Source organism: Lampetra fluviatilis, chromosome 66 (genome assembly GCF_964198595.1).
Source record: "Lampetra fluviatilis chromosome 66, kcLamFluv1.1, whole genome shotgun sequence".
Taxonomy (NCBI): Eukaryota; Metazoa; Chordata; class Hyperoartia; order Petromyzontiformes; family Petromyzontidae; genus Lampetra; species Lampetra fluviatilis.
The window spans coordinates 5,036,532-5,108,620 of NC_136340.1; the positions used below are offsets into that span (position 1 = coordinate 5,036,532).

The 72,089-nt window shown below is 49.4% G+C and overlaps 1 protein-coding gene across 1 annotated transcript; it reads left to right on the top strand.

Annotated features, from left to right (window-relative positions):
- Positions 1-21,019: 21,019 nt before the first annotated feature.
- Positions 21,020-37,514, top strand: LOC144952115 (tumor necrosis factor ligand superfamily member 10-like). Its single transcript, XM_078882519.1, has 6 exons — positions 21,020-21,822; positions 29,518-29,625; positions 30,243-30,288; positions 31,040-31,162; positions 33,156-33,348; positions 33,918-37,514. The coding sequence occupies exons 1-6, from the start codon at positions 21,541-21,543 to the stop codon at positions 34,213-34,215; spliced, it is 1,050 nt and encodes a 349-aa protein (XP_078738645.1). The 5' UTR covers positions 21,020-21,540; the 3' UTR covers positions 34,216-37,514.
- Positions 37,515-72,089: the final 34,575 nt, after the last annotated feature.

Consider the following 72,089-nt stretch of genomic DNA (forward strand, 5'->3'; position numbering starts at 1 on the left):
GTGAGTAAGTGGGTGCGTGGGTGAGTGGGTGAATGAGTGAGTGAGTGGGTGAGTGAGTGGGTGGGTGAGTGAGTAGCTGAATTGGTGGGTGGGTGAGTGAGTGGGAGAGTTTGCGATCCTGGTGCGGCCGGGTACGGGTACGGGTAAGGAATCAAAACCCGTTTGCGACCTCTGGTTCTTGTATACCATTAGCTGTTCAGGGTTCGCCTTCAAAGAATGGCTCTGAGCGAGTGACAGCATTACTGGAAACTGAACTCGTACGAGTTCCTTCCTCACAGCTGACAATAGTGTTGCTGGCATCATTATTTCTATCAGAGGGTTTTTGGAAGTTTCATTTCATTTATTTAAGTTTCATTTATTTGGTGTAGCCCTGTGAGCCATTCGGCTCTTGAATCGGGTGCAACCGCAACAAACAAAAAACAAAAACATGAACAAGAAAACATCTTAAAGTGACTATGCGCAAACAGAAAAATCCAGGAAAAAACAGCAAGAATCTTCCAAAAAAATCACCGTACACCAACGCTGTGTGCAAAAATCCCAGTGGGATGCAAGTCAAACAACAACAACAACAACAACAACTTTCGATTTAAAGCTTTCGTGACTGCAGGGATTCATCTTCTTGGTTCTTTCGGTAAAGTCACGTAGAAGGGAAATAATAAAATAATACAAATAAAACATAATAAATAATTCTCACGACGTTTCGGCCACAACGCAAGCAGCCGTCCTCAGGTGAAGAACAGGTCTGTCGAGAAGACAGCGTCTGAATGGCAGCCCTGTTCTTCACCTGAGGACGGCTGCTTGCGTTGTGGCCGAAACGTCGCGAGAATTATTTTATTATGTTTTATTTTTATTATTTTATTATTTCCATTCTACGTGACTTCACCGAAAGAACCAAGCATATGAATCCCTGCAGTCACGAAAGCTTTAAATAGAAATTTAAATAGCGAAATAGTATTCAGAGTAATAATAGGGGGTTTCCCTTTATTCTGGCAAACAAAACTGAAACCTTTTGGCCAAAAAAAAAAGGGGAAACACCCTATTATTATATTTTGGTACTGGCAAAGGTGGTCTCATGAAGTATTCAGAGCATTTGGCTGCTACGATACATTTCCACGTGGTGACGACGATCTGCCGCTTGGCTGAGCTATCATTAGTGATGTCGCTTCTGAACAAGAACTATGAACACAGCATGGGTGGGAAAAAATTAACCCGTAAAAGCAAAGTTTTTCACTCTAAATCCTTTATATGCGTGGCATCGGGACGGCTAGAGTCTTCTCGTCCTCTGGCTTGAGATGGCTGCCACCTATGGGTCAGATGATTGTCTGCCAGCATTAAGCAATTGGTAATTAAATATTTTTTTTTTCCCTTAACAGTGTACATTTTTTCACGAAAATTAATTGTCACGCACAACGAGTCTGTGTGCAAAATGTCAGCTCGATTGGATCACGGGAAGTGGGTTTAAAAACGACCGAAAGATTTGCACGGTCCTAAGCAAGCAAGCACGCAAGCAAGTGAACTTAATATAAAGGATTTAAAAACCGATTTTGCCAGCGGCAGGCATCGGGTTTTTTTTTAATACAATTAAACCCGATTTCGGGGAATTAAAACCTGAAACTTAAATTGGAGCTTTCGTGACTGCAGGAATTACTCTTTGTTTTTTTCGGTAAAGTCACGTATCAAGAGAAAATAATAAATTAAATACTAGCATACGACGTTTCGATTGCAACACAAGCAATCGTCATCAGGCATAAATGAAATAGAAACACAAATCTAGTACACTTAGAAATGTAATGTAATACAACAGAGAGTCGGATAATATAGCAGCAACATTATTCTTTGGTTCTTTCGGTTAAGTCACGTCTAAAGATAAAATAATGAATTAAAATAATAGCGACGTTTCGATTGCAACACAAGCAATCATCATCAGGCATAAGAGAAATAGCAACAAAAATCTAACTAGAAAACTATAGACAGACATACAAGCAGACAGACATCACAAGGACACACAGAGAGAGGACACATATCGGCACAGAGAGAGGGGTCGTTTCTGTGACGGTCCCTTATTATTTTAATTCATTATTTTATCTTGAGACGTGACTTAACCGAAAGAACCAAAGAATTATTCCTGCAGTCACGAAAGCTCCAAAAATTAAGATTATAACAGCAACACCCTACCTGGTTGATGACGTTCTTCCTGAGAATGCTAAATTTGAGAGAGAGAGATCAAACACAGAACCAGAGACATATAGACAGACATACAAGCAGACAGATATCTATGTATCTCTGTGATATCTGTCTGTTTATATGTCTCTGGTTCTGTGTTTGATCTCTCTCTCAAATTGAGCATTCTCAGGAAGAACGTAATCAACCAGCGATCGTTATCTCGCTCCTTGTGTTGCGATCAAAACGTCGTAGTGTTTTGTTGACTTAATTTTTAAATCCTTTATATTAAGTTCGCTTGCTTGCTTGCTTGCGTGCTTGCGCGCTTACGACCGTGCAAATCTTTCGGTCGTTTTTTTAACACACTTCCCGTGATCCAATCGAGCTGACATTTTGCACACAGACTCGTTGTGCGTGACAATTGATTTTCGTGAAAAAATTTTTTTCCTACATTTTACACTGTTTAGGGAATTTAAAATAACTATTTAATTACCAATTGCTTAATGGTGGCAGGCAATCATCTGACCCATAGGTGGCAGCCATCTCAAGCCAGAGGACGAGAGGACTCTAACCGCCACGCATATAAAGGATTTAGAGTGAAAAACTTTGTTTTTACGGGTTAATTTTTTTATTACTTTCAACCTATCCAACGTGACTTTACCGAAAGACCAAAAACAATCGAAATTCCTGCGAAAGCTTCAAGTCAAGACAATAGTTCAGTTGATCGTTTCGTCGAACAATGGACATTCGTCACCATTGTTTTCTGGTTATTTCCATTCCCCCTCCTACACTTTGCTAAATGCTCGATTCGACTACAACAACAATGGCATTCAATGCTCACTTAAGAACTGACTAACAATCCACATTCCTCTAGTCTAGTTCTACTCAGACATTTAAAACATTCGGAGTCTACGTGAATTCGCCCAACACGTCACCTACCCTCTGACCCACCCACCCACTCATTTACACACACCCCACACACATCCACGATACCCACACAACAACAACAACAACAACCGCCATTCGCCACTAAGAGGCGGTGGTGTCACCACGACGGTCAGCCACTACTCAGAAGCCACGTGACGTGTCCAAGGCTCGCTGCCGGCAGGAGGTCACGGGACAGACCCAGCAGGTGCCGTGGGTTGACTGCTGTGCCAGGCTAGATGCAGGAGGAGGTCACGGGAAAGACCCAGCAGGTGCCGTGGGTTGACTGCTGTGCCAGGCTAGGTGCAGGAGGAGGAGGTCACGGGACAGACCCAGCAGGTGCCGTGGGTTGACTGCTGTGCCAGGCTAGGTGCAGGAGGAGGTCAAGGGACAGACCCAGCAGGTGCCGTGGGTTGACTGCTGTGCCAGGCCAGATGCAGGAGGAGGTCACGGGACAGACCCAGCAGGTGCCGTGGGTTGACTGCTGTGCCAGGCCAGATGCAGGAGGAGGTCACGGGACAGACCCAGCAGGTGCCGTGGGTTGACTGCTGTGCCAGGCCAGATGCAGGAGGAGGTCAAGGGACAGACCCAGCAGGTGCCGTGGGTTGACTGCTGTGCCAGGCTAGGTGCAGGAGGAGGAGGTCACGGGACAGACCCAGCAGGTGCCGTGGGTTGACTGCTGTGCCAGGCTAGGTGCAGGAGGAGGTCACGGGACAGACCCAGCAGGTGCCGTGGGTTGACTGCTGTGCCAGGCTAGATGCAGGAGGAGGTCACGGGACAGACCCAGCAGGTGCCGTGGGTTGACTGCTGTGCCAGGCTAGGTGCAGGAGGAGGAGGTCACGGGACAGACCCAGCAGGTGCCGTGGGTTGACTGCTGTGCCAGGCTAGGTGCAGGAGGAGGTCAAGGGACAGACCCAGCAGGTGCCGTGGGTTGACTGCTGTGCCAGGCCAGATGCAGGAGGAGGTCACGGGACAGACCCAGCATGTGCCGTGGGTTGACTGCTGTGCCAGGCTAGGTGCAGGAGGAGGTCACGGGACAGACCCAGCATGTGCCGTGGGTTGACTGCTGTGCCAGGCTAGGTGCAGGAGGAGGTCACGGGACAGACCCTGCAGGTGCCGTGGGTTGACTGCTGTGCCAGGCTAGGTGCAGGAGGAGGTCACGAGACAGACCCAGCAGGTGCCGTGGGTTGACTGCTGTGCCAGGCTAGGTGCAGGAGGAGGTCACGGGACAGACCCAGCAGGTGCCGTGGGTTGACTGCTGTGCCAGGCTAGGTGCAGGAGGAGGTCACGAGACAGACCCAGCAGGTGCCGTGGGTTGACTGCTTTGTCAGGCTGATCGGTATCGCGCTCGCTGAAGGTGTTGATGCCTTCAGGGAAGTCACAATTCTGAGTCGCTCATAATCGCTTTGCCGTTACTTATTGCCAATTATAGACTCGGATTATTGTCCTATCATCTCATCATAATAATAAAATGCTACACGGTGGCAGTGGGGGTCTCAAAACATCGATTTATTACTAATAAACCCCAATGATCCGATCGAAATTAGGGATTTCGATCGGATCATTTGGGGGGGGGGGGGGTGGTGGTGAGGGGGGGCACGTGTCACTCCCACCCTCACGTCTTCCTGTGATTGAGTTTTCAGTTCCATACGGTGTGTAGAAGTTACTATTCGGGCTAACAGGTAATAAAGTAAATAGTTTCGTGTGCCTATTTGTTCGCGTTTCTCTCCCTTGTGGTGGTGGGACTTTGTAGATGAACGTTGAGCCGTATAAGGGGCAGGGGGGATACGGTCTGAGTTGGTTTGTGATAAGGTAGGGCACTGATAAGGGTTGACAGGTTTGTTATACACTACACTAGACTACTATACACTACTATACACTATATACTACACTATACACTACTATACACTACACTATACACTACTATATACTATACTATACACTACACTATACACTACTATACACCACTACTATACACTATATACTACACTACTATACACTACACTATACACTACTATACACCACTACTATACACTATATACTACACTACTATACACTACACTATACACTACTATATACTATACTATACACTACACTATACACTACTATACACTACACTATACACTACTATACACCACTACTATACACTATATACTACACTACTATACACTACACTATACACTACTCTATACACTACACTATACACTACACTATACACTACTATACACTATATACTACACTATACACTACACTATACACTACTATACACTACTACACAATGCACTTTACACTACTATACACCACTACTATACACTACACTATACACTACTATACACCACTACTATACACTATATACTACACTACTATACACTACACTATATACTACTCTATACACTACACTATACACTACACTATACACTACTATACACTATATACTACACTATACACTACACTATACACTACTATACACTACTACACAATGCACTTTACACTACTATACACCACTACTATACACTACACTATACACTACTATACACCACTACTATACACTATATACTACACTACTATACACTACACTATACACTACTCTATACACTACACTATACACTACACTATACACTACTATACACTATATACTACACTATACACTACACTATACACTACTATACACTACTACACAATGCACTTTACACTACTATACACCACTACTATACACTACACTATACACTACTATACACCACTACTATACACTATATACTACACTACTATACACTACACTATACACTACTATATACACTACACTATACACTACACTAATATACACTACACTACTATACACAACACTATACACTACACTATACACTACTATACACTACACTATACACTACTATACACTACACTATACACTACACTATACACTACAACTATACACTACACTATACACTACATGTCACCGATTCGAAGGAGGGGGAGCCACAGAGCTAAATATATCTACACACACACGTGTACACACACACACGTGTACACACACACACGTGTACGCGCGCGCACACGTCGCGATATGCAAAAATCAGTGGTTAGGGGGACAGAAAGGAAACCCGTTGGCCCGGTTTACATTTGCATGGGAAGAACTTCCTCATATTCGCCCACAAACACCGGGGTGTTTCCGACTTGTGTGTGTGTACACGCGTGTGTGTACACGCGTGTGCGCGCGCACGCGCGTGTGTGTACACGTGTGTGTGTGTCCACGTATGTGTGTGCACGTGTGTGTGCACGTGTGTGTCTGGGGAGCGGTGGTGCAGCGGTTAGCGCGCTACGTAGCGCTACGAACCTGGCGACCCGGGTTCGATTCCCACTCAAGGCCACCACCACCACCGGTGACGATTATCTGAACCGGTAACCTGTGCCTCCCCTAGGTCGACTCAGCCTCAAATCAGTGCTGCAGAGAACGGAATCTCGTTCATGTCGGAAATGGATTTCCCCATTCTTTGCGTATTCAAATCTGTAAGAGCTCAGAAAATTCCAACACCACCATCATCGTGGTCGTGATCGCAAAGCTGTCAACCCACACGGTTCACCCGGTATTCTTGAGCAGGCAAATTGAGTCTTCAGGTTGATACGGCGTGAAGCCATTGTCAATAGGGGCCACACATCTTAATTGTCTATTTGTGCGTGTATCTCCCTCGTGGTGGTGGTGATGATGATGATAGCGATTTGTAGGATGAACGTTGAGATTTACAAGGAACACGTGGTGACCAATGCGGTCTGAATTTGTCTGTAACAAGGTCGGCCACTGATAAGGGGTTTGAAAGAAGATCATGATCACCACCACCACCATCATCATCATTAACAACAACATCATCATCACAACAACATCACCATCACAACAACATCATCATCACAACAACATCACCATCACAACAACATCATCATCACAACAACATCATCATCAGAATAACATCACCATCACAACAACATCATCATCACAACAACAACATCATCACAACAACATCATCATCATCATCACCACAACAACAACATCATCATCACAACAACATCATCATCACAACAACATCATCATCACAACAACAACATCATCACAACAACAACATCATCATCATCATCACAACAACAACATCATCACAACAACATAACCATCATCATCATCACAACAACAACATCATCATCACAACAACATCATGATCACCACCACCACCATCATCAACACAACAACATCACCATCATCATCACAACAACATCATCATCACAACAACATCATCTTATTGGTTCTTTCGGTAAAGTCACGTAGAAGGGAAATAATAAAATAATAAAAATAAAACATAATCAAATACAATTCTCACGACGTTTCGGCTACAACGCAAGCAGCCGTCCTCAGGTGAAGAACGGGTCTGTCGGGAAGACAGCGTCTGAATGAAACACCCCAGGCTTGGAGCGTCTATTTAGACGCTGTCTTTCCCGACAGACCTGTTCTTCACCTGAGGACGGCTGCTTGCGTTGTGGCCGAAACGTCGTGAGAATTGTTTTTTATTGTTTTATTTGTATTATTTTATTATTTCCCTTCTACGTGATGACTTTACCGAAAGAACCAAGAAGATGAATCCCTGCAGTCACGAAAGCTTTAAATCGAAACAACATCATCATCACAACAACAACAACAACAGACCGGTCGATCCGTTTCGGTGCGGTGTGCTCACCACGTGACTCATCACGTGGACATGTCTGCAAAGGAAAAACCAACTCAGAACCAAAATCACCACCGACTCATCACTTCCGGCATCAATGGCCTTAGGTGTTGGTGTTGTTGTAAGCTGTTGACCTCAGGTGAGCGTCTACACCACCCACGCGTCTGGCATGCGGAGGTTCTTCCCCGGGGTTATCCCCACGTCTCCCTCTTATCTCATCATCATCACGGTGGCTAGGAGATGTTGACTACATCGCCTGGTACACAGGAGGTCGTAGGTTCGATCCTGACGCCTGCTGTTCTATATTTGGAGTCTGCGTGTCTCTCTCTCATCATCATCATCAGGGTATCTAGGAGATCTTGACTACCTCGCCTGGTCTACAGGAGGTCGTGGGTTCCATCCTGACACTGACGATGCCTGCTGCTGCTGTATATTTGGACTCTGCGTATCTCTTTCTCTCATAATCATCACGGTGGCTAGGAGATGTTGACTACCTCGCCTGGTATACAGGAGGTCGTGGGTTCGATCCTGACCCTGACGCCTGCTGTTCTATATTTGGAGTCTGCGTGTCTCTCATCATCATCATCATCACGGTGGCTAGGAGATGTTGACTACCTCGCCTGGTGTACAGGAGGTCGTAGGTTCCATCCTGACCCTGACGCCTGCTGCTGCTGTTCTATATTTGGAGTCTGCGTGTCTCTCTCTCTGTCTTTGTGGTCGCGTGGACTTCGTCTCCGAGTCCTTCGCTGTTCAAGTTCAAGTTCATTGATTAGGTATAGAGCCATGTGAGCCATTCGGCTCTTGAATCGGGTGCAACCGCAATAAACAAAAAACAAAAACATGAACAAAAAAACATGTTAAAGTGAATACGTGACTGAGTGCAAACAGAAAATCCAAGAAAAGACAGCAAAATACTGCAGAAAAAAACACCGTGTACACCAACGCTGTGTGCAAAAATCCCAGTGGGATGCAAGTCAAACAACAACAACAACCCCCCCCCCCCCCGTGCCAGATGAGGTGAGGTGCGGGTCTATAGCGTACGTTGTTATAAAGGGGCCTAAAATAAAATACCAAAAAACAATGTCAATATTAAAACACACACATGTTTTTACTCGCAAAGTAAAGTAATCCGATTTTTTTCATTTTCTATACAGCGGCATAACGGGACAAATCGCTAACCTCAAACACCTGGTCGTTCGTAAAAGTCGACGGGCGGTATAGTACTATAGCAGTAGAGCAAGTGCAGAGTCACTGAGCCGGAGTCGATGTAGTAGCTACAAAACGTGTAGCTACTACACGTGTTGTAGCTACACGTGTAGTAGCTACAACACGTGTAGCTACTACACGTGTTGTAGGTAGCTACAACACGTGTAGCTACAACACGTGTAGTAGTAGTAGCTACACGTGCTGCTACGGGCCGAAAAAGCGGCTTCGTGTGTAGTAGCTACTACACGTGTAGTGGTTACACCACGTGTAGTAGCTACTACACGTGTAGTAGCTGCTACACGTGTAGTAGCTACACGTGTAGTGGTTACACCACGTGTAGTAGCTAAGAGAAGTGGGGGGGGGGGGGTGCGATTTCGAGGGGCAGAAACATGCAAATCCTGTAACGGTGGTGTCGACGTTGTGTAACTAAAAATATATTCTAGTTCTTTGTTCCTGGGTAGCAAGTGCTATTTCCCAATTTGCTTATGCCTCGAAAGTACAGGACGTGGCTATCCATCTTCTTGGTTCTTTCGGTAAAGTCATCACGTAAAAGGGAAATAATAAAATAATACAAATAAAACATAATAAAATAATTCTCACGACGTTTCGGCCACAACGCAAGCAGCCGTCCTCAGGTGAAGAACAGGTCTGTCGGAAAGACAGCGTCTGAAACAGACACCTTTTCTTCACATGAGGACGGCTGCTTGCGTTGTGGCCGAAACGTCGTGAGAATTATTTTATTACGTTTTATTTTTATAACTTATTATTTCCCTTATACGTGACTTTACCGAAACAACCAAGAAGCCAACAACTACACCCAGCCAAAGTTCGCTACGATAACAGCAGCAGCAGCAACAAAAACAACGCAATGTTCTAAAAAAGAGTCGTAAAAAGCTCAACAAAACCCCAGAAACGCATCATGGCAGTGACGCTCAAAAGTTCTCGAAAATAAAACAAAGACAAAGACGAAGATTCATCATCATCGTGCAAGCGAGCAGCAGCAGCAGCAGCAGCTATGAAGGCCGACACAGAGGCACACGAAGAGACCGACTTGATTGGGATTGAGACCTCCGCTGTCAAAATCAGGAGCTGGTCGCAACAAACATTGCCCAGGTCAGGGTACCTCTCCACAATTGCCCCATCACTCATGGGGAGGTGAGGTGGGGAAGGGGGAGATTGGGATGATGTAACCCAAACGTGTCGACTTGTAGATGCCCCTCGAGACCCACAGACTCCCACAGACTCCCATAGACTCCCATAGACTCCCATAGACTCCCACAGACTCCCATAGACTCCCACAGACTCTCACAGACTCCCATAGACTCCCACAGACTCCCATAGACTCCCATAGACTCCCACAGACTCCCATAGACTCCCATAGACTCCCATAGACTCCCACAGACTCTCACAGACTCCCACAGACTCCCATAGACTCCCACAGACTCCCATAGACTCCGACAGACTCTCACAGACTCCCACAGACTCCCATAGACTCCAACAGACTCCCATAGACTCCCATAGACCCCCACAGACTCCCATAGACTCCCATAGACTCCCACAGACTCCCATAGACTCCCATAGACTCCCACAGACTCTCACAGACTCCCATAGACTCCCATAGACTCCCACAGACTCCCACAGACTCCCATAGACACCCATAGACTCCCATAGACTCCCACAGACTCCCATAGACTCACATAGACTATCATAGACTCCCATAGACACCCATAGACTCCCACAGACTCCCATAGACTCCCATAGACTCCCATAGACTCTCACATACTCCCATAGACTCCCATAGACTCCCATAGACTCAAACAGACTCCCATAGACTCCCATAGACTCTCATAGACTCCCATAGACTCCCACAGACTCTCACAGACTCCCACAGCCTCCCATAGACTCCCATAGACTCCCATAGACTCCCATACACTCCCATAGACTCCCACAGACTCCCATAGACTCCCACAGACTCTCATAGACTCCCATAGACTCTCACAGACTCCCACAGACTCCCATAGACTCCCACAGACTCCCATAGACTCCCACAGACTCCCATAGACTCCAACAGACTCCCATAGACTCCCACAGACTCCCATAGACTCCCATAGACACCCGCAGACGCCCATAGATTCCCACAGACTCCCATAGACTCCCATAGACTCCCATAGACTCCCACAGACTCCCATAGACTCCCACAGACTCCCATAGACTCCCACAGACTCCCATAGACTCCCACAGACTCCCATAGACACCCATAGACTCCCATAGACTCCCACAGACTCCCATAGACTCCCATAGACTCTCATAGACTCCCATAGACACCCATAGACTCCCACAGACTCCCATAGACTCCCATAGACTCCCATAGACTCTCACAGACTCCCATAGACTTCCATAGACTCCCATAGACTCCCACAGACTCCCATAGACTCTCATAGACTCCCATAGACACCCATAGACTCCCACAGACTCCCATAGCCTCCCATAGACTCCCATAGACTCCCATAGACTCCCATACACTCTCATAGACTCCCATAGACACCCATAGACTCCCACAGACTCCCACAGACTCCCATAGACTCTCACAGACTCCCACAGACTCCCATAGACTCCCACAGACTTCCATAGACTCCCATAGACTCCCACAGACTCCCATAGACTCCCATAGACTCCCACAGACTCCCATAGACTCCCATAGACACCCGCAGACTCCCATAGATTCCCACAGACTCCCATAGACTCCCACAGACACCCATAGACTCCCACAGACTCCCATAGACTCCCACAGACTCTCATAGACTCTCATAGACTCTCATAGACTCCCATAGACTCTCATAGTCTCACATAGACTCCCATAGACTCCCACAGACTCCCATAGACTCCCACAGACTCTCATAGACTCTCATAGACTCTCATAGACTCCCATAGACTCCCATAGACTTCCATAGACTCTCATAGACTCTCATAGACTCCCATAGACTCTCATAGACTCCCATAGACTTTCATAGACTCTCAAAGACTCCCATAGACTCCCATAGACTCCCATAGACTCCCATAGACTCCCATAGACACCCATAGACTCCCACAGACTCCCATAGACTCCCATAGACTCCCATAGACTCTCACAGACTCCCACAGACTCCCATAGACTCCCATAGACTCCCACAGACTCCCACAGACTCCCATAGACTCCCACAGACTCCCATAGACTCCCATAGACTCCCATAGACTCTCATAGACTCCCACAGACTCCCACAGACTCCCATAGACTCCCACAGACTCCCATAGACTCCCATAGACTCTCATAGACTCCCACAGACTCCCACAGACTCCCATAGACTCCCATAGACTCCAATAGACTCCCATAGACTCTCATAGACTCCCACAGACTCCCATATACTCTCATAGACTCCCATAGACTCCCATAGACGTCCATAGACTCTCATAGACTCTCATAGACTCCCATAGACTCTCATAGACTCCCATAGACTCTCATAGACTCCCACAGACTCCCACAGACTCCCATAGACTCCCATAGACTCCCATAGACTCTCACAGACTCCCACAGACTCCCATAGACTCTCATAGACTCTCAAAGACTCCCATAGACTCCCATAGACTCCCACAGACTCCCATAGACTCCCATAGACTCTCATAGACTCCCATAGACTCTCATAGACTCCCATAGACTCTCATAGACTCCCATAGACTCCCATAGACTCTCATAGACTCCCACAGACTCCCACAGACTCCCATAGACTCCCATAGACTCCCATAGACTCTCATAGACTCCCACAGACTCTCATAGACTCCCATAGACTCCCATAGACTCCCATAGACTCTCACAGACTCCCACAGACTCCCATAGACTCCCATAGACTCCCACAGACTCCCACAGACTCCCATAGACTCCCACAGACTCCCATAGACTCCCACAGACTCCCATAGACTCCCATAAACTTTCATAGACTCCCATAGACTCCCACAGACTCCCATAGACTCCCACAGACTCCCACAGACTCCCATAGACTCCCACAGACTCCCATAGACTCCCACAGACTCCCATAGACTCCCATAAACTTTCATAGACTCCCATAGACTCCCACAGACTCCCACAGACTCCCATAGACTCCCACAGACTCCCATAGACTCCCACAGACTCCCATAGACTCCCATAAACTCTCATAGACTCCCATAGACTCCCACAGACTCCCATAGACTCCCACAGACTCGCATAGACTCCCATAGACTCCCACAGACTCCCATAGACTCCCATAAACTTTCATAGACTCTCATAGACTCCCACAGACTCTCATAGACTCCCATAGACTCCCATAGACTCCCATAGACTCCCACAGACTCTCATAGACTCCCACAGACTCCCATAGAAATGTCATCTCGCATTCACCAGGGATTCATCTTCTTGGTTCTTTCGGAAAAGTCACGTAGAATGGAAATGTAGTAGGTTCGAATTAGGTGCACACACACGCAGCTTGGAGGCAACACTATTTATAGACTCCCATAGACTCTCATAGACTCTCATAGACTCCCACAGACTCCCATAGACTCCCATAGACTCCCATAGACTCCCACAGACTCCCACAGACTCTCATAGACTCCCATAGACTCCCACAGACTCTCATAGACTCCCATAGACTCTCATAGACTCTCATAGACTCCCACAGACTCTCATAGACTCCCATAGACTCGCATAGACTCCCACAGACTCCCATAGACTCTCATAGACTCCCATAGACTGGCATAGACTCCCACAGACTCCCATAGACTCGCATAGACTCCCACAGACTCCCATAGAAATGTCATCTCGCATTCACCAGGGATTCATCTTCTTGGTTCTTTCGGTAAAGTCACGTAGAATGGAAATGTAGTAGGTTCGAATTAGGTGCACACACACGCAGCTTGGAGGCAACACTATTTATAGACTCCCATAGACTCTCATAGACTCTCATAGACTCCCACAGACTCCCATAGACTCCCATAGACTCCCATAGACTCCCATAGACTCCCATAGACTCTCACAGACTCCCACAGACTCCCATAGACTCTCATAGACTCTCAAAGACTCCCATAGACTCCCATAGACTCCCACAGACTCCCATAGACTCCCATAGACTCTCATAGACTCCCATAGACTCTCATAGACTCCCATAGACTCTCATAGACTCCCATAGACTCCCATAGACTCTCATAGACTCCCACAGACTCCCACAGACTCCCATAGACTCCCATAGACTCCCATAGACTCTCATAGACTCCCACAGACTCTCATAGACTCCCATAGACTCCCATAGACTCCCATAGACTCTCACAGACTCCCACAGACTCCCATAGACTCCCATAGACTCCCACAGACTCCCACAGACTCCCATAGACTCCCACAGACTCCCATAGACTCCCACAGACTCCCATAGACTCCCATAAACTTTCATAGACTCCCATAGACTCCCACAGACTCCCATAGACTCCCACAGACTCCCACAGACTCCCATAGACTCCCACAGACTCCCATAGACTCCCACAGACTCCCATAGACTCCCATAAACTTTCATAGACTCCCATAGACTCCCACAGACTCCCACAGACTCCCATAGACTCCCACAGACTCCCATAGACTCCCACAGACTCCCATAGACTCCCATAAACTCTCATAGACTCCCATAGACTCCCACAGACTCCCATAGACTCCCACAGACTCGCATAGACTCCCATAGACTCCCACAGACTCCCATAGACTCCCATAAACTTTCATAGACTCTCATAGACTCCCACAGACTCTCATAGACTCCCATAGACTCCCATAGACTCCCATAGACTCCCACAGACTCTCATAGACTCCCACAGACTCCCATAGAAATGTCATCTCGCATTCACCAGGGATTCATCTTCTTGGTTCTTTCGGAAAAGTCACGTAGAATGGAAATGTAGTAGGTTCGAATTAGGTGCACACACACGCAGCTTGGAGGCAACACTATTTATAGACTCCCATAGACTCTCATAGACTCTCATAGACTCCCACAGACTCCCATAGACTCCCATAGACTCCCATAGACTCCCACAGACTCCCACAGACTCTCATAGACTCCCATAGACTCCCACAGACTCTCATAGACTCCCATAGACTCTCATAGACTCTCATAGACTCCCACAGACTCTCATAGACTCCCATAGACTCGCATAGACTCCCACAGACTCCCATAGACTCGCATAGACTCCCACAGACTCCCATAGAAATGTCATCTCGCATTCACCAGGGATTCATCTTCTTGGTTCTTTCGGTAAAGTCACGTAGAATGGAAATGTAGTAGGTTCGAATTAGGTGCACACACACGCAGCTTGGAGGCAACACTATTTATAGACTCCCATAGACTCTCATAGACTCTCATAGACTCCCACAGACTCCCATAGACTCCCATAGACTCCCATAGACTCCCACAGACTCCCACAGACTCTCATAGACTCCCATAGACTCCCATAGACTCCCATAGACTCCCATAGACTCCCACAGACTCGCATAGACTCCCACAGACTCCCATAGAAATGTCATCTCGCATTCACCAGGGATTCATCTTCTTGGTTCTTTCGGTAAAGTCACGTAGAATGGAAATGTAGTAGGTTCGAATTAGGTGCACACACACGCAGCTTGGAGGCAACACTATTTATAGACTCCCATAGACTCTCATAGACTCTCATAGACTCCCACAGACTCCCATAGACTCCCATAGACTCCCATAGACTCCCACAGACTCCCACAGACTCTCATAGACTCCCATAGACTCCCACAGACTCTCATAGACTCCCATAGACTCTCATAGACTCTCATAGACTCCCACAGACTCCCATAGACTCCCATAGACTCCCATAGACTCCCACAGACTCGCATAGACTCCCACAGACTCCCATAGAAATGTCATCTCGCATTCACCAGGGATTCATCTTCTTGGTTCTTTCGGTAAAGTCACGTAGAATGGAAATGTAGTAGGTTCGAATTAGGTGCACACACACGCAGCTTGGAGGCAACACTATTTATAGACTCCCATAGACTCTCATAGACTCTCATAGACTCCCACAGACTCCCATAGACTCCCATAGACTCCCATAGACTCCCACAGACTCCCACAGACTCTCATAGACTCCCATAGACTCCCACAGACTCTCATAGACTCCCATAGACTCTCATAGACTCTCATAGACTCCCACAGACTCTCATAGACTCCCATAGACTCCCATAGACTCCCATAGACTCCCACAGACTCTCATAGACTCCCACAGACTCCCATAGAAATGTCATCTCGCATTCACCAGGGATTCATCTTCTTGGTTCTTTCGGTAAAGTCACGTAGAATGGAAATGTAGTAGGTTCGAATTAGGTGCACACACACGCAGCTTGGAGGCAACACTATTTATTAAACGGTACGTAACATAACACGGTACATAAGGTGGTGACCACCTTCCTCAACTCACTAACACTCTGGAACGCGACACAGACTGGACCAGGCAGGCAACGGCCTGCCTGGTCCAGGACGACGACTCGGGACTTGACGACCGATGATGTCTTCTCTTTGGAGTCCAGTTCAACAGCCTTGCTCTGCGTTCACACCACGCTTATATGTAAAATAATATAACGTAGACCATACTCTTACGATTTAAAGCTTTCGTGACTGCAGGGATTCATCTTCTTGGTTCTTTCGGTAAAGTCACGTAGAAGGGAAATAATAAAATAATACAAATAAAACATAATAAAATGCAATTCTCACGACGTTTCGGCCACAACGCAAGCAGCCGTCCTCAGGTGAAGAACAGGGCTGTCGGGAAGACAGCGTCTGACACACACACCAGGAGTCCCCTGGTGTGTGTGTTGTTCGTAAGTAGAGGAGCCCCTGTTGGGTGTTGTTCGTAAGTAGAGGAGCACCCTGGTGTGTGTTGTTCGTAAGTAGAGGAGCCCATGTTGTATTGTTCGTAAGTAGAGGAGCGCATGGTGTGTGTATTGTTCGTAAGTAGAGGAGCGCATGGTGTATGTGTTGTTCGTAAGTAGAGGAGCCCCCTGGTGTGTGTGTTGTTGTTGCTGCTGCTGCTGCTACAATTACCCCTTTCTGGGAACTGCACAACGGCTGATGATGCTACACCCAGGCACCTACCCACGCGTTTTATTGGGGGGGGGGGGGTTAACCTCCCCCGTTAGGGCTTCTCAAAATGATGGCAAATAAGTGGGTTCCTCTTTCTGCGAACCGAAGCGAGCTCTGACTTCCACTTTTCACAATCACGGAGACAAATATCCCACCGATTACGAAGACATGTGGAGGCCGGCACTGTGGCACACGAGGGGGGGGGGTGTGTGGCCAGCAGCCACGCCCGGCCGCCTTTGTCTCTCTATCTCACACACACAGACACTCAACAACAACAACAACAACCGCCATTCGCCACTAAGTGGCGGTGACGTCACCACGACGCTTGTGCCAGGCCATGTGCACCTTGAGGCTGCCACGTGAAGTGTCGAACGCCCGCTGGCAGGAGGTCACTCCCTCACTCACCCACCCACTCACCCGCCCACTCACCCGCCCACTCACCCACTCACCCACCCACCCACCCACTCACCCACCCACTCACCCACCCACTCACCCACCCACCCACCCACTCACCCACCCACTCACCCACCCACTCACCCACCCACTCATCCACCCAGCCACTCACCCACCCACTCACCCACTCACCCACCCAACTCACCCACTCACCCACCCACTCACCCACTCACCCACTCACCCACCCACTCACCCACCCACTCACCCACCCACTCACCCACCCACTCACCCACCCACCCACGCACGCAACAACAACCGCTATTCGCCACTAAGTGGCGGTGACGTCACCACGACGCTTGTGCCAGGCCATGTGCACCTTGAGGCTACCACGTGAAGTGTCGAACGCCCGCTGGCAGGAGGAGGTCACGGGGCAGACCCAGCAGGTGCCACGGGTCGACCGACCGTGATGACCGAGATGACTGAGACGACTGGCTGATGCACCACCTGTGCCCCCTACTGTGCCAACTTGCTGTGCTTTAGCCACCCGGCGCTCCGCTCGTTGTTGTGAGCGTCGCTCCTCCGCCCTCCGTTGTTGTTGGAGGGCGACTGCCTCCAACTGCCCAGTAGCGTCCTTCACGAGCCTCCTCCACTGAGGCCGATCTTGACACCGCTGGTACCAGTCATCGGCAAGTCCACTCAGCTCCACGTCCTCCTGTACCACGTCACTCCATCACACACACACACAGACACCCGTCACACGCAACAAAGACAAAGATCATCCGTGTAGCCTTTAACAGACTGTTGGGGCAAGTGCTGTATGCGAGCAGCAGCTATAGACACACAGATAAAGGTCCAAAGGTCCCCCGTGTAGCCTCTAACAGGCTGTGGGGGCAAGTGCTGCTAGCGAGCAGCAGCAGCTATGAAGGCTACCGGCACTGTGGCTACACGAGGGGGTGGGTGGCCAGCACCACGCCCGGCCGCCTTTGTCTCCCCAGTGGCGATGGTTACTACACGCACACACGCACACCGTGTTACTCATCTGAGGCTGAGCCAACCTAACCACGACGCCACCGCTCCCCGCGCTCAACGCTTTCAAGCCATCAAAAATGTCTTGTTGTGGTTTTCCCCACCTGATGGTGATTGCTTGTGTTGCAATTGAAACGTCGCGATTGCATGTATTTCATACAGAGGTCGCAAACGGGTTTTGATTCCTTACCCGTACCCGGCCGCACCAGGGTCGCAAATGGGTACCCGTACCCGGCCGGGTGAGCATTTTAAATTTCGTTGTAATGGTGACAATGACAATAAACGATCTATCTATCTATCTATACCCGTACCTGGCCGGGTTTCGGGTAGGGTACGGGTATCGGGTACCCGGTTGCGACCTCTGATTTCATACCGCTTAAGTGTGTTGTGCTTTCGCTAAGTTATCCCCACCTGAAGAAGGACGCTTGTGTTGTGCCCGAAACGTCGTGATTTTATTTATTTTAATTATTTTACCTACGTGACTTTACCGAAAAGACCAACGACTATGAATCTTTGCAGTCACGAAAACTTCGAATCTAGAATCTATCAATTCCGGTTCGGTGATTCGGCACTTGCTCCCACTACTACAGGGTCTGGAATGATATCGCCAATAAATTGCAACTTGATTCACTACCTATGAGATCTTCACTCAAAATTTGCTCTAGAGGATTTTCGATGTAAAGCTTTCGTGACTGCAGGGATTCATCTTCTTGGTTCTTTCGGTAAAGTCATCACGTAGAATGGAAATAAAAAAATAATAAAAATAAAACATTATAAAATACAATTCTCACGACGTTTCGGCCACAACGCAAGCAGCCGTCCTCAGGTGAAGAACAGGTCTGTCGGGAAGACAGCGTCTGAATGAAACACCCCAGGCTTGGAGCGTCTATTTAGACGCTGTCTTCCCGACAGACCTGTTCTTCACCTGAGGACGGCTGCTTGCGTTGTGGCCGAAACGTCGTGAGAATTATTTGATTATGTTAAATTTTTATTATTTAATTATTTCCCTTCTACGTGACTTTACCGAAAGAACCAAGAAGATGCTCTAGAGGAGTTGTACAGCCCTAGCTGCCAGTGCTATTCAGTGGCCTAAAATAAAATGTTTCGCTCCGGATGATCACTGCAAAGTATGACCTGTGTTTTGATTTCGTGTGCTGATCTAAAGGTGCATTGAAAAATTATGACACTCCGATTGATGTTCCTGTTGTTGTGGAGTGACTCATGCAGCCAGCTATGGCTGCAGGGTTTTGGTGGTACATGTTGTTTATGACGGTCCCACCTGATGACGGAGACTTGTGTTGCCTCCGAAACGTCGTGATTTTTTATTTTTTATTTTTTTATTTTTTTTTATTTTCATTAATTTTGATGTTTTACCTACGTGACTTTACCGAAAAAACCTAAGCATATGATGCCTTGCAGTCACGAAAGCTTCAAATCTAGAATTATGTCATTTATTGTGAAAATTCCGTCACAGTTCCTATGATCACTGTTTCATTGCTTTCATGGCTTTATTTTGGTGATTTCGAAAAGTTTTTTGGTTTGGCCATGTTTGTGTTGTTGTAGTACGGAGTTAGACTGGTGGCCTTAATCTAAGTTGTCTTGTGGTTGTTGTTGTTGTTGTTTGACTTGCATCCCACTGGGATTTTTGCACATTTTTGCGTACGGTGTTTTTTTCTGCAATATTTTGCTGTCTTTTCTTGGATTTTCTGTTTGCACATAGTCACTTTAAGATGTTTTCTTGTTCATGTTTTGGTTTTTTGTTTGTTGCGGTTGCACCCGATTCAAGAGCCGAATGGCTCACAGGGCTATACCTAATCAATGAACTTGAACTTGATAGTTTCTATACCGTCCTTCGAGTTTTACGACCGACCGGGTGTTTAAGGTTAACGATTGGTCGTATTATCTGGCTGTATAACAAATTAAAAACATACAATTAGTCTACTGCGTGAGTTACATATTTTTTTATGTGCTTTAATATTTCGATTTAAAGCTTTCGCGACTGCAGGGATTCATATTCTTGGTTCTTTCGGTAAAGTCACGTAGAATGGAAATAATAAAATTAATATTTTATATTTATATTATTTTATTAGTTTAAATATTTTTATTTTACAAGATTAAAAAATAATGAAATTATTTTTTAATATTTTATTATTTCCCTTCTACGTTACTTTACCGAAAGAACCAAAAATATTTTTAAACATATTTATGTGTTTTTTTAAAAATTTTAATCTAGGGCCCCCTTTATAACATCGTATCTTCCAGGACCCCCACTAGCTTCATGCGGCGCTGCTCGGAGGAGGAGGGTTTCGTCACCAATATCACCCACACACACAATGCAAAGTAAGGCCCTTGAGAGGCGGAAATGGTGAGTGGCTGAAATGTGAAGTCTTTCAAATGGGAGTGGCTTCCAAAAGTATATAAGCGTTGGTGCGTTTAGGGTTTTTCTCTGTGTGTGTGAGCGCGCGCGTGTGTGTGCATCAGATCATCACCATCACCACCATCATCATCACCATCATCACCATCACCATCATCACCATCATCATCATACCACGCAGTACACTCGGACCGAGCGCTACACATGCATTGTGCTCAGCCACAGGACAACACACACCAACACAACAACACAACAACAAACACACACACGCACGCGCGTGCACACACACACACGCGCGCGCGCGCAGGCGACGCTGTTTGTTGTTGACTGTTGCACTTCTCAAGTGCAACAGTTAACAACAACAACCACAACCACTCTGACACATGCGGGCAGACAGTGGTGGTGTTGGTGGTGGTGGTGTGTGCGGAGTGTTGCCACAGCTGTGAGCCAAACAATCAATTGGCTCCCCCCACACTCACACACATCCCATTCATCCCACACCACACATCCCACACCACACATCCCACACATCCCACGGCTCTCAACACAGGCGTGCCACCGGGACACCCCAAGACTGCACCCGAGAGGAGACACGGAACAGAGCAAAATGGCTTCGAAGTCGACTTGGAGTGATGCCTCCTTTGTCGAAAGCGGCGTCAGCGGCCGAAACAACAGCACCAGCAGCAGCACCAGTAGCACCAGTAGCGATGGATCTGGCTCAGACTTGCCACTCGTGTCAATCAAATCCGTAGCTTGCACCACCACGGCCACCACCTCGGCCACCACCACCACCACCAAGAGGCTCGTGGTGGTCGCTCTGACCCTCGTGCTGCTGCAGCTGCTCGCGACCGCCGGTTTCGTTGGCTACTTCACGCTGTCCCTGCAGAAGGTGAGTGACCTTGAACGTCGTTCGCGCCGCGCGTAGCCAGCCGTGGCTGTCTGTGTGTGCGTGCGCGTGTGTGTTGAGCCTCTTGTGTGAAGTCAAAACGTCGACCACTGGGGGAGAGGCAAAGGCGGCCGGGCGTGGTGCCGGTCACCCACCCCCTCTGTGTGTGTCACAGTGCCGGCCTGCAGAGGGGCTGACAGCCACTTGCCCCCGACAGCCTGTTAGAGGCTACACGGGGGACCTTTGCCTGTGTGTCTATAGCTGCTGCTCGCTGCTCACAGCACTTGCCCCGAAAGTCTGTTAGAGGCTACACGGGGTACCTTTGCCTGTGTGTCTATAGCTGCTGCTCGCTGCTCACAGCACTTGCCCCGAAAGTCTGCTAGAGGCTACACGGGGGACCTTTGCCTTTGTGTCTATAGCTGCTGCTCGCTACTCACAGCACTTGCCCCGAAAGTCTGCTAGAGGCTACACGGGGGACCTTTGCCTGTGTGTCTATAGCTGCTGCTCGCTGCTCACAGCACTTGCCCCGAAAGTCTGCTAGAGGCTACACGGGGGACCTTTGCCTGTGTGTCTATAGCTGCTGCTCGCTGCTCACAGCACTTGCCCCGAAAGTCTGCTAGAGGCTACACGGGGGACCTTTGCCTGTGTGTCTATAGGTGCTGCTCACAGCACTTGCCCCGAAAGTCTGTTAGAGGCTACACGGGGGACCTTTGCCTGTGTGTCTATAGGTGCTGCTCACAGCACTTGCCCCGAAAGTCTGTTAGAGGCTACACGGGGGACCTTTGCCTGTGTGTCTATAGGTGCTGCTCACAGCACTTGCCCCGAAAGTCTGTTAGAGGCTACACGGGGGACCTTTGCCTGTGTGTCTATAGGTGCTGCTCACAGCACTTGCCCCGAAAGTCTGTTAGAGGCTACACGGGGGACCTTTGCCTGTGTGTCTATAGGTGCTGCGCACAGCACTTGCCCCGAAAGTCTGCTAGAGGCTACACGGGGGACCTTTGTCTTTGTCAACACCATTGATGTTGATCAAGAGAGAGGAGAGAGGTAGGGGAGAGACTTTGAGACTTTTAAACAACTTTTATTGCCGCCAGCATCAGCAACAGCACTGGAGGCGATTCCGATACGAAACGCACAAAGTCACCAGCAAACCAATACAACAATCACTACAAATCCACGCGGCTGTGGCGCTAAATGCTGCGCGCACAACACGAAAGAAAAGCCACGTGGTGGTGCTGGTGGTGGTGACGGTGGAGGTGGTGGAAGTGGTGGTGGAGGTGGTGGAAGTGGTGGTGGTGGTGCTGGTGGAAGTGGTGGAGGTGGTTGAAGTGGTGTTGGAGATGGTGGTGGAGGTGGATGAAGTGGTGGTGGAGATGGTGGTGGAGGTGGTGGTGAAGGTGGTGGTGGTGGCAGTGGTTGTGATCATCGCGCACGCCACGGTGACGAGCGAGCGCTTCATCAGAAGGTGAACACCACGAGGGTGCCGTCCACGCTGGTACAGAGGGGGGCTTGTCCGGCCCCCCAGCGTTCGAAGAAGACGTGCACATCACCGACACGTGTGTGGTACGTGGCGTGTTGCAGCCGGAGCCGCGCCTTGAGCAGGCCCCTGAACACTGGAAGCAGCACAGAGCGGCCGTCAGTGTCACCTTGCAGCATCTTTCTCATCGTTTTGAGGTCACGGCGCTTGTTAGCCAGGCAAGAGGCACTCCGCCCCGTATAGGAAGCTGCTGTTGTAGAATGACCCCCCCCCAGTTTCCTGAAGATGGAGCGAATGGCTTTGCTGGGTCAGGACTGTTGCTGGGCCCAATGGAATGTTTATATTTTGTTGCGTTGCATGTCTATGTAAGGTCGTGGCGTCTCTCTCTCTCTCTCGTATCAGCTCTCCTAGGAGAGATGATACGAGAGAGATATGAGAGAGATAGGAGAGAGAGACGAGAGTGAGAGAAAAAAAGAGAGAGATTGAGAGGGAACGAGAGAGAGGGGAGGGGGCACACAGTAAATCTTTTGTGAAATATTTCATTAAAAAAAAGGGAGGGGGCACATGAAGCAAAACATTGAAAAAAAAGAAAAAAATGATGAACGAAGCAAAGTGTCGACTACACCGAAAATAAAAAAGAGAGAGGAGAGAGATAGGAAAGAGAGTTAAGAGAGAGAAATAAGAGAGAGATAGGAGAGAGAGACGGAGGCCGTCGGACTGCGAGAAGGGCTTCGTGCAGAACGAGAGAGTGAGCGAGAGGTGGGGGTTTCCATAAAGCAAAGTTAAAAAATGTAAAAAAAAAATAATTTACGAAATGATGAACGAAGCAAAGTGCCGACTACACCGAAAATAAAAAAAAGAGAGAGGAGAGAGATAGGAGAGAGAGACGCCACTACCATACATAGCCATGTAACACACCAGAGTCTAAACATTCGTTACTGGCCCAGCAACAGGCGCGACCCAGCAAGGAGGACATCGCCCCACGCTGCGTACACAAACGTGGAGCCTTCTGCCAATTGTGGCGTTTGCCTCGAAGCCAAACGTGCTAATGTGTGTGTGCTGGACTTATTTTGCACCGTACGTAGCCACCCACCAATGCGATTGGTTTTCAACAACAACAACATTTATTTAATAATGAATGAACTCGCGACGTCTTCGCCTGCACGGTAACCACGCCACTGGAACCTTTTCAAGTTTCAAGTTTCGTTTAGTTGGTAAAGCCCCGTGAGAGCATGCGGCTCTTTTAAGTCGGGTGCAACCACAACAACCACAACAATCACAACAAACAAGAATATGAACAGAGGAACATCTTAAAGCGACGACGCGCAAACAGAAACATCCTGGAATAATTCTAGATTTGAAGCTTTCGTGACTGCAAGGATTCATACACTTTATATTCTCAGGTTTTTTCGGTAAAGTCACGTAGGTAAAACATTAAAAGTAATGAAAGTAAAATAAAACAAAACAAAAATAAAAATAAAATTCACGACGTTTCGGAGGCAACACAAGTCTCCGTCATCAGGTGGGACCGTCTGACGGTCTCCGTCATCAGGTGGGACCGTCTGACGGTCCCACCTGATGACGGAGACTTGTGTTGCCTCCGAAACGTCGTGAATTTTATTTTTATTTTTGTTTTGTTTTATTTTACTTTCATTACTTTTAACGTTTTACCTACGTGACTTTACCGAAAAAACCTGAGAATATGAATCATTGCAGTCACGAAAGCTTCAAATCTAGGATTCATACACTCTTAGGTTTTTTCGGTAAAGTCACCAAGTAGGTAAAACAATTGTGTTGCTTCCGAAACGTCGTGAATTTTTTTAATTTGTAATTTGTTTTATTTTACTTTTATTAATTTTAATTTTTTACCTACGTGACTTTACCGAAAAAAACTAAGAGTATGAATCCTGGAATAAACCAAAAAATATTTTTTTAAAAACCGTATTCAAACCTCACACTAGCTGCCCACAAAACCCCCTTTGCCCGAAGGGTTTCGAGAAAGGGGATAGGCCAAGGGGGTGGAGGGGGTGGTGGTGGTGGTGGTGGGGGTCCTTTGTGCAGAGGGGAGCGTTCAAACTTAAATGTCGAGTATGAGGAAGTTGGCTTTATTGTTCAACTCAAAAGTCGCTTTGCTCAGACCTGGGGATTTCCAAAACTCGCCTTGTCGTAAACACCGCAGAGGTGGGGGGTGGGTGAGGGGGGGGGTGAGGGGGGTTAGGGGGTGGGTGAGTGAGGAGGTCGGTTAGGGGGTGGGGGTGAGGGGGTGGGGGTGAGTGAGGGGGTGGGGGGGAGCGAGGGGACGGGCGAGTGAGGGGTGGGTGGGTGGGTGAGTGGTTGAGTGGGTGGGTGAGTGGTTGAGTGGGTGGGTGGGTGAGTGGTTGAGTGGGTGGGTGAGTGGTTGAGTGGGTGGGTGGGTGAGTGGTTGAGTGAGTGGGTGAGTGGGTGGGCGAGGGGGTGGGTGAGGTGGTGGGGGGTGAGCTTGGGTTAGGGGGCGGGTGAGTGAGGTGGGTTAGGGGGCGGGTGAGGGGGTGGGGTGGGTGAGGGGGTGGGGGAGTTAGGGAGTGGGCGAGCGAGGGGGCGGGCGAGTGCGTGGTTGGGTGAGTGGGTGGGCGGGTGGGTGAGTGAGTGGTTGAGTGGGTGGGTGAGTGGTTAAGTGAGTGGGTGGATGAGGGGGTAAGCGAGGGGGTGGATGAGGGGGTGAGCGAGGGGGTGGGCGAGGGGGTGAGTGAGGGGTGGGTGTGTGATTGCATCATTGTCTCTGTGTGTGCTACGAACCCCGAGGCAGAAACGAGACGAGTACGACTCCAGCCGCTGCACAAAACTTGCCCCTACAGCCTGTTAGAGGCTACACGGGGGACCTTTGTCTTTGTGTTTATCGGTGCTGCTGCTACTCGCTACTAACAGCACTTGCCCCCACAGTCGGTTAGAGGCTACACGGGGGATCTTTGTCTGTGTGTCTAGAGGTGCTGCTGCTGCAACTCACTAACCGCACTTGCCCCACAGCCTGTTAGAGGCTACACGGGGGACCTTTATCTGTGTGTCTATAGGTGCTGCTCGCTACCAACAGCACTTGCCCCACAGCCTGTTAGAGGCTACACGGGGGATCTTTGTCTCTATTGGGGCGAGGTCCCAGAATGCACTCTCACGGGGCATTGTCCTTGTGCTGTTCGTCTTTGAGGCTTCGCCCTCTGGCCTGACACTGCTGCTGAGGCTGGGTCATCAAGACGGTGGCTGCAGTCCTCTGGTGTAGACCGGTCCGTTTCAAAGACGGTGCCCAAATATTATCATCATCATCATCTTCGTCAGAGCAATGTTTTTTTGCATGTTCACACGTTCAGTTTCATGTATTAGGTAATAGCCCTGTGAGCCATGCGGCTCTTGAATCGGGTGCAACCGCAACAGACAAAAACGTGAACAAAAGAAACATCTTAAAGTGACTACGGCGCAACAGGAAAATCCAGGAAAAAGCAGTAACGTCTTCCAGAAAAAAAGCACAGCGTTTCAACGCTGCGTGCAAAAAGTCCCAATGGGTTGCAAGTCGAACAATAACAACCAGTAAGACAATTTAGATTAAAGTAATCAGTCTGAACTCTGTACTACAACAAACAAATATGGCTCAACCAAAAGATTTTCGAAATCACCAAAACAAAGCGATAAAAACAATGTAGCAACATGTTCTTGGTTTACACTATGAGATCTCTTTTACCAGTGGCAAAATATAATGGTAGGTTTTTACCCTTTTAACTGGTACAAAACCTACCATTATATTTTGCCACTGGTAAAAGAGATCTCATAGTGTAAATGTTTACCCCGAACTCTCAATACTCTGATATTGCACTGTTTTTTGAGTTGTACGCCTTCTGGTGTCATCTGGCCCTACACCAATGGGGACTAGGCTCTAAAGAAAGCCGTCTCGGGTGTGGGCCAATCAACTTCAAGGACAGTGCATATTATTATCCTTATCAGAGTTGCTTCTTTTTGTTTGCTTTATTGACTACTTGTGTTGTGGTCATTGCAAACATGATGCCTTGAATAAAGGTGTCAGTTTTGTACCAGTTAAAAGGGTAAAAACCTACCATTATATTCTTGGTTCTTTCGGTAAAGGCACGTGAAGTCACGTAGAAGGGAAATAATAAAATAAAAACATTTTTTTAATATGTTTTATTTTTCTTATTTTCTTATTTCCCTTCTACGTGACTTTACCGAAAGAACCAAGAAGATGAATCGCTGCAGTCACGAAAGCTTTAAATCGAAATGTATCAACAGGGATCACAGGAACATGATTCTATTTTAACAATAAACGATACATCCATAACACGTACGACCACACTTTGCAGGCCATCGCTGGCAGCATGAGTCACTCCATAACAGCATGAGTAGCAATCAGTAGGAGTATAACAAGTATAACCCGTAAAAACAAAGTTTTTCACTATAAATCCTTTATATGCATGGCGGCTAGAGTCCTCTCGTCCTCTGGCTTGAGATGGCTGCCACCTATGGGTCAGATGATTGTCTGCCAGTATTAAGCAATTTGTAATTACATATTTAATTTGTTTTCCCTAAACAGTGTAACATTTTGGGAATTTTTCTTTCACGAACATTAATTGTCTCGCACAACGAGTCTGTGTGGAAAATGTCAGCTCGATTGGATCACGGGAAGTGGGTTAAAAAACGACCGAAAGATTTGCACGGTCGTAAGCAAGCAAGCAAGCACGCAAGCAAGCAAGCAAGCACGCGAACTTAATATAAATGATTTAAAAAAATGTATCAATGCACTTTTAAAGATCAGCACACACGAGTACCGCGTGCGGTTAACGCAGAACATCTTCACGGACACCTTTTGCGAAACCTATTTTTACGTTTTCAAACTTTGGTGCGCGCGAAAATGCACATGCAGGTCTATGTCCTGGATAAGTGGGTGCGGACCGTGATGATAATTATACATATGTCAGACAATTCATGTATATACTGCAGGAGGAATCCAATAAGCTACAGAGCTATTCCTGTCACAGATGTCCCAGTCAGGGGCCACAGGGTAAAAGAACGTAACGACGACAACACGATTAGAATAAAACACGACGTGTAGTGCAAAATACATGAAAGGTCAACACAAGTCACCCAGACACACACAAACAATACATCACTAAACCATCCCACATCACATCAGGCAAAGCCCCGCCGAGGGTATGAACACATTTTTTCTAGATTTGAAGCTTTCGTATTATTTGTTTTTTTCCGGTAAAGTCACGTAGGTAAAAAAAAAAATCAAAATTAATAAAAGTTAATAATTTTTTATTTTTTTTATTTTACTTTGATTAATTTTGATTTTTTTTTTACCTACGTGACTTTACCGAAAAAAACCTAAGAATGTGAACACATTTGTTCAGAAGCGACCTGGCCACCAAAAATCACCGCTCAGCAAAAGTGGCCACCATCAATCAATTGGAACCATTTATGAGCAGTCAAAAATCATCTCAATGATGATCTCAACGCGTTGATTCTAAACGTGGAGGGATAAGCCGAAGGACCCGGAGAACTAAAATCCACGCGACCACGGGGAGAGAGAGACACGCAGACTGCAAATATACAGCAGCAGCAGGCGTCGTAAGGAGGTCAGGATCGAACCCACGACTTCCTGTATATCAGGCGAGGTAGTCAACATCTCCTAGCCACCGTGATGATGATAGAGAGAGAGACGTAGACTCCACATATACAGCAGCAGGCATCATCAGGATCGAACCCACGACATCCTGTAGATCAGGCGAGGTAGTCAACATCTCCTAGCCACCGTGGTGATGATGAGTGAGAGAGAGACTCAGACTCCAAATATACAGCAGGCGTCAGGGGTCGAGATCTAACCCACGACCTCCTGTAAACCAGGCGAGGTAGTCAACATCTCCTAGCCACCGTGATGGTGATGATAGAGAGAGAGACGCAGACTCCACATATACAGCAGCAGGCATCGTCAGGATCGAACCCACGACCTCCTGTACACCAGGCGAGGTAGTCAACATCTCCTAGCCACCGTGATGATGAGAAGTAGAGACACACGCAGACTCCTGATCAAGTAAAACATCTTGGCACAACAACACACACACACAGAGATAAACGTGTGAAACAGACGACGAAATATGTGGTGGGACACCTGCGGTTTATCTGCCCTTGGATGGTGGTGATGATTTGTTAACGTGCCTCGCACTTTTTTCTGTAATTCCGCCACGTAGGTGCGTCAGGAATCCGCGACGAAGCTGCAAAAATGCCTCACGTTGACCGACAGCGACGACCTCTTGTGCCAAGAATTCCTTTATTACATGGACAATCATATCGCAAAGGTGAGGGTTCACACCTGCATACGTGTGTATGTGTGTGTGTGTGCGTGCGTGTGTGTGTACGTGTGCGTGCGTGTACATGTGTGTGCATGTGTGTCTGTGCGTGTGCTTGTGTGTCAGTCGACCCGTGGCATCTGCTGGGTCTGCCCCGTGGCCTCCTGCCAGCGGGCGTTCGACACTTCACGTGGCCTCAGGGTGCACATGGCCTGGCACAAGCGTCGTGGTGACGTCACCGCCACTTAGTGGCGAATGGCGGTTGTTGTTATTGTTGTGGGTGTGTAGCGGTCGTGTAGCGGTTAGCGCTATGCTACGAACCCGGCGACCCGGGTTCGATTCCCGCTCACGGCCAACACCGCCAGTGACGATTATCTGAACAGGTCCTGGGCCTTCCCCTAGGTCGACTCAGCCTCAAATGAGTCACCTGGTGCGGTGTGTGGCAGGTGGTGATATCCACCGACCTCGTGCGTGTCACAGTGGCGGCCTTCATAGGCGCTGCTCACGAACAGCACTTGCCCCGACAGCGCGTTAAAGGCTACGCGGGGGATCTTTGTCTTTGTCGATGGTGAATGGTGGTGATGAGTGGGACGGAGGGTTTTAATGTTACGGGCGTCTGTTTGCAGAAATCAAGAGAAATCATGTCAAGCCAACTTGGTGACCCGATTGCAGGTATGTTACATTCTTAATAAACAACAAAAAAACAACGATACAAAACTGCATTGAGTTGTAACCAGTGCAGTTTTAATGAGATTAAATGAGGCTCGTATTCCAATTTTAAACTCTTTAAAGCTCCCGTCGCTAAGGCGACGTCGACCATTTTGTTTCCCCTATTGGTGGTTGCTACTCATCTCTCTCTTTCATTTTCCCTCAATTAAAATCTCGTCACGATGACAAGGTCAAGTTAATAATAAACATAAATCTTTGAACGATTTGCTCTGTGCAATAAAAATCGCACACTCTTCAAAGTAATTGCTTAAACATCATCGCTATGGTAACGTCGGCCATTTTGTTCCCATTGCAGTCAAGATGGCCTCCTCTACACACAAATTTACCACGACAAACCCCGTAGATTAACTTTATCGAGTTTAAACATTTGCGTTTCAGTCGCAATCTATGCACGCACGCACGCGCGCACAAAGCTACGGGCCCGAGTGTCTAAATGTAATCACGGGACCTCCCTTGCCGGTATCAAAATATAAGAATAGGTTATCCCCTTTGTGGCAATAACACAGTTGTGTCAAGATGTTAATACACCAAACTGAAACTTTTTGCAAGGAATCATGTCTGCATTAACCACATATACTTGTGGTGAACATGCAACAACAAAAAAACATGCTCTGGTAGTATATTCTTACGTCTAAATGTCACCGCGTTTTAAGTTTTTGTTGTTGTTGTTTCCACCACCACTGTTCGCCTTCAGCTTCGTCGTCGAATCCTGCGTCCCCATTGGGCGGTTTGGGTCACGCGGCCTCCAGAAAACGGCCGATCGCTCACGTGACGGGCAAGCAACCGCGGGAGGCCACCGTTACGCAACTTCGTGAAGGTGAGGGAGCGACCGTATTACCTGTCAACCCCTCATCATACACTCCTATACACTACACTATACAATACACAACTACATACCTGTCAACCCCTCATCATACACTCCTATACACTACACTATACACTAAACAACTACATACCTGTCAACCCCTCATCAAACACTCCTATACACTACACTATACACTACACTATACACTACACTATACACTACACTATACACTACACAACTACATACCTGTCAACCCCTCATCATACACTCCTATACACTACACTATACACTACACTATACACTACACTATACACTACACAACTACATACCTGTCAACCCCTCATCAGTGCCCTACATTATTACAGACCATCTTATTGGTCACTCCGTGTCCTTATAAATCTCACCGCTCATTCTACAAAGTCCCATCACAAGGGAGAAACACAAACAAATAGACAAAATGTTTTTGCCCGTATGAAAACGGCTGTATGCCATATGGACATAAAAACTTAATTTACCTGTGCAAGAATACGGGGTAAACCGTGATGGTTTGACAGGTATCGTGTAGTGTATAGTGTAGTGTAAAGTAGTGTAGCAAACCTAATTGGTCATCAGGTACCCCTTATTAATCTAAACGTTCATCCTACAAAATCCCATCACAAGGGAGAGAAACACAAACAGACGCATGCTTATTTATTGTTTTGCCCGTTTTGAAACGGCTGTATGCCATATGGACATAAAAACTTAATTTACCTGTGCAAGAATGCGGGGTAAACCGCGATGAGTTGACACGGTATGGCGACCCATTGGCCGAGCGACCTTTACACACAGGGCAAACTGAAGATCGTGAACTAGATTTACAAAACCAATTTCTTTACGGCCGCACTTTTGCGTGTTCAAGTTTCATGTCCTTCCGCCGCACCTCCGATTAGCCTAGTTTGGCTGCGTACAGTGTAAAAGAAGTTCAACTACGTTACAACTAAGCAGCAACAAACACACACGGGGCCTTGGATGCAAGCCTGCCTTTGAAGTTGTGGATAGCTATGCAACTCTATAAGATCTTCATGTAACCCTATGCATCTCTGTGTAACCCTATGCATCTCTACGTAACTCTATATATCGCTATGCAGCCATTGATCTCTAACGCTGTCGGTCTCTGTGCAACCCTGCAGATCTTTGTGCAACTCTTTGCATCTTTATGTAACCCTATGGATCTCCATGTGACCCTCTGGATATCTACGCAACTCCATACGTAACTGGAATGCCCCGTTAACTGCTTTTGCTGACGATGGCGACGTCCGGGCTTGGGGTCGCAAGCTGTCCCTCTCAACGTGACCTCACCAGCTGATGCAACAACAAAGTCCCGGGCCTGACCTGACATACGCAGTCGTGCGCAGGGAACCATGGCGGTTTATCGAACGCATAAAGTTCGGTACTTTCCGAGAAGGGAGTAGTGGCAGCTGTAGTAGCAGCATCAACATACTACTCCGCACATTTTGGAGTTTGCGGTGTCTCTCTCCGTGGTGGTCAGCTGTGTTTCTTGTTGTAGCGTTATTAACCACGTGGCCCCTACTGGGACATCTGTGGCGGCAACAACAAAAAGATCTTCATAGCCCACCGGATTCCTCCTGCACAGTAACAAATACACATTCTGATTCTCCCATTGGAAATTTCCCGCCTTCCCACCTCCGACGTGATTGCTACTCTCACCTGGTTGGGGCAGCAGTGGGGCCCATTCACCACCCACCCCCCCCGATCTTTTAAAAACTTTTAAAATTTTTCAAAATTTGTTTTCCTCCTTCACACGGTTCAGTCGCATCTCAGGGACTACCCCCACCCACCCCCCACGCCGCCTCACCCCCCGGTTAACGCGAGCCGCCACGAAGCGTGCCGAGGCCGGTGGCCCTCGCCATGTTTTTCCGTTCCGTTCAAACAAGAAGCAAAACTGCGGCACCGATGGGAGAAACCGAACGTACCCTCCTCCCGTCGACCCCACCCCGCACTCCAGGCGAACACCTGCAGAGGCTGCTGGGTGCTCAGAGCGGAAAGGTGCTGTACAGCTGGGAGGAGAAGCTGGGCTCGGTGCACGTTCAGCACATGGACTTCACAGGCGCGACGCTCACGGCCCGGCAACACGGCTCCTACTACGTCTATGCGCAGACCTACTTCCGCTTCAGCACACGGCAGGGGGACGCGCACAGGTGAGGGACGGTGACCTCTCCCTACCCCCCCCCCTCCGCCCCCCTGGCTGCCACGAAAGGCAAACGTGTCCGTGCGCGCACCCCTTTCTCGTGTCGTCATGTCCGTCCGACGTGTTTCGTCGGACCGTCTGACTAAAGCTACAGGTGTCCGTCCGTCCGTTGGTCCGCGCGTCCAGTCCACGCGACGTTTGTCTTCGGAACCCTCTCGCTAAATCCACACGTCCCTGTCCGTCCGTCTGTTCGTCCGTGTGCCCGTCCATGCGACGTTTGTTTCAAACTGTCCTACTAAATCCACACGTCTCTGTCCGTCTGTTTTTTTCGCCCGTGCGTCCATCCATGCGACATTAAGTTTCAGACTGTCTCACTAAATCTACACGTCTCTGTCCGTCTGTTTCTTCGCCCGTGCGTCCATCCATGCAACATCTGTTTCAAACTGTCCTACTAAATTTACACGTCTCTGTCCTTCCGTGTGTTTGTCTGCGCCTCCGTCCATGCGACATTAAGTTTCAGACTGTCTCGCTGAATCCACACGTCTCTGTCCGTCCGTCCGTCCGTCCGTGCGCTTGCAGGGGCGGTCACGAGGCCTCCGGTCCTGCATCCGATTTGTCGGCACGCCAGCGGCAGGTCCAGACGATGGTGCTCTACCTCTACAAGCGCACGGACCACTACCCCAAGCCCCTGCTGCTCGCCAAAGCGGCGCAGACCAAGTGCTGGTCGGCCTCCGCCCAGTATGGCCTCCACTCTGTGCAACTGGGCGGCGTGTTCTCGCTGCGCCGAGGCGACCAGCTCTTCATCGCCGTGTCCGACCCGACGCTCGTCGACTTCGACCCGGAGGCCAGCTTCTTCGGATCCTTCCTCCTCGAGTGACGCGAAGCGACGACGGCAAAGAAATGAGTTCGAGGCTGAGCCTTAGCGGGCGCTGTGGTGGTGGTCTCGTTGGGTCTGGTGGTTGGTGGTGGTTGGTGGTGGTGGTGGTGAGGTGGTAGGAGAAAGAGGAGATGGCACCTTGAGAAATCTAAAAACCACCGCTCTCCCCGCCGCCCGCCGCCCGCTGTTTCCGCAAGTTTCCCATCTTCTGGTGTGAGATACCCGGTGGTGTGGGGTGGAGTGGAGTGGTGTGTGGTGGAGTGGGGTGGTGTGGGGTGAGAGTAGGAGGAAGAGATGGCACCTTGACTAAGGCAAAACGGCCACACCATCCCCTCCCCGCCGCCCAACCAGGTTACCCATCATCTGGTGGTAGAGGACCGTCGGGGTGGAGTGGAGTGGAGTGGGATGAGGAGGAAGATGCGGCACCTTGAGAAAGCCAAAAACCGCCACGCCCTGCCCTGTCCTATCCTCCCCGCCGCCCACCGCCCAGAGGTTTCCCAACTTGTGGTGGAAGAGGCCCTTCTGGGTGGAGTGGGGTGGAGTGGAGTGGAGTGGGATGAGGAGGGATAGGCGGCACCTTGAGAAAGCCAAAAACCGCCACACCCTGCCCTGTCCTGTCCTCCCCGCCGCCCGCCACCCAGAGGTTTCCCAACTTGTGGTGGAAGAGGCCCTTCTGGGTGGGGTGGAGTGGAGTGGGAGGAGGAGGAGGGATAGGCGGCACCTTGAGAAAGCCAAAAACCGCCACGCCCTGCCCTGCCCTGCACTCCCCGCCGCCCGCAGGTGTTCCAACTTGTGGTGGAAGAGTCCCTTCTGGGCGGGGTGGAGTGTAAGGGGGGAGGAGGAGGAAGAAGCGGTACCTTGAGAAAGCCACCAATATACTCACACTCCCTCCTCTCCCCTCGCAGCCGTCCCCCAAGGTTTCCCAACTTCTGTTGGAAGAGGCCGCGTCATGCTCCGTTGCCAGTAGGCGTCGTCAATCGACCAATGGGGGCGGTGTCGCGATCGATCGATCGATCTGTCGATGGTGGAGGGTGTCGCGATCGATCTGTCGATGGTGGAGGGTGTCGCGATCGATCCATCGATGGTGGAGGGTGTTTCGATCGATCGATGGTGGGTGGTGTCGCGATCGATCGATGGGGGTGTAGCGAGCGATTGATCAATGGGGTTGTCGCGTTTTGAAAGATCCGGCCCTGCATCCGAGGGCAGCAGCTGCTGCATCTTCCCATGCAGGTTTTTGGGAGGTACTCTGGGGTGTGGTGTGTGGTGTGGTGTGGATATGCTGTGTGGTGTGGGTATGGTGTGGTGTGTGGTGTGGATGTGGGTATGGTGTGGTGTGGATGTGGTGTGGGTCTGATGTGGGTGTGGTGTGTGGGTGTGGTGTGGTGTGAGTGAGGATGTGGGTATGGTGTGGTGTGTGGTGTGGATGTGGTGTGGATCTGATGTGGGTGTGGTGTGTGGTGTGGGTGTGGTGTGTGGTGTGTGGTGTGGTGTGAGTGAGGATGTGGATATGGTGTGGTGTGTGGTGTGGATGTGGTGTGGGTCTGATGTGGGTTGGTGTGGGTGTGGTGTGGGTGTGGTGTGATGGTGTGGATATGGTGTGGTGTGAGTCTTGATGTGGGTATGGTGTGGGTCTGATGTGGGTGTGTTGTGGGTGAGATGTGGCTTGGTGTGGGTGTGGTGTGGGTGAGATGTCGGTGTGGTGGTGTGGGTGTGGTGTGGGTGTGGTGTCGGTGTGGTGGTGTGAGTATGGTGTGGCTGTGGTGCCACACCAGGGGGCTACCATCAGAATGGTAGGGGGTCTGCGTGGAGCGGGGGCTAGCCCCCCCTTTCCCCTCCCCCCTCACCCCCCGGCCTTTCTCTCTGCGATGACGTTGACTCTGAACGATCGCTCCGTTTGCGCCGACCCAATGTTATCCGATTACTTTGACTCAATATTTTATATTATCTCCTCCTACCCCCTCCCCCACCCCCACCACGCTTAATACTAACCGATCTGTTTTGCACTTTAACAAAAACCGAACACAGACAAACAAAGAGGCTCTAATGTTTGGCGAAACGTGCGTGGCTCTACTTTTTAAAAAAAAACATATTTTTTCCGGGTGGGGCGTTGGTTGTCGAGAAACAATATGGCCGACGTGCCACGTGGCCTCGGAGAGCTCCACGTGGCCCTGGGGAGTCGCTCGTACCACGTGATCATATCGTTATTTACAGGCGACAAAATGTTCGCCTTTTGGCATAGTCCTCTGGTCTAACAATGCTTGAGACTAGGCTCTAAAGAAAGCCGTCTCTGGTGTTGACCAATCGGATTCAAAGACAATGCATAATATACTACCAGAGCATGTTTTTTTTATTTTGCATTTGCACCACAAGTATTGTGTGGTTAATGCAGACATGATTCCTTGCAAAAGATTTCTATTTTATTGCCAGAAAGGTAAGACCTATTCTTAAATTCTGATAACAAAATGTATATTTCACTGAATGCGCATGTGACACGGTCACGTGCTAAAGAACCAATCGCGTGATTTCTGGAGCCACGATTCTGTTTATAAAAATCCCGCACCCTATATACAGTCCCAATACATTGTGTTAATGTACGTGACAGTAGGAACGCTGGTTTTAAATGCTTTCGGGATGATATTGGCAGTATAAAATCGAATAATACTGAGAATCATTAAAATGTTATATTTGTTTTTTCATAATGGTTAGAGGTGGGCATGAAAAGTGAGTTCAAATGAAACTACAAACCATTGGCTTCATGCGTGGAACAACGGCAGGCATAACCTGTAGCAAAACATATTTTGTCTCTCGACATTCATCGCAAAACTGTATAAAAGTACAGCAGATACACATATTTAGCTTTGCTGTTGTTCCACATCCCACGTGACCACGAAGGGTCGTTTCATCAGTCGTCATTGCTCTGTCGGGCAATGATGCTATTAACGACACATTGTATATTTTATCAGCGATCTAACCCCCCCATGAAAACCCTCTATTATGGATAATATCGCAACTACTACTTAATATGCGTTAAACCATCATTGGTATCGTTCATTTGAATGGATTCATTGTAAATATAAAACAAATATCCAAATCTGCGGCAATGTTTTTAAACCAGAGACTTGGAATGTCGGCACGGTCTACATTACACTAACTTAGGACGCAAAGATAAACGAATCAGGACTTTTATCTGAGCGTAGTTTTTCTATTTTTTGTGCCCGTGTAAAAATGTGTAATGTGTATAAATATATATTTTTTACGTGCGTGTCCAAATCAAATAAAGGAGTTCAAATGCGACGTTAGCAATCTTTTGTTTTAGATTTTTTCCTTTCCCCTAAAATTTGTTTTTGTTTTTGTTACGAGCCGCCTCCGTTCATCCCACGGATAGAGAGGCCCACTCGCCAGATAGCAGGCTTCCTCGGCATCGCTCGGAGCTCACGGGGTGGGCCAGACACTAAGGAGTTGGATACCATTGGTACCTCATTTGCCAGTAAAAATATGATCATTGGTTTTTTTACCCTTCTATCTGGCAACAAAACTGACACCTTTTTTTTACAAGGAGTCATGTTTACATAGACCACAATATCTGCAGTCATAATGCAAACACAAAACATAACTTTGATAATGTATGCACTGTCCACGAAGTTGATTGGTCCACACCCGAGACAGCTTTCCTTAGAGCCTAGTCTCACATGGTGTTGGACCAGATGACACCCATGTGAGACTAGGCTCTAAGGAAAGCTGTCTCGGGTGTGGACCAATCAACTTCAAGGACAGTGCATACATTATCAGAGTTATGTTTTGTGTTTGCATCATGACTGCAGGTATTGTGGTCTATATAAACATGACTCCTTGTAAAAAAATGTGTCAGTTTTGTTGCCAGATAGAAGGGTAAAAAACCAATGATCAAGGAGTTGGATAGTTCGGTGCTAATACCAAGGGGTGGCATACATACATACAGCCAGCCTAAGGCTTCATTTTCGTTCAGTGTTCGTGTGAGATGCTCCCCAGTTGTCAAGACGAAGTTATCCTGAAGGGTAAAGTCACGATCAGATTCTCTATCGGCCAGGCCGAGGCATCGTGACCAGAATCTCAGTTGACCAGGCTAAGGAGTCATTACCAGAATCTCATTTGGCCAGGTTAAGGAGTCATTACCAGAATCTCTGTAGGCAAGGCTGAGGCATCGTGACCAGAATCTCTGTAGACCAGGTTAAGGAGTCATTACCAGAATCTCTGTAGACCAGGTTAAGGAGTCATTACCAGATTCTCTGTAGACCAGGTTAAGGAGTCATTACCAGAATCTCTGTAGACCAGGTTAAGGAGTCATTACCAGAATCTCTGTAGACCAGGCTGAGGAGTCATTACCAGAATCTCTGTAGACCAGGTTAAGGAGTCATTACCAGAATCTCTGTAGACCAGGCTGAGGAGTCATTACCAGAATCTCTATCGGCCAGGCCGAGACATCGTGACCAGAGTCTCTGTAGGCCAGGCTAAGACATCGTGACCAGAATCTCTGTAGGCCAGGCTAAGACATCGTGACCAGAATCTTTGTAGGCCAGACCAAGACATCGTGACCAGAATCTCTGTAGGCCAGGCTAAGACATCGTGACCAGAATCTCTGTAGGCCAGACCAAGACATCGTGACCAGAATCTGTGTAGGCCAGACCAAGACATCGTGACCAGAATCTGTGTAGACCAGGCCAAGACATCGTGACCAGAATCTGTGTAGACCAGGCCAAGACATCGTGACCAGAATCTGTGTAGGCCAGGCTAAGACATCGTGACCAGAATCTGTGTAGGCCAGACCAAGACATCGTGACCAGAATCTGTGTAGGCCAGGCTAAGACATCGTGACCAGAATCTGTGTAGGCCAGACCAAGACATCGTGACCAGATTCTCTGTAGGCCAGACCAAGACATCGTGACCAGAATCTGTGTAGACCAGGCCGAGACATCGTGACCAGAATCTGTGTAGGCCAGACCAAGACATCGTGACCAGAATCTGTGTAGACCAGGCCAAGACATCGTGACCAGAATCTGTGTAGACCAGGCTAAGACATCGTGACCAGAATCTGTGTAGGCCAGACCAAGACATCGTGACCAGATTCTCTGTAGGCCAGACCAAGACATCGTGACCAGAATCTGTGTAGACCAGACCAACACATCGTGACCAGAATCTGTGTAGACCAGGCCAATACATCGTGACCAGAATCTGTGTAGACCAGACCAAGACATCGTGACCAGATTCTCTGTAGGCCAGGCCAAGACATCGTGACCAGAATCTGTGTAGGCCAGACCAAGACATCGTGACCAGAATCTGTGTAGACCAGGCCAAGACATCGTGACCAGAATCTGTGTAGGCCAGACCAAGACATCGTGACCAGATTCTCTGTAGGCCAGACCAAGACATCGTGACCAGAATCTGTGTAGACCAGGCTAAGACATCGTGACCAGAATCTCTGTAGGCCAGGCTAAGACATCGTGACCAGAATCTCTGTAGGCCAGACCAAGACATCGTGACCAGAATCTGTGTAGACCAGGCCAAGACATCGTGACCAGAATCTGTGTAGACCAGGCTAAGACATCGTGACCAGAATCTCTGTAGGCCAGGCTAAGACATCGTGACCAGAATCTCTGTAGGCCAGACCAAGACATCGTGACCAGAATCTGTGTAGACCAGGCCAAGACATCGTGACCAGAATCTGTGTAGACCAGGCTAAGACATCGTGACCAGAATCTCTGTAGGCCAGGCTAAGACATCGTGACCAGAATCTCTGTAGGCCAGACCAAGACATCGTGACCAGAATCTGTGTAGGCCAGGCCAAGACATCGTGACCAGAATCTGTGTAGACCAGGCCAAGACATCGTGACCAGAATCTGTGTAGGCCAGGCTAAGACATCGTGACCAGAATCTGTGTAGGCCAGGCCAAGACATCGTGACCAGAATCTCTGTAGGCCAGGCTAAGACATCGTGACCAGAATCTGTGTAGGCCAGGCTAAGACATCGTGACCAGAATCTGTGTAGGCCAGGCCAAGACATCGTGACCAGAATCTGTGTAGACCAGGCCAGGACATCGTGACCAGATTCTCTGTAGACCAGGCCAAGGCATCGTGACCAGCATCTCTAGGCCAGGCCAAGGAGTCATTACCATAATCTCTAGGCCAGGCCAAGGCATTCTAAGGTATCCCGGGTGTTCAGTGTTAACGGCGGGACCGCTGCTTTGCGAGCAGCAGCGGGTTCTGTGCCCACGACCAAATCCTACGGACGCTCGCTACATTTGAAGCCCCGAATCATGATTGGCACCGGGACGAGGGACCTACCCGCGTGGCTACCCCCTTCCCCACCACTTCCCTTCCAGCAGATGAGTCTCCGGGTTCCCCACGATCCGTCGTCGGATCTCTCCGACGACGAGCACCCTTGATTGTTGTACGGTTCTCGTCGTCACCAAACTCCCCACGACACTCCACCCTGCAGTGTCGTGGGGGGTCTGGCCTCGACCTCCCACTGCCCCCGCCTCGAAATCTTCGCTGGGCAAGCTCAAGAAAAACCTCTGAGCGGTCGCAAAAGCCACCTCGGCCGCGTCTGTCCCCTGCCAGAAAGGGTTCACAACCTCGGCTTATTTTTCATCGTACTTTGATACTGGCAAAAAAGTGTATCCCCATGATATAGCTGTTGGTCGACGGCGAGCTATTAATGCTCTGATACGCGTGGCATTGTCCTTGTCCTGTCCGCCTTTTGGCGTTGTCCTCTCGTCTGACACTGCTGGTGAGACTAGGCCATGAAGAAGGCCCGCTGCTGTCTCTGGTGTAAGCCAATCAGTTTCAAAGACAATGCCCATACATTCATTATTGTTATTAAAGACAATGTAATACATTTTCTTGGTTCTTTCGGTAAAGTCACGTAGAAGGGAAATAATAAAGTAATAAAAATAAAACATTAAATACAATTCTCACGACGTTTCGGCCACAACGCAAGCAGCCGTCCTCAGGTGAAGAACAGGGCTGTCGGAAAGACAGACAGACCTGTTCTTCACCTGAGGACGGCTGCTTGCGTTGTGGCCGAAACGTCGTGAGAATTGTATTTTATTATGTTCTATTTTTATTATTTTATTATTTCCCTTCTACGTGACTTTACCGAAAGAACCAAGAAGATTAATCCCTGCAGTCACGAAAGCTTTAAATCGAATACATTATTATTAATTCTAGATTTGAAGCTTTCGTGACTGCAAGGATTCATATTCTTAGGTTTTTTCAGTAAAGTCACGTAGGTAAAAAATTAAAAGTAATTAAAGTAAAATAAAATAAAAATCACGACGTTTCGGAGGCAACACAAGCTTCCGTCTTCAGGTGGAACCGTCACAGCCACGACAGCTGTATCACGTAAATGAGAGAATGCAAGAGCTACCACTCCGTATATATAATGCAAGCGTGTTTGCATGTTGACCACAAGTACCACCTGTGATTCATGCAGTAACTTCATTCCTTGCAAGAGGCAACACTTATTTGCTGTTTGACCATCTTAACACAACTCCTGTCTTATTGCCAGAGAAGGGTTGTGTCATATTCTCTGCGCTTGTTACCCTCGGCACGACTCCCTCGCCTCCCTTCGTTCCCAGCGGGGTAAGCTACGAGATCTCCTGCCCCCCACTCCCTCCTACCACAACTCCTGGACCCCTGCAGAAGGTCGTCGTCCCCCTTCCGCCCGTTGAAGGAATTCTCGCAAAAATCCCCTTTTCGCGCTCTGAATGACTCTGCCTATGTATAGGTGCTTCGCCGTTAACCATCCTATTCAGAGTATGTTATTGTTATTGTGCCGCTATTGCTCATAGGGTAATTAAAGGGCGGGAGGGAGGGGGGTGCAGATACAGGGGGATCCCCCCCCCCCCCCGTCTGCCTCCCTCCGGTGAATCAAAGATGTTAACTACCTCGCCTGGTATGCAGGAGGTCGTAGCTTAAATCCCGACCCTGACACCTGCTGTATATTCGCAGACTGCGTGTCTCTCATCATCATCACGGTGGCTAGGAGATGTTAACTACCTCGCCTGGTCTACAGGAGTTCGTGAGTTCGATCCCGACCCTGACGCCTGCTGCTATGTATTTGGAGTTTGCGTCTCTCTCTCATCATCATCACGGTGGCTAGGAGATGTTAACTACCTCGCCTGGTATACAGGAATTCGTGAGTTCGATCCCGACCCTGACGATGCCTGCTGCATCTGTATATTCGCAGACTGCGTGTTTCTCTCTCTCCAGCGTAGATTTTTTTCTGGGCCCTCCAGTTGTTCCCTCCACATTTAGAATCGACGTCACTCGTTTATAGAGTTATTTGGCTGCTATAAATTTCCACACGATAATGATTAAGCCACTTTCGTTGAGCTATAATGTGTGGCCAGGTTGCTTCTGAAAAAGAGCTCAGTGTAGCTCAGTGGGACTTACCTGGTGAAATTAAAAATCGTTAGCTGTTCGTTAGTAGCCAAACTTTTGTGGCATGTGCCTCGGTGGCCATTTTGTCATAACAAAAGAAAATGGCGGCGTTTGTTTTTTGGCGGGAATGTTTGTTTGCAGATGTAGATGCCACTGGTTCTTCATATTCTGCAGATGTAGATGTCACTAGTTCTTAAATTCGGCAGATGTAGATGCCACTGGTTCTTCATATTCTGCAGATGTAGATGTCACTAGTTCTTAAATTTTGCAGATGTAGATGCCACTGGTTCTTCACGTTATGTAGATGTAAATGTCAATGGTTCTTCGCATTCTCTAGATGTAGATGCCACTGGTTCTTCACATTCTACAGATGTTGATGCCACTGGTTGTTCAAATTCTGCAGATGTAGGTGCCACTAGTTCTTCATGTTCTGTAGATGTGAATGCCAATGGTTCTTCGCGTTCTCTAGATGTAGATGCCACTGGTTCTTCGCGTTCTACATATGTAGATGCCACTGGTTCTTATAATTCTGCAGATGTAGATGCCACTGGTTCTTCACTTTCTGCAGATATAGATGCCATTGGTTCTTCACGTTCTGCAGATGTAGATGCCACTGGTTCTTCACGTTTTGTAGATGCAGATGCCACTGGTTCTTTGTGTTCTGCAGATGTAGATGCCACTGACTCTTCATGTTCTGCAGATGTAGATGCCACTGGTTCTTCACGTTCTGCAGATGTAGATGCCACCACCGCCATCTATTGCGTGGCGGTTGAAATTATGACTCTCGGTCCGAATGGGCAACTCTATATACGGGACAGCGTTTGTTCGCATCTCTGAAAGTTCGTAATTTGAATGTTCGTTCGCAAAGGAGTACCTGTGTACCACGCAGCGGAGGTAATCAACTTCGCGTTCATTTATTTTAACGCTTGCCATTCAATCGAGTCGCAAGCGTTGCTCTCCACCGTCATCGTGGGGATGTTCACTTCGTCAGATTGACGCCGGGACACGCACGCCCCGATTGATTCTGTGCCTTAGACGACCATTCTTGAAACACAATTATAAACTTTTATTTTGCACCAGGTTTAAGTCCACCCCCCCCCCCCCCCAGCAGGCATCGTCAGGGGATCGAACCCACGACCTCCTGGGTACCCGGCGAGGGAGTCAACATCTCCAAGCCACCGCAAAAACGTCAAACTTCAGCGGATATATATTTTTGTTCTACACATTCTCATCGGCCACAGAGGGCGCAAAGCAAGCAAAACTTTGAACCCGGTCGCCACGGTTTTCCGTCGGCTGCCTCATCGGCGGAGGCGTTTGACGCCGGGCCAGGAGGACCGACAACACTGAGTGAACTCCCAGTGCCTATAGGCAAAGGATCCTTCTTACCGTGAACGTCCCTGCCTGCAGGATTGATGGGCAAACTACCGCCGCTAACTATTCTCAGGTTTTTTCGGTAAAGTCACGTAGGTAAAACATTAAAAGTAATGAAAGTAAAATAAAACAAAACAAAAATAAAAATAAAATTCACGACGTTTCGGAGGCAACACAAGTCTCCGTCATCAGGTGGGACCGTCACAGCCAGATTTTACTTTCATTACTTTTAATGTTTTACCTACGTGACTTTACCGAAAAAACCTGAGAATATGAATCATTGCAGTCACGAAAGCTTCAAATCTAGAATCGCCGCTAACTACTTCACTGTTTGCGCTCCAAAGGGCCAACAGGGATGTTTGCTGGCTGGGTCAGGTTTGCTCAGGGAGTGGGCGGTTTGGGTAAAGCTTTCGGTGAGATATCAGAAGGTTCGGGAGTTTAAATCCTGGGTCCGATGTTTGTTCAACTCAAGCCACCCACCCCACCCTCACCAAGAACAAAGATCCCCCGTGTAGCCTTAAGGGGCTGTTGGGGCAAGTGCCGTTAGCGATTATTAGCATCACCTATGAAGGCCGGCATGACACACGAGGGGGTGGGTGGCCAGCACCACGCCCGACCGCCTTTGTCTCCCCAGTGGCAAAGTTCACTACATACTATACAAGGTACTCACTCGAGGCTGAGTCGACCTACTGGAGGCCCATAACCGGTTGAGAAAACCGTCTGCTGGTGTTGGCCGTGAGCGGGAATCGAACTTGGGTCGCCGGGTTCGTAGCGCAGCGTAGCACTAACCGGTTGCTGTGTGTTGGAGAGTTAAACCCACTACGACATTTACAATTCGTTACTAGTACAGCACTAACCGGTTGCTGTGTGTTGGAGAGTTAAACCCACTACAACATTTACAATTCGTTACTAGTACAGCACTAACCGGTTGCTGTGTGTTGGAGAGTTAAACCCACTACGACATTTACAATTCGTTACTAGTGCAGCACTAACCGGTTGCTGTGTGTTGGAGAGTTAAACCCACTACAACATTTACAATTCGTTACTAGTACAGCACTAACCGGTTGCTGTGTGTTGGAGAGTTAAACCCATTATCACATTCACAATTCGTTACTAGTGCAGCACTAACCGGTTGCTGCGTGTTGGAGAGTTAAACCCACTACGACATTCACAATTCGTTACTAGTACAGCACTAACCGGTTGCTGTGTGTTGGAGAGTTAAACCCACTACGACATTCACAATTCGTTACTAGTACAGCACTAACCGGTTGCTGTGTGTTGGAGAGTTAAACCCACTACGACATTTACAATTCGTTACTAGTACAGCACTAACCGGTTGCTGTGTGTTGGAGAGTTAAATCCACTACGACATTTACAATTCGTTACTAGTACAGCACTAACCGGTTGCTGTGTGTTGGAGAGTTAAACCCACTACGACATTTACAATTCGTTACTAGTACAGCACTAACCGGTTGCTGTGTGTTGGAGAGTTAAATCCACTACAACATTTACAATTCGTTACTAGTACAGCACTAACCGGTTGGGTGTGTTGGAGAGCCAAGCCACAACATTTACAATCTGAGTTACGACGTTTTGCCAATAATTACAAAAAAAACCTAACGCCTAAAGGAACACAATGCCATCCAAGAATGCGCAAGATTATGCTATTTTAAGTTTTGACGATGAGTTACTTCATTTGTATACAGTATACACTGCACTACATTACCTTACGTTATACACTACACACTGCATTATACACTACACTACTCTACACTACACAGTACACACTACAATACCATATACTCTACACTTGTACAGAGTAAACTATACACTACACTACCTACACTATAAAACACTACGCTACACTATACCGCCCTACACTACACACTACCCAACACTATACTATGAATACACTACCTTACACTATACACTACACTATAAATACACTACCCTACACTATACACTACACTATAAATATACTACCCTACACTATATATTACACTATACACTACACTATGAATACACTATACACTACACTAGAAATACACTACCCTACACTATACACTACACTATAAATACACTACTCTACACTATACACTACACTATAAATATACTACCCTACACTATATACTACACTATATACTACACTATGAATACACTATACACTACACTATAAATACACTACTCTACACTATACACTACACTAGAAATACACTACACTACACTATATACTACACTATACACTACACTATAAATACACTACCCTACACAATACACTACACTATGAATACACTACCCTACACTATACACTACACTATACACTACACCTATACACTACACTATACACTACAAATATAAACTACACTATACACTACACTATACACTACACTATACACCACTACTATACACTATATACTACACTACTATACACTACACTATACACTACTATACACTACAACTATACACTACACTCTACACTACACTCTACACTCCACTATACACTACACTACACACTACACTATACACTACACTATACACTACACTCTACTCTACACTCTACACTCCACTCTACACTACACTCTACACTACACTATACACTACACTATACACTACACTATACACTACACTACACTATACACTACACTAACACTACACTACACTATACACTACACTATACACTACACTATACACTACACTATACACTACACACTACACTCTACACTCCACTATGCACTACACTACACACTACACTACCCTACAGTTATGACGATGAGTGATAATTGTTTACATTGTTGTTATTCAAGGGATCTGTTTATCTTTCCTGTATTTTACATCCCTGCCGCGGTTTGTGAGCGCTGTGTTTGCTGTTGTGACAACGCTTCTTAGCCCCGAAACTAAAACATAACGTAGTGTATAGTGTAGGGTAGTGTGTAGTGTATAGTGTAGTATATTTTGTAGGGCAGTGTATAGTGTAGGGTAGTGTGTAGTGTATAGTATAGTGTAATTTGTAGGGTAGTGTATAGTGTAGTGTATAGTGTAGGGTAGTGTGTAGTGTAGTGTAGGCTTGTGTATAGTGTAGTGTATAGTGTAGAGTAATGTGTAGTGTATAGTGTAGTGTATAGTGTAGGGTAGTGTATAGTGTAGGGTAGTGTGTAGTGTATAGTGTAGTATATTTTGTAGGGTAGTGTATAGTGTAGGGTAGTGTGTAGTGTATAGTATAGTGTATTTTGTAGGGTAGTGTATAGTGTAGTGTATAGTGTAGGGTAGTGTGTAGTGTAGCGTATAGTGTAGGGTAGTGTGTAGTGTATAGTGTAGGCTAGTGTATAGTGTAGTGTATAGTGTAGAGTAGTGTGTAGTGTAGGGTAGTGTGTAGTGTAGTGCATAGTGTAGAGTAGTGTGTAGTGTATAGTATAGGCTAGTGTATAGTGTAGTGTATAGTGTAGGGTAGTGTATAGTGTAGGGTAGTGTGTAGTGTAGTGTATAGTGTAGAGTAGTGTGTAGTGTATAGTGTAGGCTAGTGTATAGTGTAGTGTATAGTGTAGGGTAGTGTGTAGTGTAGGGTAGTGTGTAGTGTAGTGTATAGTGTAGAGTAGTGTGTAGTGTATAGTGTAGGCTAGTGTATAGTGTCGTGTATAATGTAGGGTAGTGTATAGTGTAGTGGATAGTATAGTGTAGGGTAGTGTATTTATAGTGTAGTGTATAGTGTAGGGTAGTGTGTTTATAGTGTAGTGTATAGTGAAGAGTGGTGTAGTGTATAGTGTAGCGTATAGGGTAATGTAGTGTATAGGGTAATGTAGTGTCTGTGTGTTGAACTTCTTTTGCACAGTACGTAACCAACCGTGCTATGTGTGTGTTAGCTACTCGTGCTATGTGTGTGTGTGTGTTAGCTACTCGTGCTATGTGTGTGTGTGTGTTAGCTACTCGTGCTATGTGTGTGTGTGTTAGCTACTCGTGCTATGTGTGTGTGTGTGTTAGCTACTCGTGCTATGTGTGTGTGTGTTAGCTACTCGTGCTATGTGTGTGTGTGTTAGCTACTCGTGCTATGTGTGTGTGTGTTAGCTACTCGTGCTATGTGTGTGTGTGTTAGCTACTCGTGCTATGTGTGTGTGTGTTAGCTACTCGTGCTATGTGTGTGTGTGTTAGCTACTCGTGCTATGTGTGTGTGTGTTAGCTACTCGTGCTATGTGTGTGTGTGTTAGCTACTCGTGCTATGTGTGTGTGTGTTAGCTACTCGTGCTATGTGTGTGTGTGTTAGCTACTCGTGCTATGTGTGTGTGTGTTAGCTACTCGTGCTATGTGTGTGTGTGTTAGCTACTCGTGCTATGTGTGTGTGTGTTAGCTACTCGTGCTATGTGTGTGTGTGTTAGCTACTCGTGCTATGTGTGTGTGTGTTAGCTACTCGTGCTGTGTGTGTGTGTGTTAGCTACTCGTGCTATGTGTGTGTATGTTAGCTACTCGTGCTATGTGTGTGTGTGTTAGCTACTCGTGCTGTGTGTGTGTGTTAGCTACTCGTGCTATGTGTGTGTGTTAGCTATGTGTGTGCTGTGTGTGCGCTTTGTTCAATGCGCGGGGAATTCCCCGGGCCGCCTATCACCTGAGAAACCGCCACGTGGCAGCAGCAGCAACAGCAACAACAGCAACAATAACAGCAGCAACAACAACAACAGCAACAACAGTCACGACGAGGTCGGGACACGTGGTCCCAGGTCTGTGCAGACGACAACAACAACAACAACACTGGGGAGGAAGGGAGAGAGAGCGAGAGAGACAAAGGCGGCCGGGCGTGGTGCTGGCCACCCACCCCCTCGTGTAGCCACAGTGCCGGTAGCCTTCATAGGTGCTGCTGCTCGCTAGCAGCACTTGCCCCCACAGCCTGTTAGAGGCTACACGGGGGACCTTTGTCTGTGTGTCTATAGGTGCTGCTCGCTAACGGCACTTGCCCCTACAGTCCTGTTAGAGGCTACACGGGGGATCTTTGTCTGTGTGTGCGTACATACCTGAGTTAGGTGTGTGCGTACAGGTGTGTGTGTGTGTACAGGTGTGTGTGTACATGTGTACAGGTGTGTGTGTGTGTGTACATGTGTGTGCGTGCAGGTGTGTGTGTGTACATGTGTGTGTGTGTGTACATGTGTGTGTGTACATGTGTGTGTGTACATGTGTGTGTGTACATGTGTGTGTGTACATGTGTGTGTGTACATGTGTGTGTGTACATGTGTGTGTGTGTGTACATGTGTGTGTGTACAAGTGTGTGTGTACATGTGTGTGTGTGTACATGTGTGTGTACATTGTGTGTGTGTACGTGTGTGTGTGTGTACATGTGTGTGTGTACATGTGTGTGTGTGTGTACATGTGTGTGCGTGTGTACATGTGTGTGTGTACAAGTGTGTGTGTACAAGTGTGTGCGTACAGCTGTGTCCGTACAGCTGTGTGCGTACAGGTGTGTGTGCAGGTGTGTGTGTGTACATGTGTGTGCGTGCAGGTGTGTGCATGCAGGTGTGTGCGTGCAGGTGTGTGCGTGCAGGTGTGTGTGCAGGTGTGTGTGTACAGGTGTGTGTACAGGTGTGTGTGTACAGGTGTGTGTGTACAGGTGTGTGTGTGTGTACAGGTGTGTGTGTGTACATGTGTGTGTATACATGTGTGTGTGTACAAGTGTGTGTGTGTACAGGTGTGTGTACAGGTGTGTGTGTGTACATGTGTGTGTGTACAGGTGTGTGTACAGGTGTGTGTGTACAGGTGTGCGTGTGTGTGTGTACACGTGTGTGTGTGTACAGGTGTGTGTGTGTACAGGTGTGTGTGTGTGTGCAGGTGTGTGTGTGTGCAGGTGTGTGTGTGCAGGTGTGTATGTGTGTACAGGTGTGTATGTGTGTACAGGTGTGTGTGTGTTTACAGGTGTGTGTGTACATGTGTGTGTACAGGTGTGTATGTGTGTACAGGTGTGTATGTGTGTACAGGTGTGTGTGTGTTTACAGGTGTGTGTGTACAGGTGTGTATGTGTGTACAGGTGTGTGTGTGTTTACAGGTGTGTGTGTACATGTGTGTGTACAGGTGTGTATGTGTGTACAGGTGTGTATGTGTGTACAGGTGTGTGTGTGTTTACAGGTGTGTGTGTACATGTGTGTGTACAGGTGTGTATGTGTGTACAGGTGTGTGTGTGTTTACAGGCGTGTGTGTACATGTGTGTGTACAGGTGTGTACAGGTGTGTGTGTACAGGTGTGTGTGTGTACAGGTGTGTGTACAGCGGGCGTTCGACACTTCACGTGGTAGCCTCAAGGTGCACATGGCCTGGCACAAGCGTCGTGGTGACGTCACCGCCACTTAGTGGCGAATGGCGGTTGTTGTTGTTGTTGTGTGTACAGGTGTGTGTGCGCGTACAGGTGTGTGTGTGTTTGTTGTGGGGAGCGGTGGTGCAGCGGTTAGCGCTCCGAACCCTCTGTGACCCGAGTTCGATTCGCGCTCACGGCCACCAACACCACTAGTGACGATTATCTGAGCAGGTCCTGGGCCTCCCCTAGGTCGACTCAGCCTCAAATGAGTGCGGTGTGCAGTAAATATCGCCACTGGGGAGACAAAGGCGGCCGGGCGTGGTGTATAGTTTAGTGTATCATGTATTGTATAGTGTGGTGTATAGTTGTGTAGTATATAGTGTAGTGTATAGTAGTGTATAGTGTATTGTATAGTAGTGTATAGTGTATTGTATAGTAGTGTATTGTATAGTAGTGTAGTATAAAATGTAGTGTATAGTGTATTGTATAGTAGTGTAGTGTATAGTAGTGTAGTATAAAGTGTAGTGTATAGTAGTGTATAGTGTATTGTATAGTATTGTAGTGTATAGTAGTGTAGTATAAAGTGTAGTGTATAGTATTGTATAGTGTATTGTATAGTAGTGTATAGTGTATTGTATAGTAGTGTAGTGTATAGTGTAGTGTATAGTAGTGTAGTATAAAGTGTAGTGTATAGTAGTGTATAGTGTATTGTATAGTAGTGTAGTGTATAGTAGTGTAGTATAAAGTGTAGTGTATAGTAGTGTATAGTGTATTGTATAGTAGTGTATTGTATAGTAGTGTAGTATAAAGTGTAGTGTATAGTAGTGTATAGTGTATTGTAAAGTAGTGTAGTGTATAGTAGCGTAGTATAAAGTGTAGTGTATAGTGTATTGTAGAGTAGTGTAGTGTATAGTGTATTGTATAGTAGTGTAGTGTATAGTAGTGTCGTGTATAGTAGTATAATGTATTGTATAGTAGTGTAGTGTATAGTAGTGTATAGTGCATTGTATAGTAGTGCATAGTGTATTGTATAGTAGTGTATAGTGTATTGTATAGTAGTGTATAGTGTATTGTATAGTAGTGTATAGTGTATAGTATAGTGTCGTGTATAGTAGTATAGTGTATAGTAGTGTAGTGTATTGTATAGTAGTGTATAGTGTATTGTATAGTAATGTATAGTGTAGTGTATAGTAGTGTATAGTGTATAGTATAGTGTCGTGTATAGTAGTATAGTGTATAGTAGTGTAGTGTATTGTATAGTAGTGTAGTGTATAGTGTATTGTATAGTAATGTATAGTGTAGTGTATAGTAGTGTATTGTATAGTAGTGTAGTGTATAGTGTATTGTACAGTAATGTATAGTGTAGTGTATAGTAGTGTATTGTATAGTAGTGTAGTGTATAGTGTATTATATAGTAATGTAACTCTCTTCATCCCCATGCGTTGCTGTTGTTGTTGTTGCAGGCACGCGACTCAATCCGAATGTAAACAAAGACCTTCTTCACCTTGAGTTGAAACATCAAGAAACACGTCAAGCGAGTCGGGGCTGGGAGTTTCCATGCGTCTTTGTGGTGCACAGTTAAACACGCGCGCTCGCTCTACCTGTTAGGTTTGCTTTGCGTACACACAATAAAGGTGTGTGTGTGTGTGTTGTGGTCGCGGTGGTTGGTTGTGGGGAGCGGTGGTGCAGCGGTTAGCGCCGCGCCAAGGCCAACATCGGTTAAGATTAATCTGATCCGGTCCTGGGCATCCCCTTGGTCGACTCAGCCTCAAATGAGTAACCTGGTGCAGTGTGTAAACATCGCCCACTGGGGAGACAAAGGCGGTCGGGCGTGGTGCTGGCCACCCACCCCCTCGTGTGCCGTTCCGGCCTTCATAGGTGCTGCTACTCGCTAACAGCACTTGCCCCTACAGTCTGTTAAGGCTACACGGGGGACCTTTGTCTGTGTGTCTCTAGGTGTTACTCGCAACTAACAGCACTTGCCCCGACAGTCTGTCAGAGGCTACACGGGGGACCTTTGTCTTTGTTTCTGCCTGGACACTGTTTAACCTGTCAAGGTTGCGTGGGGGGGATGTGGTGGAGGAGGAGGAGGTGGGTGGGAGGTGGTGGGGGGAGGTGGGGGGGGGGATGAGGTGGTGGAGGTGGGGGGAGGTGGGGGGGAGGTGGGGGAGGAGGAGGTGGTGGGGGGAGGTGGAGGAGGTGGGGTGAGGTGGTGGGGGGGGAGGATTTGGGAGGGGGAGGATGAGGTGGAGGAGGTGGGGGGAGGAGGTGGGGGGAGGAGGTGGGGGGGGGGGTGAGCTGGAGGAGGTGGGGGGAGGTGGAGGAGTTGGGGGGAGGAGGTGGGGGGGGTGAGCTGGAGGAGGTGGGGGGAGGTGGAGGAGGTGGGGGGAGGAGGTGGGGGGAGGAGGTGGGGGGGGGGTGAGCTGGAGGAGGTGGGGGGAGGTGGGGGGAGGAGGTGGGAGGGAGGTGGGGGGTGGAGGGTGAGGTGTGGGGGGTGATGCCCAGTAGATTTCGCAGATGGACCGGTAGTTTAACTTCACACATCTATAATGTCACATCTATAATGTCACATCTAGAATGTCACTCTAACAACGTCTAGAATGTCACCATTTCTTTTTGCCCCGTGTAGCACACGTGGACACACGGCACGTGTGGATCTCCTGACGGCTCAAGGTTCGGCAGATGTTTTATGTTGTGCCAAATAGCAACTCGGAAAAGTTTGAACCTTCCGAAAGTTGCTGTGGTTGCTGTTGTTGTGGTTGTCGTGGATGTTGTTGTTGTGGTTGCTGTTGTTTTGTTGTTGTGGTGGTTGTTGTGGTTGTTGTCGTGGATGTTGTTGTTGTAGTTGTTGTTGTTGTTTTGGTGGTTGCTGTTGTTGTGGTTGTTGTTGTGGTTGTTGTTGTCATGGATGTTGTGGTTGTGGTTCTTGTTGTGGTGGTTGTTGTGGTTGCTGTTGTGGTTGTTGTGGTGGTTATTGTGGTTGCTGTTGTTGTTGTGGTTGCTGTTGTGGTTGTTGTGGTGGTTGTTGCTGTGGTTGTTGTTGCCAGACGCAGTCACATTCTTCGTCACGCATTCCAAGCACCGCTTGCAGCCTGCAGTGAGAGGCAGCAACAGCAGCAGCCCTGCAACAGCAACAGCAGCAGCCCTGCAACAGCAACAGCAGCTACAGCAGCAGCAGTAGTAGTAGCAGCAACAGCAACAGCAGCAGCCCTGCAACAGCAACAGCAGCTACAGCAGCAGCAGCAGTAGTAGCAGCAGCAGCAGCAACAGGCAACAGCAGCACCCACACCACCACCACCCACACCACCACCACCCACACCACCACCACCCACACCACCACCACTCACACCACCACCACTCACACCACCACCACTCACACCACCACCACCCACACCACCACCCACCCACACCACCACCACCCACACCACCACCACCACCCCCACCACCACCCCCACCCACACCACCACCACCCACACCACCACCACCCACACCACCACCACTCACACCACCACCACTCACACCACCACCACTCACACCACCACCACCCACACCACCACCCACACCACCACCACCCACACCACCACCACCCACACCACCACCACCCACGCCACCACACACACCACCACCACCCACACCACCACACACACCCACACCATCACCACCACCACCCACTCCACCACCCACACCACCACCACTCACACCATCACCCACACCACCACCACCCACACCCCCACCACTCACACCACCACCACCACCCACACCACCACCACCCACACCACCACCACCCACACCACCACCACCCACACCACCACCCACCACCACCACCCACGCCACCACCCACACCACCACCACCATCTACACCACCACCACCCACACCACCACCCACACCCACACCACCACCCACACCACCACCACCCACACCACCACCACCCACACCACCACCATCACCCACACCACCACCACCCACACCACCACCACTCACACCACCACCACCCACACCACCACCACCCACACCACCACCCACACCACCACCACCCACACCACCACCCACACCACCACCACCCACTCCACCACCACCCACACCACCACCACCCACACCACCACCACCCACACCACCACCACCACCCACACCACCACCACCACCCACACCACCACCACCCACACCACCACCACCCACACCACCACCACCACCACCACCCACACCACCACCACCCCCACCACCCGCACCACCACCCACACCACCACCACCACTCACACCATCACCCACACCCCCACCACCCGCACCACCACCCACATCACCACCACCCACATCACCACCACCCACACCCCCACCACCCGCACCACCACCCACACCACCACCACCACTCACACCATCACCCACACCCCCACCACCCGCACCACCACCCACATCACCACCACCCACACCACCACACACACCACCACCACCCACACCACCACACACACCCACACCATCACCACCACCACCACCCACTCCACCACCCACACCACCACCACTCACACCATCACCCACACCACCACCACCCACACCCCCACCACCCGCACCACCACCCACACCACCACCACCACTCACACCATCACCCACACCACCACCATCCCACCCCTCCCCTCGCCCTCCGTGCCGAGTGAACTCTGTGCAAGTTCAAGTTTCGCTTCCTCCATCGCTTCTCCTCGTTGTTGTTGTGGAACATTCGAGAGGCCCCTCGCTGGGGTCGAGAGAGGCAAATGCGTCGTTCATCCATTCCGGCGAACCGCATTCTTCTCTATAAAAAAAACCCAAAGCACGTTTGGCATTTCAAGCTTTCGTGACTGCAGAGATTCATCTTCTTGGTTCTTTCGGTAAAGTCGCGTAGAAGGGAAATAATAAAATAATAAAAATACAACTTAATAATATAAAAACAGAAAATAATAAAATAAAACATTTTAATAATATAATAAAATAAAATAATAATATAACATTATTATATTTAGATTTAAAGCTTTCGTGACTGCAGGGATTCATCTTCTTGGTTCTTTCGGTAAAGTCACGTAGAAGGGAAATAATAAAATAAAATAATAAAAATAAAACATAATCAAATACAATTCTCACGACGTTTCGGCCACAACGCAAGCAGCCGTCCTCAGGTGAAGAACAGGTCTGTCGGGAAGACAGCGTCTGAATGAAACACCCCAGGCTTGGAGCGTCTATTTAGACGCTGTCTTTCCGACGGACCTGTTCTTCACCTGAGGACGGCTGCTTGCGTTGTGGCCGAAACGTCGTGAGAATTGCATTTTATTATGTTTTATTTTTATTATTTTATTATTTCCCTTCTACGTGACTTTACCGAAAGAACCAAGAAGATGACTACCCAAAGAATGTTTGGCATTTTCGGTCGGCAAACGCTCGCTGTGTCTCTCTCTCTACCCTCTCCCTGTGCCGTTCATCCGTTTGTATCGAACCGGGGGTGTAGGGCAGAGGTCACAACCGGGTACCCGATACCCGTACCCTACCCGATACCCGGCTACCCGTACCGGGTACGGGTACCCGTTTGCGACCCTGGTGCGGCCGGGTACGGGTAAGGAATCAAAACCCGTTTGCGACCTCTGGTTGGTGGGTGAGTAAGTGGGTGCGTGGGTGAGTGGGTGAGTGAGTGAGTGAGTTCGTGAGTGGGTGAATGAGTGAGTGAGTGGGTGAGTGAGTGGGTGGGTGAGTGAGTAGCTGAATTGGTGGGTGAGTGGGTGAGTGAGTGGGAGAGTTTGCCACCCTGGTGCGGCCGGGTACGGGTAAGGAATCAAACCCGTTTGCGACCTTTGGTTGGTGGGTGAGTAAGTGAGTGCGTGGGTGAGTGGCTGAGTGCGTGGGTGGGTGAGTGGGTGAGTGAGTTCGTGAGTGGGTGAGTGAGTTCGTGAGTGGGTGAGTGGTTGAGTGGGTGGGTGGGTGAGTGAGTGGGAGAGTTTGCCACCCTGGTGCGGCCGGGTACGAGTAAGGAATCAAAACCCGTTTGCGACCTTTGGTTGGTGGGTGAGTAAGTGGGTGCGTGGGTGAGTGGCTGAGTGCGTGGGTGGGTGAGTGGGTGAGTGAGTTCGTGAGTGGGTGAGTGGTTGAGTGAGTGGGTGAGTGAGTGAGTGAGTAGCTGAATTGGTGGGTGGGTGAGTGCGTGGGTGGGTGAGTGGGTGAGTGGGTGAGTGAGTTCGTGAGTGAGTGAGTGGGTGGGTGAGTGAGTGAGTAGCTGAATTGGTGGGTGGGTGAGTGAGTGGGAGAGTTTGCCACCCTGGTGCGGCCGGGTACGAGTAAGGAATCAAAACCCGTTTGCGACCTTTGGTTGGTGGGTGAGTAAGTGGGTGCGTGGGTGAGTGGCTGAGTGCGTGGGTGGGTGAGTGGGTGAGTGAGTTCGTGAGTGGGTGAGTGGTTGAGTGAGTGGGTGAGTGAGTGAGTGAGTAGCTGAATTGGTGGGTGGGTGAGTGCGTGGGTGGGTGAGTGGGTGAGTGGGTGAGTGAGTTCGTGAGTGAGTGAGTGGGTGGGTGAGTGAGTGAGTAGCTGAATTGGTGGGTGGGTGAGTGAGTGGGAGAGTTTGCCACCCTGGTGCGGCCGGGTACGAGTAAGGAATCAAAACCCGTTTGCGACCTTTGGTTGGTGGGTGAGTAAGTGGGTGCGTGGGTGAGTGGCTGAGTGCGTGGGTGGGTGAGTGGGTGAGTGAGTTCGTGAGTGGGTGAGTGGTTGAGTGAGTGGGTGAGTGAGTGAGTGAGTAGCTGAATTGGTGGGTGGGTGAGTGCGTGGGTGGGTGAGTGGGTGAGTGGGTGAGTGAGTTCGTGAGTGAGTGAGTGGGTGGGTGAGTGAGTGAGTAGCTGAATTGGTGGGTGGGTGAGTGAGTGGGAGAGTTTGCCACCCTGGTGCGGCCGGGTACGGGTACGGGTAAGGAATCAAACCCGTTTGCGACCTTTGGTTGGTGGGTGAGTAAGTGGGTGCGTGGGTGGGTGAGTGGGTGAGTGAGTTCGTGAGTGGGTGAGTGAGTTCGTGAGTGAGTGAGTGGGTGAGTGAGTAGCTGAATTGGTGGGTGGGTGAGTGAGTGGGAGAGTTTGCGATCCTGGTGCGGCCGGGTACGGGTAAGGAATCAAACCCCGTTTGCGACCTCTGGTGTACGGACCCCTTCTAACTCGAGCCGCTCTGTCAAGGCGGGTGTCCCCATGATGTAGCGGCTCACCCCCGAGCTCTCGACTTCTCGACAGCGGCATGGTCCTGGTGCTGTCCGCCTTGTGGGGTAGTCCAAGAGGCAGTGAGACTAGGCCCTGAAGCAAAGTGCGGAGAAACTTTTGTTCTGCCAAGTGCCGTTTGGATATTTCTAGAGCATCATTCACGGGCCATGAAAAATTATTAACCTGAAAAATGAGCCCGTTGTTATATTTGGCCCAAAGTTGTATTAACGCTCGTAGCACAATCGTCTGGTCTGACACTGGCAGTGAGACGAGGTTTTTATTTATATTTTGTAAGAAATTTATTTAGTTTTTTTTTTTCAAGTTTTTTTCTATTGAGGTTTTATTTTGTTTTATTTCTATTTTTTTTCTATTTTGTTTTATTTCTATTTGGTTTATTTATTTATTAATTATATTTTTCCCTATTGACGTTTTATTTCTATTTTGTTTTATTTTTATTTATTTTTTTCAATTTTTTTTCTTTTTTTTCTTTTGAGGTTTTATTTCTATCTTGTTTAATTTCAAATTTTTTTATTTCAATTTTTTTATTGCTATTTTTTATTTCTATTTTTTTTTTGCTTTATTTTGTCTACCTACGTGACTTTACCGAAAGAACCACAGAGTATGACGAACGAAGCAACGTGCAGAAACACCGAGCATTTTTCTGCTTCTTCTGATCATTAACAAATTAAAAGAGCGAGCGAGCGAGCGAGGGAGGGAGGGAACGAGACCGATCCCTGCGGTAAAGTTCCACGAAACCCATCGACGCTTCAAGTTATTTCGCCCGAGAGGGTTGAAGGCGGGTTAAGTCAACGATTTGATAGAACGTTTCAAAATCACCGTGCCCATGGGTGGGTGGGTGGGGGGGGGCCCGAGGCTAATGGGGGGGGGGGGGCTAGCTGAGGTGGAGTCATGTTATTGAGCGACCTTCACGGGACACATTTTTTTCGTTGTTGCTGCCATCGTCAAAGTGTTTTCGTGACTGCAGCATGGATTTATTTCCTTGGTTCTTTCGGTAAAGTCACGTAGAAGGGAAGTAATAAAATAATAAAAATGCAACACGATAAAATAATAACATAATATAATGAAAGAATGAAATAAGATAATATAATAAAATAATATTATAATATTATATTATTATATTTCGATGTAAAGCTTTCGTGACTGCAGGGATTCATCTTCTTGGTTCTTTCGGTAAAGTCACGTAGAAGGGAAATAATAACAGGGGAGGGGCTGGGTGGGGAGGGGCTGGGTGGGGAGGGTGGGGATGGGTGGTGGGTGGGAGGGGTGGGGCTGGGTGGGGAGGGGCTGGGTGGAGAGGGGCTGGGTGGAGAGGGTGGGGCTGGGTGGTGGGTGGGAATGGTGGCGCTGGGTGGGGAGGGGCTGCTCACCCCGTGGTGTCCTTATAAAACTCAACGTTTCACCTACTCACGCCGGCTTGTGCCCGCCCTCACAGTCGGGCATATTTGCGGAATACACCACGCCGCCGTTGACCCTGCAGGCCATTGACCGAGCAACCCGACGTTCCTACCAGCTCCCTCCGCAGGAATGTGTTTGTTGTTGTCAGAGGCACGTGTGATTCCTTGTTGTGGTCTGAGACTGTTGTTGTTATTGTTGTTGTTGTCACTGGAGGCAGGAGGTCACGGGACAGACCCTGCAGGTGCCGTGGGTTGATTGCTGTGCCAGGCTACGTGCAGGAGGAGGTCACGGGACAGACCCAGCAGTTGCCGTGGGTTGACTGCTGTGCCAGGCTAGGTGCAGGAGGAGGTCACTGGACAGACCCAGCGGGTGCCCGTGGGTTGACTGCTGTGCCAGGCTAGGTGCAGGAGGAGGTCACGGGACAGACCCAGGTGCCTTTTATTGACCGACTGAGATGATTGACAGATGCACCACCTGTGCCGCCTACTGTGCCAACTCGCTGTGCTTTAGCCGCCCGGCGCTCCGCTCGTTGTTGTGAGCGTCGCTCCTCTGCCCTCCGTTGATGCTGGAGGGCGACTGCCTCCAACTGCCCAGTAACATCCTTCACCCACTCACTCACTCACCCACTCACTCACCTAATCATTCACTCACCCACTCACTTACCCAACCACTCACCCATCCGCTCACTCACACAATCACCCACTGACCCACTCACTCATCCACTCACTCACTTAGTCACTCACTCATTCATTCACCTTATCACTCACTCTTACATTCACTCACTCATCCACCCACTCACCCACCCACTCACTTAGTCACCCACCCACTCAGTCACTCACCCACTCACTCACTCACCCACTCACTCATTCACCCACCCACTCACCCACTCACTCACCCAATCACTCACTCGTACATTCAATCACTCACTCACCCACCCACTCATTCACCCACCCACTCACTCACCCACCCATCCGCTCAGTCACACAATCACCCACTGACCCATTCACTCACCCACTCACTCACTCACATAATCACTCTTACATTCACTCACTCATCCACCCACTCACCCACTCACTCACGCACCCATTCACCCATTCACTCACCCACCCACTCACCCACCCACTCACTCACCCACCCACTCACTCACCTAATCACTCACTCTTACATTCACTCACTCATCCACCCACTCACCCACTCACTCATCCACCCACTCATCCACCCACCCACTCACCCACTCACTCACCCACCCACTCACCCACCCACTCACCCACCCACTCACCCACTCACCCACCCACTCACTCACTCACTCACCTAATCACTCACTCTTACATTCACTCACTCACCCACCCACTCACTCAGTCACCCACCCACTCACCCACTCACTCACCTAATCACTCACTCTTACATTCACTCATTCACCCACCCACTCACTCAGTCACCCACCCACTCACTCACTCACTCACCCACTCACTCACCTAATCACTCACTCTTACATTCACTCACTCACCCACTCACTCACTCACCCACCCACTCACTCACCCATTCACTCACCCACCCACCATCAACCCACTCACGCACTCACTCACCCACCCACTCACCCATTCACTCACTCACTCACCCACCCACCATCAACCCACCCACACGCTCACTCACCCACCCACTCACCCATTCACTCACTCACCCACCCACCATCAACCCACTCACCCACTCACTCACCCACCCACTCACCCATTCACTCACTCACTCACCCACCCACCATCAACCCACTCACCCACTCACTCACCCACCCACCCACCCATTCACTCACTCACTCACCCACCCACCATCAACCCACCCACACGCTCACAGCCCGGGTTAATCATCGTCATTTTGGGGGGGGAGATTGAAGGGGGGGGGGGGTAGCCGGGCGCTTTGATGGCCAAGTTACCTTTGACCTCCGAGCCACGTGGCCAAGTTATCTTTGACCTCTGAACCACGTGACCCCCGACTCGACTCTGCTGCCGGGTTCATTTCCAATCACGACGGGTAAACAGCGCCCCTAAGATCAGTGCCCGATTATCCTGAGTAGCGATAAGTTTTATTTAAAACACTTTGTTTTTTAAAAACACGCTTTAGTTAAATGTACCGTACAAGTAATGGAAGAACTCCACGACTCCAGGAAGTGGCCCCGAAGTTTGCCACAACGTAAGGGACCGTGGCCAATTACAGCCAACGTCAGTTGAGCGCGGACAATTAGAGCCAAGCCGGAACATAACATGTACAAAAGAATGTAATTTTGTAAAAATATTTTATGATAGAATATGGTATTGTCATCAGTATGACGTAAGTACACCAAGTTTGCAGTAGATGCCACATTGGGAAGTGGGTGAAAATTGAGTTACAAGATTTGAGGATACGACAACAACAACAGACAGAGTGAGTTAATAGAAAACGTATAAAAAGATTGTTTAAAAATTCTTTTTAAAATTTTCAATGATAGAATATAGTATTGTCATCAGTAGGACATAAGTAAGCCAAGTTTGCAGTCGATACCACATTGGGAAGTGGGTTAAAATTGAGTCTATGGTGCAGTGTTGAGTCTATGGGGCAGTGCTGAGTCTATGGTGCAGTGTTGAGTCTATAGGCAGTGTTGAGTCTATGGTGCAGTGTTGAGTCTATGGTGCAGTGTTGAGTCTGTGGTGCAGTGTTGAGTCTATGGGCAGTGTTGTGTCTATGGTGCAGTGCTGAGTCTATGGGCAGTGTTGTGTCTATGGTGCAGTGTTGAGTCTATGGTGCAGTGCTGAGTCTATGGTGCAGTGCTGAGTCTATGGTGCAGTGTTGAGTCTATGGGCAGTGTTGAGTCTATGGTGGAGTGCTGAGTCTATGGTGCAGTGCTGAGTCTATGGTGCAGTGCTGAGTCTATGGTGCAGTGCTGAGTCTATGGTGCAGTGTTGAGTCTATGGGCAGTGTTGAGTCTATGGTGCAGTGTTGAATCTATGGGCGGTAATGTCGTGACGCAAATTCTCGAAAATCTGCTCGCCACGTAGCATTCAGCTGTTTCAAGAAAATGCCTTTAGCGATTAGCAGCACACGAGGGGGTGGTTTACCAGAACCACACACGCGTCTCCCTCTGTGTTGCCTGTGTGTGTGTGTTTTGAACTTCTTTCGCACAGTACGTAGCCAAACGTGTCAATGCACTGCCTGGGATCTTCTGCACGTGATCTAGGAGAGCACCCAGATTCACCACGTCTGTTGTGGTATCGTTGAAAATTCTCAGCAGAAGCGTCAACATTTTTGTTTGTTGTTAAAGCACCCATCGCTGCATTCCTCTAAGGCGAATTGCCACAATTCCATTGCGTGCAAACACGAGGTACTCCCATAGTCTCTTTAGCGCCACAAAAAAAGACAAAGATCCCCCGTGTAGCCTTAGGAGAATGTAGGGGCAAGTGCTGATAGCGGGCACCTATGAAGGCCGGAATCAGTTTTAAAGACACAATGCCAGATCTATGATTATTATCAGAGACACGTGTGTTTCATTCAAGGCCGTCACTATAATATGCTCAAAATGTCCCCCCCCCCCAATATATTGCTATAAAAATATTTTAAAAAAGTAATCATAATTGCTATGCTATGTGGCCCGCATGCTCAGCCACCGCATGCCTAAGCAGCTTTTGTTCGGCCGGATCGACGGGGCTAAACGGGCGCGGCACGGGCTAGAGAAGAGATGGAGTGACGTGGTACAGGAGGACGTGGAGCTGAGTGGACTTGCCGATGACTGGTACCAGCGGTGTCAAGATCGGCCTCTGTGGAGGAGGCTCGTGAAGGACGCTACTGGGCAGTTGGAGGCAGTCGCCCTCCAACAACAACGGAGGGCGGAGGAGCGACGCTCACAACAACGAGCGGAGCATCGGGTGGCTAAAGCACAGCAAGTTGGCACAGTAGGGGGCACAGGTGGTGCATCAGTCAGTCATCTCGGTCATCTCAAGTCAGTCGACCCCTGGCACCTGCTGGGTCTGCCCCGTGACCTCCTGCCAGCGGGCGTTCGACACTTCACGTGGTAGCCTCAAGGTGCACGTGGCCTGGCACAAGCGTCGTGGTGACGTCACCGCCACTTAGTGGCGAATGGCGGTTGTTGTTGTTGTGTGTGTGTACGTACATGTCTGTGTGTGTGTGCGTAAGTACATGTGTGTGTGTCAGTCCATGTGTGTGTGTACGTCCATGTGTGTGTGTGTAGGTCCATGTGTGTGTGAGTCTATCTATGTGTGTCATTCGATGTGCGTGTGTAAGTCGATGTGTGTGTGTACGTCCATGTGTGTGTGTGTCGGTCCATGTGTGTGTGAGTCTATCTATGTGTGTCATTCGATGTGTGTGTGTAAGTCCAATCTCCCTCCCCCCGTCACAGGAACACGAACGAAACCCCATGGGGCTCAACATGCTGCAAGGTTGATCACAATTCGGGGAATCAAATGTTTCAAGTGTCAAGTTTATTAGGTATAATAGCCCTGTGAGCCACGCGGCTCTTGAGCCGGGTGCAACCGCAGAAAACAAAAACATAAACGGAGAACATCTTAAAGCGACGACGCACAAACAGAAACATCCTGTTTTAAATTTCGATTTAAAGCTTTCGTGACTGCAGGGATTCATCTTCTTGGTTCTTTCGGTAAAGTCACGTAGAAGGGAAATAATAAAATAATAAAAATAAAACGTCATAAAATATTATTTTAAATTTCGATGTAAAGCTTTCGTGACTGCAGGGATTCATCTTCTTGGTTCTTTCGGTAAAGTCACGTAGAAGGGAAATAATAAAATAATAAAAATAAAACGTCATAAAATATTATTTTAAATTTCGATGTAAAGCTTTCGTGACTGCAGGGATTCATCTTCTTGGTTCTTTCGGTAAAGTCACGTAGAATGGAAATAATAAAATAATGAAAATAAAACATCATAAAATACAATTCTCACGACGTTTCGGCCACAACGCAAGCAGCCGTCCTCAGGTGAAGACCAGGTCGGGTACGGGTACGGGTAGGCCGTGAGTCACTGGTGAGTCACCGTGATTGTCACTCATTTCCCAACGTCTTGTCTCTTCTCACTATTCAAGTTCCTAGAATCAACCCACCCGCGCCTGCAACACGGCTTCATCCCAGAGGTCGCAATCGGGTACCCGATACCCGTACCCTACCCGCCCTGGTACGGGTAGGGTACGGGTACGGCCGGGTTCGGGTACCCGTTTGCGACCCTGGTGCGGCCGGGTACGGGTAAAGGTACCCGTTTGCGACCCTGGTGCGGCCGGGTACGGGTACGGGTACCCGTTTGCGACCCTGGTGCGGCCGGGTACGGGTAAAGGTACCCGTTTGCGACCCTGGTGCGGCCGGGTACGGGTACGGCTACCCGTTTGCGACCCTGGTGCGGCCGGGTACGGGTACGGGTAAGGAATCAAAACCCGTTTGCGACCTCTGCTGTGTTGGATCATCCACAATGGGGGGCTGGCAGGACATCCTCTGTTATGCAAACAGGACGCCCGCAGATCGTGACCGGGAATGTTGGACGCCAAGAAGCGGATTTGTCATTGTGTACAACTTGAGATTGAGAGCCAGTTTACTGCTCGGTGTGTAACCCTGTGTATGTGTGTGTGTGGGTCTCTGTGGGTCTCTGTGTGTGTGGGTGTGGGTCTCTGTGTGTGTGTGGGTCTCTGTGTGTCTCTGCGTGTGTGGGTGTGGGTCTCTGTGTGAGTCTGTGGGTCTCTGTGTGTGTGTGGATCTCTGTGTGTGGATCTCTGTGTGTGTCTGTGTCTGTGGGTTTCTGTGTGTGCGTGGGTGGGTGTGTCTGTGGGTCTCTGTGGGTCTCTGTGTGTGTGTCTGTGGGTCTCTGCGTGTGTGTCTGTGGGTCTCTGTGTGTATCTGTGGATCTGTGCGTGCGTGTCTGTGGGTGAAGATGCGGTGGAGGGGGGTGGAGGGGAGCGTGGAGGGGGGTGGAGGGGGTGGAGGGGAGGGTGGAGGGGGTGGGTGAGTGGGCGCCTGTTTTGTGACCTCCTCCTGCACCTAGCCTGGCACAGCAGTCAACCCACGGCACCTGCTGGGTCTGTCCCGTGACCTCCTCCTGCACCTAGCCTGGCACAGCAGTCAACTCACGGCACCTGCTGGGTCTGTCCCGTGACCTCCTCCTGGTGCACCTAGCCTGGCACAGCAGTCAACCCACGTCACCTGCAGGGTCTGTCCCGTGACCTCCTCCTGGTGCACCTAGCCTGGCACAGCAGTCAACCCATGGCACCTGCAGGGTCTGTCCAGTGACCTCCTCCTGGTGCACCTAGCCTGGCACAGCAGTCAACCCACGGCACCTGCTGGGTCTGTCCCGTGACCTCCTCCTGCACCTAGCCTGGCACAGCAGTCAACCCACGGCACCTGCAGGGTCTGTCCCGTGACCTCCTGCTGCACCTAGCCTGGCACGGCAGTCAACCCACGGCACCTGCTGGGTCTGTCCCGTGACCTCCTCCTGCACCTAGCCTGGCACAGCAGTCAACCCACGGCACCTGCTGGGTCTGTCCCGTGACCTCCTCCTGCACCTAGCCTGGCACAGCAGTCAACCCACGGCACCTGCAGGGTCTGTCCCGTGACCTCCTGCTGCACCTAGCCTGGCACAGCAGTCAACCCACGGCACCTGCTGGGTCTGTCCCGTGACCTCCTCCTGGTGCACCTAGCCTGGCACAGGCGCCATGGTGACGCCACCTCGTGGTGAACAGCGGGTGGCTGTCGTTTGGTGGAATGTGGATGGGGGGGGGTGGGAGTGGGGGGGGGGGTGAGAGTGGGGGGTGGGGTGATGTGGGGGAGGGGGGTGGGGGGAAGGGAGGGTGGGGTGATGTGGGGGTGGGGGGTGGGGGGAAGGGTGGGTGGGGTGATGTGGGGGAGGGGGGTGGGGGGAAGGGTGGGTGGGGTGATGTGGGGGAGGGGGATGGGGGGAAGGGTGGGTGGGGTGATGTGGGGGAGGGGGGTGGGGGGAAGGGAGGGTGGGGTGATGTGGGGGAGGGGGTGGGGGGAAGGGAGGGTGGGGTGATGTGGGGGAGGGGGGTGGGGGGAAGGGAGGGTGGGGTGATGTGGGGGAGGGGGTGGGGGGAAGGGAGGGTGGGGTGATGTGGGGGAGGGGGGTGGGGGGAAGGGAGGGTGGGGTGATGTGGGGGAGGGGGGTGGGGGGAAGGGTGGGTGGGGTGATGTGGGGGAGGGGGATGGGGGGAAGGGTGGGTGGGGTGATGTGGGGGAGGGGGATGGGGGGAAGGGAGGGTGGGGTGATGTGGGGGAGGGGGTGGGGGGAAGGGAGGGTGGGGTGATGTGGGGGAGGGGGGTGGGGGGAAGGGAGGGTGGGGTGATGTGGGGGAGGGGGTGGGGGGAAGGGAGGGTGGGGTGATGTGGGGGAGGGGGGTGGGGGGAAGGGAGGGTGGGGTGATGTGGGGGAGGGGGGTGGGGGGAAGGGAGGGTGGGGTGATGTGGGGGAGGGGGGTGGGGGGAAGGGAGGGTGGGGTGATGTGGGGGAGGGGGGTGGGGGGAAGGGTGGGTGGGGTGATGTGAGGGTGGGGGGGTGGGGGTGAAGGGGTGGGGGGAAGGGTGGGTGGGGTGATGTGAGGGTGGGGGGTGGGGGTGAAGGGGTGGGGGGGTGTTTTGAATGTCGGGTGTTTCCCAGCAGGTAATATAATAAACCACGCTCACCTGGCTGCCATCTTCATTGTTACTTTGTTTCATTTACTACCACAACACACGTGCACGGAGACCCATAGAGACCCATAGAGATACATAGAGACCCATAGAGATACATAGAGACCCATAGAGATACATAGAGATACATAGAGATACATAGAGACCCATAGAGATACATAGAGACCCATAGAGATACATAGAGACCCATAGAGATACATAGAGACCCATAGAGATACATAGAGACCCATAGAGATACATAGAGACCCATAGAGATACATAGAGACCCATAGAGATACATAGAGACCCATAGAGATACATAGAGACCCATAGAGACCCATAGAGATACATAGAGACCCATAGAGACCCATAGAGATTCATAGAGACCCATAGATATACATATAGATACATAGAGATACATGGAGACCTATAGAGATACATAGAGATACATAGAGATACATAGAGATACATAGAGACCCATAGAGATGCATAGAGACCCTTAGAGATGCATAGAGACCCATAGAGATACAGATACCCATTGAGATACACAGAGACCCATAGAGATACATAGAGACCCACAGAGATACATAGAGACCCATAGCGATACATAGAGACCCACAGATTGTTACTGCCATAGGATATCTTGAATAAAATACATTAATTGATGAACAAAAAAATGTCCCGAAAAAGCTTCAGTGGAGTTGGCAACTCGAGTGAACCCACGTGATCGGCAGGCGGCAGTCAGCGTGGTGTGTCCGGTGTCAACACGAGGTGTTCTCTGCGTCTGAGTCTATGGGCAGTGTTGAGTCTATGGGCAGTGCTGAGTCTATGGGCAGTGTTGAGTCTATGGGCAGTGTTGAGTCTATGGGCAGTGTTGAGTCTATGGGCAGTGCTGAGGCTATGGGCAGTGTTGAGTCTATGGGCAGTGCTGAGGCTATGGGCAGTGTTGAGTCTATGGGCAGTGTTGAGTCTATGGGCAGTGTTGAGTCTATGGGCAGTGCTGAGGCTATGGGCAGTGTTGAGTCTATGGGCAGTGCTGAGGCTATGGGCAGTGTTGAGTCTATGGGCAGTGTTGAGTCTATGGGCAGTGCTGAGGCTATGGGCAGTGTTGAGTCTATGGGCAGTGCTGAGGCTATGGGCAGTGTTGAGTCTATGGGCAGTGCTGAGTCTATGGTGCAGTGTTGAGTCTATGGGCAGTGTTGAGCCTATGTGCAGTGTTGAGTCTATGGGCAGTGTTGAGTCTATGGGCAGTGCTGAGTCTATGGTGCAGTGTTGAGTCTATGGGCAGTGCTGAGTCTATGGGCAGTGTTGAGTCTATGGGCAGTGCTGAGTCTATGGGCAGTGTTGAGTCTATGGGCAGTGTTGAGTCTATGGGCAGTGTTGAGTCTATGGGCAGTGTTGAGTCTATGGGCAGTGTTGAGTCTATGGTGCAGTGTTGAGTCTATGGGCAGTGTTGAGTCTATGGGCAGTGTTGAGTCTATGGGCAGTGTTGAGTCTATGGTGCAGTGTTGAGTCTATGGTGCAGTGTTGAGTCTATGGGCAGTGTTGAGCCTATGGGCAGTGTTGAGTCTATGGTGCAGTGTTGAGTCTATGGGCAGTGTTGAGTCTATGGGCAGTGTTGAGTCTATGGTGCAGTGTTGAGTCTATGGGCAGTGTTGAGTCTATGGGCAGTGTTGAGTCTATGGTGCAGTGTTGAGTCTATGGGCAGTGTTGAGTCTATGGGCAGTGTTGAGTCTATGGTGCAGTGTTGAGTCTATGTGCAGTGTTGAGTCTATGAGCAGTGTTGAGCCTATGGGCAGTGTTGAGTCTATGGTGCAGTGTTAAATCTATGGGCAGTGTTGAGTCTATGGGCAGTGTTGAGTCTGTGTGCAGTGTTGAGTCAATGGGCAGTGTTGAGTCAATGGGCAGTGCTGAGTCTATGGGTGGAAGTGTTGAGTCTATGGGTGGCAGTGTTGAGTCTATGGGCAGTGTTGAGTCTATGGGTGGCAGTGTTGAGTCTATGGGTGGCAGTGCTGAGTCTATGGGTGGCAGTGCTGAGTCTATGGGTGGCAGTGTTGAGTCTATGGGTGGCAGTGCTGAGTCTATGGGTAGCAGTGTTGAGTCTATGGGTGGCAGTGTTGAGTCTATGGGTGGCAATGCTGAGTCTATGGGTGGCAATGCTGAGTCTATGGGTGGCAGTGCTGAGTCTATGGGTGGCAGTGTTGAGTCTATGGGTGGCAGTGCTGAGTCTATGGGTGACAGTGTTGAGTCTATGGGTGGCAGTGTTGAGTCTATGGGTGGCAGTGCTGAGTCTATGGGTGGCAGTGTTGAGTCTATGGGTGGCAGTGTTGAGTCTATGGGTGGCAGTGTTGAGTCTATGGGTGACAGTGTTGAGTCTATGGGTGACAGTGTTGAGTCTATGGGTGGTAGTGTTGAGTCTATGGGTGGCAGTGTTGAGTCTATGGGTGGCAGTGTTGAGTCTATGGGTGGCAGTGTTGAGTCTATGGGTGGCAATGCTGAGTCTATGGGTGGCAGTGCTGTGTCTATGGGTGGCAGTGTTGAGTCTATGGGTGGCAGTGCTGAGTCTATGGGTGGCAGTGTTGAGTCTATGGGTGGCAGTGTTGAGTCTATGGGTGGCAGTGTTGAGTCTATGGGTAGCAGTGCTGAGTCTATGGGTGGCAGTGCTGAGTCTATGGGTGGCAGTGCTGAGTCTATGGGTGGCAGTGCTGAGTCTATGGGTGGCAGTGTTGAGTCTATGGGTGGCAGTGTTGAGTCTATGGGTGGCAGTGCTGAGTCTATGGGTGGCAATGCTGAGTCTATGGGTGGCAGTGCTGAGTCTATGGGTGGCAGTGCTGAGTCTATGGGTGGCAGTGTTGAGTCTATGGGTGGCATTGTTGAGTCTGTGGTGCAGTGTTGAGTCTATGGGTGGCAGTGTTGAGTCAATGGGCAGTGCTGAGTCTGTGGTGCAGTGTTGAGTCTAAGGGCAGTGCTGAGTCTATGGGCAGTGTTCAGTCTATGGGCAGTGTTGAGCCTATGGGTGGCAGTGCTGAGTCTGTGGTGCAGTGTTGAGTCTATGGGTGGCAGTGTTGAGTCTATGGGCAGTGTTGAGTCTGTGTGCAGTGTTGAGTCAATGGGCAGTGTTGAGTCTATGGGCAGTGTTGAGTCTATGGGCAGTGTTGAGTCTGTGGGCAGTGTTGAGTCTATGGGTAGTGTTGAGTCTGTGTGCAATGTTGAGTCTGTGGTGCAGTGTTGAGTCTATGGGTGGCAGTGTTGAGTCTATGGGTGGCAGTGCTGAGACTATGGGTGGCAGTGCTGAGTCTATGGGTGGCAGTGCTGAGTCTATGGGTGGCAGTGCTGAATCTATGGGTGGCAGTGTTGAGTCTATGGGTGGCAGTGCTGAGTCTATGGGTGGCAGTGTTGAGTCTGTGGTGCAGTGTTGAGTCTATGGGTGGCAGTGTTGAGTCAATGGGCAGTGCTGAGTCTATGGGTGGCAGTGCTGAATCTATGGGTGGCAGTGTTGAGTCTGTGGTGCAGTGTTGAGTCTATGGGCAGTGCTGAGTCTATGGGCAGTGTTGAGCCTATGGGTGGCAGTGCTGAGTCTGTGGTGCAGTGTTGAGTCTATGGGTGGCAGTGTTGAGTCTATGGGTGGCAGTGCTGAGTCAATGGGCAGTGCTGAGTCTATGGGTGGCAGTGTTGAGTCTATGGGTGGCAGTGCTGAGTCTATGGGTGGCAGTGTTGAGTCTATGGGTGGCAGTGTTGAGTCTATGGGTGGCAGTGCTGAGTCTGTGGTGCAGTGTTGAGTCTATGGGTGGCAGTGTTGAGTCTATGGGTGGCAGTGCTGAGTTTAAGGGTGGCAGTGTTGAGTCTATGGGTGGCAGTGTTGAGTCTATGGGTGGCAGTGTTGAGTCTATGGGTGGCAGTGCTGAGTCTATGGGTGGCAGTGTTAAGTCTATGGGTGGCAGTGCTGAGTCTATGGGTGGCAGTGTTGAGTCTATGGGTGGTAGTGCTGAGTCTATGGGTGGCAGTGTTGAGTCTATGGGCAGTGCTGAGTCTATGGGTGGCAGTGCTGAGTCTATGGGTGGCAGTGCTGAGTCTATGGGTGGCAGTGTTGAGTCTATGGGTGGTAGTGCTGAGTCTATGGGTGGCAGTGTTGAGTCTATGGGTGGCAGTGTTGAGTCTATGGGTGGCAGTGCTGAGTCTATGGGTGGCAGTGCTGAGTCTATGGGCAGTGCTGAGTCTATGGGTGGCAGTGCTGAGTCTATGGGTGGCAGTGTTGAGTCTATGGGTGGCAGTGCTGAGTCTATGGGTGGCAGTGCTGAGTCTATGGGTGGCAGTGCTGAGTCTATGGGTGGCAGTGCTGAGTCTATGGGTGGCAGTGTTGAGTCAATGGGTGGCAGTGCTGAGTCTATGGGTGGCAGTGTTGAGTCTATGGGTGGCAGTGTTGAGTCTATGGGTGGCAGTGTTGAGTCTATGGGTGGCAGTGTTGAGTCTATGGGTGGCAGTGCTGAGTCTATGGGTGGCAGTGTTGAGTCTATGGGTGGCAGTGCTGAGTCTATGGGTGGCAGTGCTGAGTCTATGGGTGGCAGTGCTGAGTCTATGGGTGACAGTGCTGAGTCTATGGGTGACAGTGCTGAGTCTATGGGTGGCAGTGTTGAGTCTATGGGTGGCAGTACTGAGTCTATGGGTGGCAGTGCTGAGTCTATGGGGGGCAGTGTTGAGTCTATGGGGGGCAGTGTTGAGTCAATGGGTGGCAGTGCTGAGTCTATGGGTGGCAGTGTTGAGTCTATGGGGGGCAGTGTTGAGTCAATGGGTGGCAGTGCTGAGTCTATGGGTGGCAGTGCTGAGTCTATGGGGGGCAGTGTTGAGTCTATGGGTGGCAGTGCTGAGTCTATGGGGGGCAGTGCTGAGTCTATGGGGGGCAGTGCTGAGTCTATGGGTGGCAGTGCTGAGTCTATGGGTGGCAGTGCTGAGTCTATGGGTGGCAGTGCTGAGTCTATGGGTGGCAGTGTTGAGTCTATGGGTGGCAGTGTTGAGTCTATGGGTGGCAGTGTTGAGTCTATGGGTGGCAGTGCTGCGTCTATGGGTAGCAGTGCTGAGTCTATGGGTGGCAGTGCTGAGTCTATGGGCAGTGCTGAGTCTATGGGTGGCAGTGTTGAGTCTATGGGCAGTGCTGAGTCTATGGGTGGCAGTGCTGAGTCTATGGGTGGCAGTGTTGAGTCTATGGGTGGCAGTGCTGAGTCTATGGGCAGTGCTGAGTCTATGGGTGGCAGTGCTGAGTCTATGGGTGGCAGTGTTGAGTCTATGGGCAGTGCTGAGTCTATGGGTGGCAGTGCTGAGTCTATGGGTGGCAGTGCTGAGTCTATGGGCAGTGCTGAGTCTATGGGTGGCAGTGCTGAGTCTATGGGCAGTGCTGAGTCTATGGGCAGTGCTGAGTCTATGGGCAGTGTTGAGTCAATGGGCAGTGTTTGCCGAGCCGTTGAAACGGAAGCGCTGAACGGAAATGGCTAGTGCGCATGCGCGCGGCGGTCACGTGGTGCGTTGGTGACGTAACGCTCTCAGTGACGCGTCGTCGGTC

What these genes read in the sequence shown, in the direction of transcription:
- LOC144952115 (XM_078882519.1), top strand. Translation starts at nt 21,541, where the DNA reads ATGGCTTCGAAGTCGACTTGGAGTGATGCCTCCTTTGTCGAAAGCGGC. An exon ending in TCACGCTGTCCCTGCAGAAG is followed by an intron (nt 21,823 to 29,517) that starts GTGAGTGACCTT and finishes TCCGCCACGTAG; the next exon opens with GTGCGTCAGGAATCCGCGAC. An exon ending in ACTTGGTGACCCGATTGCAG is followed by an intron (nt 30,289 to 31,039) that starts GTATGTTACATT and finishes GTTCGCCTTCAG; the next exon opens with CTTCGTCGTCGAATCCTGCG.